The following is a 72,089-nucleotide window of genomic DNA, read 5'->3' as shown; positions in this document are numbered from 1 at the left end:
AATTAGTAACAAATGTGGGTAGATAAGAACATTAATAAGTTTAGGTATGGGCTAGTTTTCATATATAAAATGGCATTTCAAAAATTCTTTTAAATGTGTAAAACATGATGTTTTTTTGTGGGGATTTTTGTGATTTAACAGAGATGTAGAGCATAAAGATTTCATTCCTAATTTTTTTGTATTGATAATACAGAGTAAATTTACAATGGAGATATTAGAGCTTTATCAGTAGGTCATGGTATCCCTCCAGATATGCAGATACGTCAAAGAAAATGTACAGATTAGGTCAAAACACATCCCTACTTGAGAAAGGACATGCTAAGACAAAATATCCCCTTACACAATATACAAGTCTATATAACTACAGAGTCATGCACAAAATCTACCTATCTATATAACTAATGTAGTATATACAAAAAAATTTGTCCATCTAAATACAACTACCATGAGACGGTTATGTGCTAAATCCAAGCGATCCATCCTAAATGACCTTCAATCCATACCAGCCTTCGATCATCCAACATTCTAGCAGACTAGACCATCTAGCGAACCAATTGACCATTACCTCTGATTTCTTCCATAAGAGCATCTAAGGCATTGACAAAAGGTGTTCATTTAGCATTGATCCTTCCCCAGGTGTAGCCATGAGAGAGTTCAAAGATGAAAATCCTTATGTGCCTGTCTATAAGAAATCTATGAAACTTCTCCTTATTCATCCTATGGAGCATAGTTCCTTCTTTTGTCAGAATTCCGATGAACAATGCAAGGAAGCTCTGACGGGAATGGTGCACCTGCAACAAAATGTTTCCTCGTAGGTACAAAATTCCTATCAAAAGATGGTGTCCTTTTTGTCAGAATTCCGACAACAAATACAAGGAAGCTCCAATGAGAGTGATGTGCCTGCAATGAAATAGTTCATCACAAATACAATACTCTCATCGGGGCCTATGTTGGGCATGTCCGTCGAAATTCCGACAAACAGGCTATATTTAAAAAAAAAAAAACAATTGCCATCAACGAATATAAAGCATTGCAAATATGGAATATGATTTGGCTTTGTTGGACCCTGTAATGAAGATTCAATACATATTATTCAATAAGATTAATAGTGGAGCATAATGAAATATTGATAAGTGCATTACCTTCTTGAGCTTCTCTTTGTTTCAAGAATAGTTTAATATTCTCTACTTAATAGGGCCAACCATAAAAAGGTGGAAGCTTATTTGGCCCTCCCCCCCCCCTAACATCACTCTAAATTCCCCATTAACATATAACATTCATTCATTCTTTCACCCATTAATAATATATAACATTCATTCATTATCACATAACATTCATTAACATTTATTAACACGTAACATTCATCAACATTCATTAACACATATCATTCATTAACATTCATTAACACATAATTACATTCATTGTCAAATAAAATTCATTCTTTAACAAATAATACGATTACAATCATTTATTTATTATTATTTTTTTAAGCTAAGTAAACACTAAGTGGAGCATCATTTTCTTCATCATTTTCCCCCTCTTTAGTTGTTGTGCCCTCTTCTCGTGATCTTAATGTATGCCTAGTCATGTACTCATGACAAGGATGCCTAGGCAAAGGAGGCTCCGTTGCAATAACAAAGAAATGGGTTAAATTCATAAGATTTTATATTATTTTTACAAGTATTTCATTAATTAAAATAAGATTACAGGGGTGCTCTTTACCTAATGGGGCCACATCATCTTCCTGATCATTTTGTCTAGCCTCATTCTCAACATGCTAAATACCATCTAAATCCTATGGAGTTGAAACACACACGAAAGGTTACATTAATCAATACACCAATTGCAATTAAATTCGTTTAAAGGAATAACAGTGGTCCTCTTTACCCGACGAGGGCACATCATATTCCTGATGTTGTCTACCTTGATCATGTTCCACTTATTCACCATGCTCTACATGCTCTAAAATAAAAACAAAAAGGGTTACATTAATTACTACACCAATTTAAATTAAAGATGTTTAATTCTATTAATAATTACATAAAATTTTTTGAATAGCACATGAATACCTTCAGTACCAGGATACACACCACAACCTTCATCATGTGCAGGTTGTGTTCCACCTTTAGCAGGCTGCATTCCAATGCCATGTGTATTGTTATCATTGCTTTCTTATTTAAAACAAATATAGTCACTTTATGTTGGAAATTAACTTCGAATATATTATTTCTCAAGTATTCAATTTTAAATAATTTTCATTTAGCTTATTTACCTATGTGTTGGATGCATAGGAATCTTTTGTTTGCCCACCCAATTCTCTTAGGCATTCATCCAAAGCTCCATAGCCTTTCTGGAAGGAAATTTTCATTTCATCTTCTATGGGTGCTCTATTGAATTCAGAGCCCTGCATTTTTGCTTAATATCATGAATTTTTTTTCTATTGTTTGATTAAAAAAAAATATTTGCAATTTATTTTTCAATAAAAGTGGACAAGCCACTCATTTTTTTTATTATTATATATAAATTATTTGCAATTTATTATTTTGATGTGATATTTTATTTATTCATACTTACAATTTGTGTGACAACTTTCATATAACCACCAAAGACAATTTTGTGTTGCCTGTGCTTTTCTAGTTTTGCCTTAGTTGCCTTTGATGTGTCAGGCAACCTATGAAAAGTTTAAAATATATTAGATTGTGTAAATATGAAGAGTGATTAGTACATAATTACATTGTTAAGAGTATAACATACCTTCCTTCACCTGGTGGTGTATATCCTTTTCTCTTTTCAGTTTTGTCCTTTCCATCTGAAACCAGGTCCTTCCACTCCCTCTCTGGAATCATGGGGGACACTCCTACTTTTTGTTCTTCTCTAAATATGTCCTATATTGGTCCCTCACATACTTTATAGATATGTCAACTTTCTGAAGGACCTTGGTTTTGTTGAATGTGTCATTTCCGAACAACACAACCAAACAGTTTATGAGTTCATCTTTTAATTGTTGATTTTGGGCATTCCATCGTGTACGTATGGTGGGCCCAAAGATCTTCAATGTAATATCATTTAGATGTTTATAAAAAATATTATTGCCTACAAAAAAATCATGGGAATTAGTACAAAATGAGTGATCAATAAGTAAATTACAATTGGACTATATATAATAATTATTTTAAAGTAGCTAGAACCTTCTCTATATTTATGGGAGCAAGATCATCCATCACCACAAATGTGACCGGCAACATTCTCATACTAGTAATACAAGACTATCTAGGAAATTCTGCTAAAATATCACCACTAGTGGCCTCTACATCCCTAGGTGCATGTCTGGTTGCACAGGTCGGTGCAGTACTCGATGACTGCATGTTGCATGTTACCTATATTACAGTAAAAAATATAAGCACCGATGAGGTGGTGAATGCACATGAGCATGGACAACACCTAAAGATTAATACATTAAATATAAGAACAATAACACATGAATAGAAGGACATGGTCATCACCTGAACTACCTGGAGTACCCTGATCATGGCCACCAGCTTCACGAGGATGCAAAAATTCCTATAAAAACAACATGTACATGTTTTAGTTCATGACATGAAAGAGTATAAAATATAAACCATCAATGAACTTATGTTATAATTAAAGATTTCATGATTTCTTACTTGCAAGTTTTTTTCTCTCTCTATCAATTGTTTCACCCTCTCTTATACCTCATTAGTTTGAGGGAATATGAATAACAATTTAAGAATTTCTTTATTAATTTTTTTTTTCATCTTTCTTATCATTTCAGTTGGGTTTGTGGAATATGCGATGTCATCATCGCATAATAGTGAATCCACCTCTGTATTGATGTTCTCAACTACTGTAGGTGCCTTTCCTCGAACATCCATTTGTGACAAGAATATTAGTAACATTATCAAAATTAATCCAAAACCCTAAAGAAAAGAACAAAATAGACTTACAAAAAAACTTAATAATAAAATGGTATATTGGAGTCATTAATTGGAGGTTGGTTTAAATGGTATACATAAGTACGCACCACCCCCACGATATTAAATTTTCTTGTATCTATGTGATTCAAATTGTAATCGATTAGCAGCTCTTCCCTTGCACTTATTGATTTTTATCGCACATACAAATACACAGTTTTCCTCACATGCCTCGAATATGCAATTGGGTTGCCTATAAATTGACCTAGGTCGTGTACTATTTATTAAACCTGCAATATTCCCTGTTACTTTTGGCCTTCTATCAATGTACATAACTACTCTTTTACTTTGATTATTATCTTTTAGCTGTATATAATTTGTTGACAGTGAATACCTAACCATACTTTGTGTATATCAAACCAACTACATCCAATTTTTGTAATTGTAACAGGGTCTGACATACTCTATCAATTCAGCAAATTTTTTGTAATAGACCTTTATGCCATCCATGGAAAATAGGCCCAAACAATGTAATGACAATGGTGTTATGCGATATATCTTCTCGTTAACACATACATCAATGTTTATTGGAGGAAGTTCCCTGGGTACTCAATGTTTTAGTAGATGTTTGTACCTCAAGGGAACCTTGATGTCACCTATGCTATCGTCATCATAAGAACATGACCCCCCTTGAGCAAGAAACAATTCCATGCATTTATGGAATTTTCTTCTAATCTTTTGACCTCTAGTTGATCTCCCTCTTTTAGACCTATTACATGTCTTGCTTTCCTCTACTCTTCCTGAATTTACCTTGCTCGAGGAAGACACATCTGATAAATACCTATTTGGTGGTACTTGTACTCCATCAATTGAGAGAGATAGTTGGGAGAGGTTCGAATGTTATTGTGAGAGGAAATAAATTTTAAGATTCCATGGCAAGAAACACAAAGAAGTTGTAATAGATGGTTCACCATATCTTGTTGATTTTTTGCAAATGCTTCAAATAGATTTGAGAGCAAGTTGTCAAATGTCTAGATAGTCCTAAAAATGACTATGCAAAATTTTGCATACCTTAGTCAAAATCCTGGTCGTTCTAGATTAATTTTGTTCTCTGTTCCTGCCTTTGGGGTTTAGGTTTTAGGGTTTTACGCTTTTATAATTAAATCTTATGAAAAAAACCTTAGCTTGTTATAATTTTGCATTACCTTTTTGTCTTAAGGCCTAAGGGTCGTGTCATCATCGACGGGGCCATTTTATCCCCTAATTTTTGCTTACCTATATTAGCCTAGGCAGATCCCATTTAACATTTCAGCCAACCCTTTTTTTTTCCTGTCTAATGTTTTAATATTGCGGCTGATAGCTAAACTGTGAGAAAATCCTATAGCCCACGCTCCCTTGCAGTTGAAGGTGTGTGGTAGACAATAGCGACAGAGTGCAAGATTGTTAACTTAGAGAAGGTAGTGACAAGGTAGAATGATTGGATGCCAACTCATTTTTGAAGGCCAATTTTCTGAAGGTTTATATTGAGTTGAAATTGATTTGACAAGCAAGGACAATAGTTTTAGAGGCATAAGATAATTTGGATAACCTCTGAGTTGGAAATTAAAGATGACATATTTGTAAAATCAAAGGTTGCTTGTTGTCAGGGATTCTCATGGAGGAATAAAGTAAAAAAAGCCTTCTTTGAGAAGATCTAAAAGAGGATAATCCAATGTTTTAAAAGAATTTTGAAGCAAAGTTGTGCAGTCCTAGGACGAGAAGATAAAAACAAAATCATCCATGTAAGGTGAATCTTGATAGAAAAGTAGTGGATTGATTTTCCTTGTGAAAAAGCTGGAATTTGACGATGTCCTGGGTCTGACATGCATGATTTCCCTAGTTCACAGCTGGCATGGTGAATAGATAGAAGCAAGAATTTAGGAAGATTGTTTTTGCATGAACAAAGACCACCAAGTGAAGTGATTTTGATTATAAATATAATAAGGTGTTAGTTCAGTTGGTAGAAGAGAAAAGAAGCCTCTTTTCTTTCTGAAGAGCAATTTTTCATCACTGAAGAAGATGATGTTTGAGCAGTATCGTGCATGGAGTTGATGCGTTCTTGTTTATACCAGATGGGTGTTCTTTCTCTTGCGTGATTTTTCTTATTATTAGAGGGGTTGTGAAAGTTTGAAGGATTGTTAGAGGGGGCGTGAAAGCCATTTCCTATGAGAAAGAGCCACTCATAATACATCCTCTCCTTTTACTTTGCCACTATCTAGCAAGGGGTTTGAGGAAGGAGCTCACAGGGGAATGAAAGAAGTATTTGTTTGAGTGGGGAGCGGCAGCTAATTGTCTCTATCACAGCATGCAAGCTATGTCCCCTCCCCAACATATTATGTTTCCCTATAAGCTTCTCCTTCCACTTTCTCTGATCCTGGGCATAAAGGTTGGAGATCTTCCTCTAGTCTGGGGGCGATCTAGGATAGAATGAAGCATCTCACAGTCTGATTGAAGATATCAGGATGATAATTGCACAACTCAAGCACTTTTGTTACTACCAATGTTCAGTTATAAATTGTGATTTTGTTTTATCATGCATGCCAGCATATGGGTAGTTTTAAGGAATATTTTGTAATAGAATTGCGTATGGCTTTCTTGGCTTGTTCATTCTAGATGACAAGTGTCTCTTGGCCTCAGGCTTGTTGCTCCCTTATTTTCTATAAAAGGGAAATCAAGGCCATTAGAAAGGGTTCCAAAATATCTGAATATGGTCTCTTTTGTAGGTCCGGTCTATAGGATTAGGTTCCAGTTTTGAGAAGTCATGAGTAAATAGCAGAGAATTGTAATGTCATTTTGCAAAGAAAAATAGAAGATAGTCATCAAATTCAAATTTTAAATGGGTTAGTTTGTAAATGAAATGTATTCGGTTGTTTGATAGAAGATAGCTTTTGAAGTTAATACAGATATAATTTCAAAATCCTTACTCTCCTATGTATGATTTTATCTTCTTTTGAGTTAATGAAATCAAGGTTTTTATTTTCTTGTTCCATTGTTATGATGTATGTAATTTTTCAATTCATGCTTTAATCCAAGGGGTTAATTAAAATGCTTGAATGAGATTACAAAGGGATAAAGCTTGTACTAGGATTTGATAAGTAGTTTGGGCAAAAAATTACAAATCAAATGATATTGTAAGGTGGCATTGTTTAAGATTTAATCAACTATTAGATAAATTTATGTCAAGCTTCAGTGATATTTTAAAAACTCGGAGCCCAATGGAGTAAGGAACTAGTATATGCTAGCAAATGTAATTAGGTTATCAATTTCTTCTCTGTTTCACTTATGGTTTGTCATAAATCATTAAAATCAAGACATGTTTCCAAGTTTCTATGTATGTTTGTTTTCCTGGTAATTTTGGAGTTTCAAAAACTCAAAAAAATACTCTTCCTTGTCACTTAAAGAATATAGGAGGGCCGAGAAAGTGGAATAAGCTATACCATGTGGATGTCAAGGTGGTTTAGGTGAAAAAAAAAATGTTTTGTCAAAATATAGTTGCTAAAACCTGGCTTATTATTAAACCACTCCAAGATGAGTGTAAAGAGAAAGAAAGCAAATAACAAATGGTTTATATAGGGTGCATTGACTTATACATGCCGATCCATGAGAAGAATCCTCACCTTGCCTTTATGTAGATTGTGTAGGATCCTAGTGAAAGGGGCTCATGTTCTTGCATATGTAATTCATTTATCTTATGTTAGCTTACATCTTATATGAAGGTCAATCAAATTGTTCACTACCTTGCATAGACAATGTAGTGAACTATTTGAAAAAATGTCTCAAATAAATGTGTTCTCATGGTGATGGAATGCCATGACAATCCATAGTAATTTGACTGTCGTGGCATTCCATCACCATGAGACCTTATTTCTTTAAGGCATTTTTTCTGATGGTTCATTTCCTTGTCTATGTTACCATATTTTTCATTGATTGCTTATATTGGTCAAATAGTGCAAGACATATATTCAACATAGCTAGGCAATGTTCATTCGGATCACAAATTCTCTAATTACATATAGATAGGAAATGTTTATTCTGATCTTCCAGTACGCTTGAGGTTCCTAGTGACAAGAAATGTTGGTCGCCTCACACATCATATACAATGTCTTCCCCTAACATTCAATTTACGATCCATATACAAAAGTACTAAGAACAATCCCAACATTCAAAGAACATCATTCAAAGCCTTCATAATGCATACAAACCCTTCCAATACCAAGAACAAGTCCCTAAAATACCCTAGAAGATCATTGAAAAGGGAAACAAATAATTCTGACTATGTTTGAAATGCACATAAGATGAAGCTAAGTGATTGCTCACCTATAAACTAACTTCCTCCTCCCATGAATCTCCTCTCCTGCGCGCGAATGAACTATTCATTCACCACCATCTGCGAATCTGATCCTCTCTTGCTTTGTCTTACGGGAATAAAGTTTTATGAAGTCTTTTGCTTTGCCTCACGGGAATAAAGTTTTTCGAAGTCTTTTTCTTTGCAGAGTAATTGAAATTCAAATTTACCTATGGGATATTATAATTATATGTAAATGTGATATTTCAATTACATAATTAAATGGGATATTAAATGGGATATTGTATGGGTAATTTCTTGTTGTTGACTTATGGTAGCAAGTTTCCATATCTTAAGTGATGATTGAAAGGGTTCTTTGTCATTTGATTAGTAGCCCCTTGCATTAGGAATTACCATTCATGAAGGTTATTTTAATATGCAAAATACTCTTGAGTATTGTTAAAACCCTGGGTCTTGAGTCATTTATTTCCCTAGAAAGGCCCTGTGCACAATAACTTAACCTATAAGGTTTTCCACGTGTTCTAAGTGATCACCTAAGTGTCGAACCCAAGTGACTCAGTCGTGGAGGATAATATTTACAAAGAAATCACCCTTGTCCCTTATCTCGCTAGGTGTTTCAATGTAATTTTCAACCTTGTGGAATAAGGAAATGATAGTTTCAAAAGAGTGCATCTTATCCTATGACACATTTGCATCAATGATCTGGCACCGAGGGATAAGAAGAAGGAAATAATTACAAAGGAATCCTTATCCTATGATAGCTACAAGGTGAGAAAAGAAGCAATACGGGATAAGCAACAAATAAAAGAAACAAGCAGTAGAGGCCTATCCCGCAATGATCCATGAGCACTGTGAGAGGCCAATGGGATAAGGGTTGTCTTAGGTAAAAAGGGGAAATATTATCCCATAGGGTCTCTAAGTTACCATAATAGCATTACAGGGCAATGCTGGACAAGTCAACAAAGAAGGATACTATGCTTTTTGTATCCCATGGGGAGCAGAGATCCACAACAAAGGTGAATTAAAGATCAACGAGTAAGACTCAAAGGTGCACTGGAAGATAAGAGTGTTAAAGGAAAGAAGAGGAAGTCTTATCCCATGACGTGTTCCTCTTGTTCAAAGATGGCCGCTGGATAAGAGTTATAAGCTGGAAATAAGGGAAAGCTTATCACGTGCATTCTTGTGGGGATAAAAGGAGTACTGCAGGATAAGACAAAGCTAGTCCAAAGGCTTATCCCATAGATGGTAAGAAGATAAAGGAAAAGGTATTGCAGGTGGAAGGCTAGGAGAAACGTGGGATAAGGCTTCCAAGGTAAAACACATAAAAATTTATCCCTCAAGGATAGAAGAAGGGGTAAATAACATCGCGGGATCAATATTCCTAAGTACTGCTAAAAACCCTAGGTCTTAAGTCTTTTATCTCCTAGGAAGGCCCCACACACAATCACTTAACCCATCAAATTCTCCATGTGTTCTAAATAATCACTTAAGTGCCATCCTCAAGTGACTTAGTTGCACGGGATAAGATTTCCTTAAGAAGCACCCCTTTTTCTTATCCTGTAGGTGGTTTCAATGAGTATCTCAATCTTTCGAGATAAGGAAATGGTAATATTTAAAGAGTGTTTCTTATCCCAGGACACATTTGTATCAATAATCTAGCACTACGAGATAAGAAAAAAGAAAGAATTGCAAAGGAGTCCTTATCCCGGAAGAACTACAGGGCAAGAAAAGAGCAATGCGGGATAAGGAGTAGTCAAAAGAAACAAGAAGTAAAGTCTTATTTCGAAAGATTTCCAAGCCACTAAAATTGCATTGTGAGGCGACACGGGATATGCTAACAAAGAAGGATGCAGTGCTTTTCTTATCCCGCTCATCCCCGCGGGGATAAGAAAAGAGTCCCTGGATAAGAAAATACCTAAGAAAAAGGTAAAAGGGCTTATCCCATGGGGTAGCAAAGATCCAGAACAATGGCGAAACCCAAAGGTGCATCGTGAGAAAATAATTGAGAAGGGAAAATGAGAGAAATCCTTATTCCGCACATCCCCGCAGGGATAAGAAAGATGCTCCGAGATAAGAAAAAGCTAGTTCAAAGCTTATCCTGTAGATGATAAAACACAAAGAAAGGGGCTTGCAAGCAAAAGGATAAAGGAAGGGTTAAGATCAACACGAGATAAGATCTCCACAGAAAGAAAATCGAAGCTTATCCTATGAAGATAGAAGGAATAGCTAGTGACACCATGGGATAAGTAAAACAAAGGAAAAATATAACATAATCTTATCCTGCAAGAAAGTTAAGATGGCTAGTTTGACATGAGGAACTTTAAGAGAATTCCATGTCATTTTATTCAAGGAAGTCCAACGAGAAATCCTGAACATCAACTGCTAGATCAACAGATGAAATTCAAAGATGGTGCTAATGATTACATCTGTCCAACTTAAATTAATTAATGGTGTCACAATAAATTAAAAATTTAGTTGCACTATTTCTTACCTTGCATCCAGAGAGATTTTAGAGCAGCATAGAGTGAGAAAAAAGGTGAATTTCATCATTCCAACATGCTTCCCAACATTTTTAGTTGAAGAGCAAACCAAGAAGTGTTTTTTTCCCGGTTGTGTGCATTATCAGACTGTTATAGTAATATCTTGAGTTGCTTGTGTGTGTGCCCTAGAAGTCAATATATTTTACTCTTGCATTTGCTTTCCAAGTTTTCAATCAGTCCAAATTGTTAAGATGGCATCCCCTGCTGAGCAATCTGCTACCCCTGCTGCTAACAAATTCCATGTAAATGAGGCAAGCTCCTTATTTCCCATCATCGAGGATACACCTCTAGATATGGTTCCCCCCATGTAAGAAATTGCAGGTGCCCCTTCTGTGCAACCAAGCCCTAGAACCGCCTTGCAAGTATCAAAGGAGGTTGAAGCTAGCTCCCCTCCAAAAGAGAAGGCCACAAAGAGAAAAAGAAAAATTGTGTGAAAGACCGTCACTATCATTTATTATAGTGAATCTTTAGATGAGCCCTCTCCCACTCCTAAAAAAGGAAGCCCACTCCAAAGAAGAGGAAGAGCCAGGAGCCAGCCAAAGAGGTTGCTCAAACAAAAGAAAAGACCCCCAAGCCTACATAGTGCTCTAGGAAGACATCCAAAGGGGAGTCATCAACTCAGGTGGAGAAACCACCAATGCAACCTACTGCTCCTCTTCCTTCTGCCATGACCCCTAAAGAGTTGCAACAAGAGGTTGACTAAAGATTGGAAGAAATCGTACAGAGGGCAACCAAACAGATTAGGAGCCTATCCCAAGACTTGCTAGAATTATTTGAGGGATCCACAATTCAGGATCATCTAAGGAATTTCTTCGATGACAATGAGGTAGGTTGTAGGGATGCCTTCACAAGAGAAAGGGGCTAGGACATTTTTCATTCATTTTATGGTAATAGAGACAAGGCCATCCCAGTGTGCAATTTCTAGACACTGAACCTTGGCAAATTGGTGGTGCGCAATGTTTTTGTAGAGCCTATTCTCCTAAGGGAGTTGTCAAAGGCATATGATATTCGAAGCCGGACAGTTAGGACTACTGAAGGATATGTCCTATTAGAAATCTCTCCCGAGTCTATCATTCAATGTTTTGATTTAGATAAGACTGCCCTCACAATTATAAACAAGGATCATTTAAAGAGTGACTATGAGAACAAAAAGGAGAGGTATAGGAAGGATCTTGTTCCTCATTTCATGAGGAAACTTTACAAAGATTCATAGAATTATGTCCTAGCATCTGAAAGGCAATCCTACAAGCTTGACTATTTTGAGCCCTATTTTGTTAAAACCTATTATGCACTAGGGCAAGTCCTTGGAGTTGATTGTGGGGCTCACCAAATTTCCCATTGATTTTATGGTGATGGCCATCAACATTTAGCACCCCATAATAAATGAATGTATAATTTTGCAAGTTATATTCATGAGAAGATTCATGAGGGATTGGTGAGGGCTGAAAAATAAGGATGAAAAATTGGAATTCTTGCACTACTATTTGGTGTGCCACTTAATTATTAATCAAAATAGAGCATATTGGGGGCTAGAGTTGAGAATAAAGACAAATGATCCCTACATAGGTATCCCTTGGCCAGTGCAAAGATGGACCTAGGTTTCAAACAAGGGATCTAATTTTGGTGATTTTTGTGTATTCTTCGACCATTTTGTGATGAATATTTTGAGAAGACTTGGGGTAGTATTGCTAAGCCAGCCTAAAGAGAATCAAAATATTGAGAATAAGGAGTTGCCAGGCTAATGGACATGTCTATCCTGAGGATGCATTCACCCATAATTTTGAGGATTTCATCTTTTATAGAAATTGTACAATAATAAGAATTCATGGATGTGAGCAAGGGCCCCATGCATTGCCTATTGTTGTCTCTCCAAGGTTACCATTCCTCGAATTCATATGGAAAATGATCTGGATGGAGAGGGAACAAATCAAATCCGATAGAAAGGGAAAATTTCTTCCTAGGGTAACAATTTTCATTGAATTTAGTGTGGGTTGTGAGCCCTTGGAGAAGGTACATAATGTTTTTGTGAAGAATTATAAGCTGAGGGTTGCGCAAGCCAGCCATTTTGATCCCGAAGGATGCATAAATGATATTAGAGTGAAAAAAATTGAAGGAGAAGGGATAATTTCATTCTTTTGTAGAAAGGGAGGACCTAATAAGAAATGCCCATCCATGTGAGGCAGAGCATAGGAGGAAAAAGTGGGACCTCATGAATAAATTTGAAAGAGAAAGGAACCAAGGGGAACCCAATTTTCTAGGTTCCTTCTGACATTTCGAGAATGATTTTGCTAGAATTGTCTTTCATGCTATGAAAGGAAGATGATATAATCAAAGATGAGTTGCAAAGAAGAGAGGCCATGGATAAAGGAGTTGAATACAAAGAAAAACCAATTGATCCAGCTCCTAAGGCTTAGACTAAGGAAGCATCTACAGAGTCCTCCAAAGGGGTTATGCAAAAGGATGAGGGGGTGAAAGTAGAGGAGTTTAGGAAGATTGAAAGAGGAAAGGCTAAAATACTTGACTTTGCAGATATGTAGGAGGATTTTGATACTTCGGTGCCGCCACTTTCTCCTCCAAGGGAAACATTCCAAGATGATGCAAATGTTGAAGTTTTCAATGATCTAGACAGGGATCTCATCCCAAGCACAATCCCTATAGAAGAAGAAAATGATGAGAGGATTATTGCTTCAAATGACTTTATGGTGGACGACAATTTTGTTAATACCCCTAAGTTTAGATCATTTTGGCTAAGAGAGAAATTCAAGAACATGTTTGATAAAGAAATAAGAAATTTTGACAGGAACAATTTGATTGCACTCCTCAAGAGGGCAAAGAAATGGTAGTGAAAAGCAGAGTGCTCCTTGTCCCAGGATGGAATTTTGAGAGAATTTTTCTTGTTAGATCAAATCATGCAGTAGAAGGACCCTAATTTCGCTAGAGAGTTTGGAGATCATGGCTCTGGTGTAAATATAAGTTCAAAAGCTTTTGCTTTATGGTCAAAGGCCCCTAGCACTAAAAAATCCCGTAGTTTTGCAAGGGGTGCAACACAAAATAGGGGTTGCTATTTTAAGGACCTTCCAGGACACTACTACTTTAGAGGCTATAGCAATTTCCAAGCATACAACCCAATTTTCTCAGTTGGCAGTAGAGGACTTAGAGCAAAGGCATATAAATCTAAAGGATATGCATGTTGTTTTGAATACTAAGTACAATGAATTATTTGTTGAGAGCATTGCATTGAAAGATCAAATAAAGAAGATGGCAGCTAACTCTTCTAGAGGAATTAGACCCGAGGAGCTTGAGAAGATAAACAAAAAAATGCAAAGGGTCAAAGATGAAGCTGTAAACAATTATTTTAAAATTAGGAAAGATTCAATTTTGAGAATTTCAAATAAAATCATTGATAAATTGGATGAATTCCACACTTCATATTCTTTGATATACAAGCTCCTCAATCAACTTGATGAATTCATTGCATTCTTTCAACCAATCAGAGCTGCGTGGATGCCAAAGGGTGAAACCTTGAAGGAGGTTCTGTTAGCAGTGAAAATGTGGCTTAGCCACCTCAAATTGTAGGGGTAACTTGGAAAAAATATAATTTATTGAATAAAGAGTTACCCAACATAGAGGAGGAAAGGAAAGCATTGATGGGAATGATTGATTCTTTCCAGCCCTTAATAGCTTTGAAGAATGTAAACAAGGTTTCCAGGAAGCAATAAAGGGTGTCTTGACTTCCGTGGAAGGTGATCCAAACCAAGGAGATACATTTCTTAATATTGTTGATAAAATTATGGAAGTAGAGCAAATGTATCATAGCTTTTCCCTAGGAGTAGCAGTTGTGCCTGCCCACAAAACAAAGGAAGCTATGAATAAAATGCATTTCTTGGAGAACTTTTCTTGGCCAGTTGATGAGATCGAGGTGCTACATAAAAATTACTTCTCCTTGGAAGAAGAGAAACCTGAAGAGGAGGACTAGTCACAATCTTTCCATGTTTGTTACTCCTAAAAGGTTTGTGTAGGATGTTCGTTTTGGGAAAATGATTAGAATACTCAACCGACAAGAAGTAGTCTCAAAGACACTTTCCACCGCATGCCAGATTGCATTTTTTGATCCTAATAGAAGCAGATATGAAGTACATGTGTCTTCTTCATCCCAAGGCTTGTTTTGCTCCCTTGTGTTATAAAAGGGAATTCGGGGCCAAGAAGAAGGATTCCAGACTCTTGATTTGTATGCATTGGGCATGTGCACAAATATGGTGGTCAGAAAAGTGGACACCACCCAAAAACAACTTGGAAAAATAGGCAGTGCATACGCGGTTTTAAAATTTCAAATTCTCGTGTATGCGCTTAGGTTTGTTCTTCCCGAGCCTAGAAAAGGTAGCGCGTACGCACTATGCTTAGGAAACTGAGTGCGTATGCGCTACGCCTAGAAAAATTAGCGTATATGTGCTGCTTATAGGAAAATGAGCGCATACGCGCTAATAATCTTAGTAAAACCGCGTACATGATGCCTGATGAAAAAAGTTTTTTAAAAAAACTGGGTCCTCATTTACCCGAAAAGTGCATTTTTTACTTTCTTTTTTTCCCATTTTTTATGCTAAACCACGAATGGGGTGCAAAATTTGTCCTCAGGCTATGGATCAAGGTTAGTTTTTGCTTTTTTTTGTCTTTCTTTCTGGTTTATGCAATTTGTTTTACATTTTGAATTTAATTTCATTAATTTTGATTAGGTTCTTTCATTTTTTGTTTCAAAAACTAGATTCTTCTAATCCAAAACAAGAACAACCAAATGCACCTCCTGAAAACCCATAAGAACAACCAAATGCACCTCCTGAAAACACACAAAAACAACCCCCAATTCCTCCTTTTGGCCGCATAGCCGAAACACAGGAATAATTAATTAATCAGTTAGGGAAAAATACATCCAAAATCAATAGACTGATTGTAAAATTGAAAACTTCTGAACTTGACCATCATCAATTCCTCGCCACTAGCCTAGAAACATTAGCTAGTGGTGCCATAGCTGTTTCCACTGAAATTACCAAATGGGGAAGCTTTGGGGATAGGTGTCTTCAATTCTATGCCAATGGGCTATCATACGATGGAGTTAAAAACAAAAATATTTGTAAACAACAAATATGTGCCCTTTTTGTTGACCCCAAAATTGGTAAGTCATTACCTCCTAATGCAAAGAGGTTTCCCATACATTGGTGTACCAATGTGCAGATGAAGAATCTTTTTTGGCAAAGGTGGTGGATGGTCTTTGACGATCCACCTTGTAATAATTATGAGGTGCCATTATATTTTTTGAGAAAAGTATATTGTGAGTTTGTGCTCAATGTGCGCCCAAATTATTTTGACATGCATGAATGCTATGTGTATAAAAATAGAAACTTGTGTAGAGTGATAATACATGGATTGCACTTCATTTTGAGGTTGTAGAGTATAATTTTCAGTGAAATCAATGATAGAGACAATGGTGCCAAGAGGAAATGTGTCCTTACACAACTTGAATTGCTCATCTAACCATCAAGCTCTATGTGTATGCATTATGTACTCATAAACTAGTTTCTCTTGAAACATTTTCATAAATTGAGCTACACATATATCATTTTTCACTAGCTCACATCTCTTCAAATGTTTTCCATCTTTAACTCCATATGTGACTGTCTTGTATTTTCCAAAAGAAACTAGTTTCGTACCAATTTCATGTGTGCTCTCCAAATGTATGCATCTTGGTAAACGTTGCAAACCATCACATATAGCACAAGAACCTACCAAACAAGGCATCTTATAATAAACGCAACCATCATGTCTATTACATAACACACTTGAAATAAATTATCTTGCCGACTTAGGAGGTGCTTGTATATTACATTCCTGCAAAACATCGTTAGTGTGCAAAGTAGAACAAATATGACAAAAAATATCATAATGCATGGAAAATTCAATATACATCCTATAAAAACACGTGGTGCGTACATGATTAATCTTAATATAAAAAGGTTTTGCCATTTCAAAAAATCTTTGAGAAATTTTTATTTAAGGAAACTTTTGAAGGAATCTTTCATAAAATTTAGTTTGAGTCATATCCAAATAGTGTTTTGCATGTGGCTCATGATTTTTAGACCCAATTCACCTTCTAACAACATCTCTTTGGTTGGGTGATACTCTTGTGTTGTCATGCCAAAAAATTTCAATTAATGTTTTTAGTGCATCTACAACAACCTTGTCTTTGTGTGGTAGTCTACTCGAGAATGCCCAAAGAGAATTATTGTTAGGTTCCTCTATTTGTTCTCGCCTCTTTAATGCTTTACTTAATGTTGTTCTACTAACGTTCAATGACTTGTTTTGCTTATCAAACAATCTTTTTTTATTTTCTTGCTCATTATGGTTGATATAATGACATGTCGAGTAGCATTAGAATCTTTACTACGTGATTTTAAACCAATAGATTTATATGCATCAAATAGATTTTTGACAATAGTTCTTTCAGTGTTACTTTCGGATGATCTTAGGCTTAGAATTTTCATTGTCTCTCTAAAATTCAAATATTTAATCATTTGAACAATTAATTGACATCTTGCAGTTTGATTTAAGTTTTTAAAATTGTTTTGCCATATTCTTTTAACCATTCTCCTACAAGTTCATTCATTCATTTTATTGGGCATTGACTTCAATATATTCTCATCAATGTCAATTAGATACTTTGGTTTCCTACAAATGATTCTAGGAGGTGTTAACATCGATGCATTACGTACATTCAATTAATCAAGTAGAGAAGGTGTAATATGTTCATCATTGAATTGATTATTCAATGCGGTATCTACAAGAATAAAAATCCTTCTTATAATCTCTCTCTCTCTCTCTCTCTCTCTCTCTCTCTCTCACAATAATAATAGGAAGTTTCTTTTTTAATTTAGATTTTTTTCTTTTATTTCTTTGTGAAACAATAATTGGTTGCATCAAAAAGGTGTTATTTGAAGATAGTGTTAGAGTATTTTAAAAACTAGTTATGGTTTTTTGCTTAAGTTCACTTAGTTGTGCTTCTAGTTTAGTTTTGTCCTTCTAGTTTAGCTTTGCACTTCTACTTTAATTGTAGTTGACCTTAATTTATCTCCTCATTTTTTTCTTTAGTTATCCTAATTTTAGGCTTATGGCATCCCTTTCTCTCTACAAAAGTAAGTCATTTATTCATTGTAACTCTCCAATTTTATTACAAGTTAATCTAATTATCAGATTACTCTTTGGATTAGTTCTATCTCAAGGTTGCGTAGCATCAATCATGGATTCTTCTCTTTTGTGTGATAGGTGTTTTGTTTGCAAATGATTCTTGGCTCTTGTGGTTTATCATCAACTTCTATAGAGAGACCCTCTTGAGCACCAAAGTGTGTCATCCTAGATATACTTCAAGGTATTAAACTTCTTTGAAGAAACTTAGCTTTGATACCAATCTGTTTACACTCACATTATTAACTTTTAATTTTCTTTCATTTATATACTCATATTTTTTCCTATTATTTATTCTTCCATTCATTTTCTTGTTTCAAGATCTCACCCATGTTCTATTTTTCACCACCTAACCTCATAAGAGGGCATCACCTTGCCACAACATTTATTATTTTCTTTTATCAACTAGGGCATCATACGACCCCTTTTCTTATTTGAAGTTGCTATATTTTATATTTTATTTAAAATAACACTAATTCAAAGGAGGAAAATCTATACATGCTTGAAATGTGATATATCATCATTATATGTCATCACTTATTACTTCCTCTATAATTATTTATTTGTATTTGATTGTTATTCATTCACTATTCTTCCAAAACTAATTAAATAATATCTTATTATTTAATTCATTAAATGATTATTCATTCTCTATTCATCACTATTCATTGAATTCTCCATTTAATCTATTCAATCTTCATCTTTTATAGTCTACGTCAACTAGGTAAATCTAAATATATTTATCTATATGCTTATTTAATCTCATCAAAAAAATTAATAAATATAGTTATTTAATTTTCCTATTATGTGCACTCTACATTAACCAAGTTAATCAAATTAATTGATTTTCTAATCATTAATTATGACTTTATTAGTTCATTTCCCCAAGTGGGTGAACATGCTATGCCACTTGTGCACTTGGAGTACTTAATTTATGGAAGATATCTTCACATATTTCCAAAATGTTACCTTTTTCTATCGACCATTCACTTTATCTAAAGCACAACCATCACCTATGATTCTCTTTAAATATTGGGGGTACCTTCCACCTTCATTCCTAACATGAAACTTGTCCTCTCCTAATACCCAGAATGGAACTTGTCCAATCCGCATACCCCTGATCATGTTAAGTAATGAAATCCCTTGATCTCTCCAATCCATCTTATCACTCAATTCCCTCATCCAATAATCTATAAGTTGGATGTGACAAAAAAAATTTGCACAACTCTAGATATATTGGTATGCTATCATTGTGAGCATCTAAAATTTTACTCTATCCAATGCAAATCCTTGGATCTATCCACCATAGCCAAGCACATCAAGGAAAAATAGGTGAGAGTATATTGCATGCTTTTAGTATGTTTGTTTCCTTTTGTCTTAAATGAATAATTAGGTGTTTAACTAGTATTTGAGTTAAACTATTAACTTATATTTTTATTTAGTTTGTGTAAACTCACATAGCAATTTTCACAATGCCCTCCCCAAATTGTGAGTTACATGTCATGTACTAACATCTTCATCAACACTAGGAATCTATCCTCTTACCTATACTAGTATATACTCATGCTCCTGGATTTGGTATTAAGGCGAAGTGATGCTCTAGTGTCTTATGCACTTAAAATGGTGCTCCAAATAATCGAGGGTCATACCATATAACAATTTGTTTGCCAATGATAGGACAACATCATTATTCCTCAATATAATGTCAAATTTATTTACCTAAGGAAATATATCCACTTGCACTAGTAACAACATTCCTCCCATAACATTCTTAAATATTGTTAATGTTAGATATAAAACATGATAAGATGATTAAAAGTAAAAACAAAAAATACAAATTGCCAAATCAAATGTTCAAATGAAAATCATTTCCACGACCACAAACTTAATCCTAAGAAAAATGTAAGAATCTAATCTCTAAAAAACTAACTAATTATAATGTTTTCTTCCTAATCAAAAAATATAATGAATTACATTCATTCATCATTTTTTCTGTTTACCTTTTCACATTTAATTGTTACCCGAATTCGCCTTACTCTTCAATAGGCTTGTCAAAGTCTGGAGAGAACTGCCTAAAATTGCACAAACCCACAAAGTCAAAACAGTGCGGCCACTGGTAAAGAGACTTGTTGGGCAGGGGAAAAATGATAGATATGATGACTTTTCCCTGCACCTACCAACAAGTCTCCCAACACAAACATGTCCAGCACATATCTCACTTTCTGCTGCTGCAAAAATATATGTAACGCTGTGGGCCAGTTGACAAACGAATATGGACTTTTGAATTGATTAACGTGTTGGTTTCTTCCCATCGTGAACTACATAATATTGTTGTCAGGGTAGAAATGACGGGGTCACATTTTCATGGAAGTCTTCAGGGATAAAATACACTCGTAACGCGAGAATCTCCTTTTTTTAATATTGAAAGAGTTACGCATAAGACAGCCGTCAATACACTCTCAGAGAAAGAGAACAGCAAACTGTTACAGCAAATCTAATAAATAAATAAAAAGATTTTAATGACGTTCATCATCAGATTAAATAGTTTATAGAAATGAAATAAACATTTTTAATTTATCTTCAAATTCTTTTCAATGTTGGATCTCTTATTATGAATTTTTGACTAGGAGGATGTCCCTCTGGTTTATCTGTGTCAAATAATTGCTGCATGTTGTCAATCTTCAAGCCATTTTTGTATTGACAATGGATATTCTTATAAGCCATAAATATTTTTTTTCTTCAACAGTGCAACTAACAACCTCACTTTCCCTTTAATAGCTGCCATAAATATGTTTTTTCTTCATGATCCTTGATTGGGTTAAACTCTTTGACGTAGTATGCTTTTTCCTATCCAATCTGATTTGTCCACATAATAGTTCAAAATTTTTCAATCACATAACTTTTTATTCCAACATTGGTGCTAGGACATTCATGTAAATTGATGCCCCACTTTTTCATCCAATTGTGTTTGCTTGATCCAAGTTTTCTTCATACAGTCTAGTATATCCTCCACAACCTTTTTAAGCCAATGATGGTTATCCATGTTTTCAACCTTCTTTAAATAACTTATCAATCAGATTATCACTGATATTATAAAGTAAAAGTTTTTGCTTTAGCTAGAAGTGTTTCCTAAGGGACCATAGTTGTAACTTTGAGATTGCTTGTTATTAGATGTTTTTGGATTCTTTCTAGTTGTCCCCAACTGCAATTTGACATGTCGCTTCCCCACACTTCATAGCCATAAAGTACAACCAATGTGACTAGCAAATTAAAAAAGGTTTTTTTGATTTTCCAATACCAAAGTTCCTCTTTTTTAGACCTATTTTGAAATAAGTATAAGGTTTTCCAATCTCCATGTATTCTTTTTGTTCTACAAGTCTCCCAATTAAACTTATATAGTAAAAGTCTATCCCAAGATACTTGTATTCTTTCACTATATCTAGCGATCTGCATTTAAAAACAAAGGCAATATGCTTATCTTTTATTTTCAATGAAAAAATCATGATTTTGGTCTTGGTGATGTTCACTTGCATCCCAATTGAAAATAACAACTTCAAGAAACTCTATTTTGAAAAACAAGATTGTACAAGAAAGCAATTTGTTGGGGCTAGATGAAGAGGAATGACAACTTTGGGAAAGGATGTCAGAAGATAAATGTAAGGATGTCATGTACTATATAGTAGAATTGCCCATTTTATACATGACAAGAATATATGTAATGGTATGAAAGTAAGGTCAAATTTAGATGCTATTACGTAAGAAGCATAAAATGGTCCTAGGATGGTAAATTATAATTTTTAATGTTGGAAAGCTTTCATGGAAGTATTACCATCATCAAATTAAATTTTAAATAATTTTTTTAGAAATCTTCATCTGAATTTAGTGTCCTCGAAATTGTTTCACTAATATTCTTATTGTTCTTTAAGGTAAACCATTTCAAATACACAATCCTTTGAAGAGAAGAGATAGAACATTCTTTTTTTTTTTGGACAAAAGCATGAAAATTTTAAATAGAGATAAATATGTTTTATTATAAAATAATATTTGAAGTTAAGATTCTAAGTGTTCACTAAGTTGAGCTTTGTATTGTAGGTTAAATTGGCATGGTCACGAGAAAACATTCATGAGGAGCCAACCTTCAAATTTAATCACATTCATCATCACACATGGTGCTCTTGGAAGGAATATCATAGCACAAAGGAATCGGTCCACATGACATGAGTCATAGCCAATAAGAATAGACCACATTAGCATATAGGGAGAAAGGATAGTTGAGCTATTTACAAAAAGGGAGGTGCAAAAAATGCTAGATGGTGTTCATGATGAATAATTGACTGAATTTGATAGGATGCTAGAGCTTGATAGTTTCATTGAGTTGCATGGATCATTCAATCAAATAATGGTTTAATTAACACACAAATTGAAAATGGTGATAATACCATGCTTGGATATACACCATTGTCTCATGGACATCATTAAAAATCTCCATTCATTCATTTAACTATTGAGGGCCATACAACAACAACTCATTTGCCAATGATTGGGCAACATCATTATTCCTCAATAATATCTGATATTTATTTACATAAGGGAATGTATTGACTTGCACCACTAACAACATTTCTCCTATAATATTCGTCAATGTTAGATATTAAAAAAAATAAGAATAATTAGAAACAAATCATAAAACAAATTTTATAAATTACCAAATCAAATCTTCAATAAAAAATCATTTCACGTTCTCAAACTTAACCCTAAAATATAAATGTAACATTCTAATCTATAAACAAATAACTAGTTGTAATCCTTTCTTAGTAATCCAAAAACATTCAAAAATTATTAAACCATTAATTACATTCATTCATCAAAATTAAGTACATTTATTTTTTCAATTTACATTTTCACATTTAATTGTTACCCAAATTTACCTTACTCTATAATGGGCTTGTCAAAGTCTAGAGAAAATTGCCTAAGATTGCACAAATATCCTCTCAAAATATTGTATGATACATGCACTCCGAGCTGTTTGTATTGAATCCGCACCTTTCACATTTGGAAATTTGCACATTCTTTCATTCCGATTCGACCATTTCTGCTGCTACCTTTACATTTTAGCTTTACACTTTTTTTTTCCATCATACCAGAGGGCCTAAAATTACAATCAGAGCACTTAGCAATAATACCCTCTGTGGATAACTGTATCTTAACAGATTGAATAAGAGGATTAATAATTTTTAAGAACAAATTATACCAACCCATGAAATCAAAAGCAGTGGGAGCAGGGGGAAAAGGAGAGATGCAATTTCTTTTTCTGCACCTGCCAACGAATTTATTTTTGAAATTGTTTCAATAATATTTTTATTATTATTACTTTATCCTTTCTTAAGAGATAAAGTATCATATTTTGTTTTTACAGAAGCATGAAAAATTTAAATAGAATTAAATATGTTTTCTTATAAATAATCTTGTAAATAATAGTGTGAATAAACAAATGTGTAGAAGAAGAATTAAAACAGAAAACAAACAATCACAAATAAGACATCGAATTTATAGAGTCAGGGAAAATTCTTATTAATTTCTATTTTTACAATTACATACAACAACAGTTTACATCCATTAAATAAACATATGCCTTATCCAAAATGTGAATGGTCAAGAAATAATTAGAAAGAAAGAAAAATGACCGTTGGGCTTCAAAATATCCAACAATTTCCCACTTGAAATCCAATGACTGCTGCAACACATTACAGACTTTTCCCTGATTTGCCTGATTTGCCCCTACTGTCACATCTTGACAATACGGAGAGAAGCTCTACAGAATTCGAACTTCTCTCTTGGTATTACCTTCATCAACACATTAGCGGGATTCACCTTAGTGTCAATCTTTTCAACCTATAGTTTGCCCTCTTTAAACACACTTCGAATGAAACGATATCGCGGTTCAATATTCTTAGTGCGATGATGAAATGCAGGATTTTAGCCAAATGAATGGCGCTATTGCCTGACATTAGCCAAATAATATCATTTATTTTAAATCTCAGAAAAATTGGAGCTCTAAAATTTGAAAAATTAGATGAACCTCTTTGTTTATCTTGCCTATTAGTTAATAAGAAACTTCAAAAAACATATTTACCTCATCATCATGTTTATAAAATCTTCCAAAATTAAAGACCTAAATTACATACTATCAAACACTACGTAATTTATCTACCCTAAAATTAAAAAATAATATTTACTCAATACTTATCTAGTTCACCAATCAAAATGATTTAAGATAGCATGAGTTAATTAATCACTGAATAAGATGGAAAATAAATAATACTCGTGCAGCAAAATGTCGATAGGTTCACATTTTCAAATGTGAAATCAAAAATTAAATTATAAATTTTACATTTTTGCATGGAAGTCAAATGTCTAGTTTTAACGTTTAATACCAAGATCGCAAATGGAAATGTGTTTTCCCTTTCTAATAAAGTTTTAACTCATGCATTTTCAACATGAATCACAGCACCCTCACAACATTACAAAACTCTTAAGGTGTTTTCATAATGAGATCCAACATTCTAAATTCAAACAACAAAGTAAATTTATATTTTAAAACAAAATGGGATATAAGTTTAATGTAGACATTCATTAGGTTGATCTCCCTAACAATTCGTAGGAATAGATGAAATGGAAGAAAAAAAAACATACTTGTTCAACTTTAATAAGAAAAACTCATTATTATCTTATATTCAAATATTATAAATCAATGTTGATTTCTCTAAAATGAGATACATTATAAAATACAAAAATTTACACACAAAACATAAATCTTAAATCAAACACATGGCAAATGGTGGGAGCAATGACGTTAGCGTTTTAATGGATGATGGCAATGCTGAGCAAGAAGGGGATCTAGATGGGGAGGGGGGTGATCGGGTAGGGACTGCCTTTTCCTCAGTGCTTTGTGCCTTCCCCTGTGTACATTGAATGTTTGGCATTAGATTTCTTATATGCTCTCATGTGCACAACATTCCTTATTATAGCATTGTCCCCACTTGTGGGGCTATTTCTCATGATAGCAATTTCAGAGCTAAAGATTCTCGACATCTCATGAGAGTTTTCACTCCTTTGACCCTTTTTTTTATTATTCATAGGACTTTGTTGTTTGGAGCCCTAGTTTTATGGGTACCTTATTTTCTTGGGTTACCCAGATGGGGACATGTGTTTCCATTCTAGGTCCAATGAGGGTCCCTCTCCTTCTAATCGTACATAGGTCTGGTTTGGCTAGTTTTGAAGATATGGTTGATTTGGAGAAGTCTACCTTAGTGGAGGCGTTGAGGTCTCTTCAAGATTTCTATTCTAGAGTCATGTTGTCCTACTCTTGTTGGCTATGGATTTGTGGATTCCACTCCACTTGGGGTGGGGTTTCTTGTGCCTTGACCAACTCACCCTTTTGGGCCTCCTTTTTTAGGTGGAGTCTACTCTATTGGGGGTTGGTTGATGTCCTTTAGATTTTCACGACTATGCATTGATCATTGGATGATGGTTTCCCTTATAGAGTTGGATCTCTATTTCTCATTGTGGGTTTGATTTGGTTGTGTATTGACGGTTTGTTACCCTATGGGCATTTAACTCATGAAGGCTTTACTACCTTCCTACCTACTACTACGGTGATTTCTAACTTCTTCTCGTGTTTGTTGTTCTCTTCTTGGGCTGATGCTTCTTCCCTCACTTCCCATTGACCTCTAATGCATCCTCTTGAGGTGATGCCCTTTAGGTATCCCTCTTCGATGTTGGAAAGGGGCTCTCTCAATTTTCTAGAGGGTGCCTCTTCCTGGTGGTGTTGCAGACAACAAACCAATAGAGGTGGTCAAAGTGGCTTTGTCTGCAAATATTTCTTCTAGTAAAAGGTTAAGAGATGTCTTTCAAAACCCATTGAACTTGTTTGTACCCAACTATCTTTTGGTTATTTTTTTTGTAGAGATGGTCATGTGTTTCTCTCTTCAATAAGGTTGCAAGAAGCCTTTCAAAATCTACAATTAGGATGTTTCTAGATGCCTTCCAAACTAGCTACTTTTGGGACTTTTGTTCATGGAGGTCCTTTAGACTAAAGGTTGTGGGAAGCCTTTCAAAACCCGTTGTTAGCTTTTTCATTATTAGTGAAAATTTTTTTGTTTGGATTATGGTTTGGAGTGCTCTCCTAAACTCCTATGTTCTAAGAATGCAAGATTATTGAGGGTTTGGGACGCTTGTTCCTGTCGGTTCGGTGCATCACTCAAAAGCCTCTCTTTCAAAACGGGTTTCCTCTTTTTTGGTGTTGGTGGTCTCACTGCTTGTGAGTTCCTCCATGTTATGTAAAAGGTTTGGGCCCTCTCCTTCTTTAATCAATCAAAACTTAAATCTTAAATTTTTAAATGAATATTAAAAAATATTTAAGATAATCTTCAAAATATTCTAAAAAGAAAAAAATATATATTTATAATATAAAGAATTCAATATTCAAGATACAAAGAATTTAAATTTCTAAATTGATATTAAAAATATTAAGTAATTTTGAAAATATGCTAGAAAAAAATATCATTTATAATCATTTATAATATTCAAGATAATCTTCAATTCTTAAATTGATATTAAAAAAATATTAAGGAGATACATTATAAAACACAAAACATAAATCTTGAATTTTTAAATAGATATTAAAAAAATATTTAAGGTAATCTTCAAAATATTCTAAAAAGAAAAAAATCATTTATAATTTCAAAAATATAATATCAACATATTTATATTCTAAAACAAAAATCTTAAATTGTTAAATTAATATTTAAAAATATTCAAAATATTCTTAAAAAACTATTTATAATCATTTATAATATTCTAGATAGTCTTCAATTCTTAAATTGATATTAAAGAAAAATTAAAATAATCTATAAAATAGTTTCTCTAAAGATGCATTATAAATTTTTAAAAATTACAATAGAACATAAAGTTATTATTTTTGTATGACTGCAGACAATGCTTCAGACAATAGTTTGAAATCGTAATCCTTAACTTATTATGACAGTGGGGTGGATTTCAACGACTTGACTGTCTAATCCACCATGAGAATTAATAGCTCCTGTTTTTATTTCTTTAAAACTTTCTCACATATTTAAGTGATAAGACTCATTATCAAGTAGTTGGTGTTTTTGCGGTGTTTCAAATTATATCCAGTTTTGCAGTTATGAATTAATATCGTAAGTATCATTGTGGATTTCTCTCGATCTCCTTTCATATTTAGGTATATAACATAAATCACTTTCAATCTCTTATTAGATAGAGATACGTCAACTGTGGATCAATCTCTTATTAGATTTTCTGTACCGTCATTTTTAAGTCGCCACTACTAAAATCTGCACTGCGTATTCGGAGATTACACCTGTCAAGAAATACGCGGCGATGATCTGAAAGAAAAAATGGATTCAAACTCTTTAGCTCGCATGGAATTGTGAATTATCTCATCCTTATTTCACTCACATTTGAATCAAACAACCAATGACTTGGAGCAAAATCATTTTGTGTTTGTATCATTATGTATGCTTGCTTGTATGTTGATAGAAATAAATGGATGGACACTTTTAGGTATTTAATGAGATTCCTAAAATAGAAATTAAATTTTATTTAATGTTTATGGTTTTAATTTTCCAATTTCAATGCTTACAACTTGATCTGATGTGGTTTTAACTTGTTTATATATTTAATTTTCCAATTTCAATGCTTACATCTGATAGACATCGTTTTTTCGATTATAATCCTCACATTTTGGTCTCACACATGATATCATTAAAATCCATCCCGTCATTCATTCTTTTGCCAAGAAATAAGTTGTCTTCATCGGAAAGAAAAGCTCAATCCAAAAAATGTGAATGCTGTGAATTCGCTCTACAATCTCGTCCTCGTTTCCCTCTCAGTAGGTTAGTAATCCAAATGAAGCGTGAATTCCGTCCTCTCATAGATATCTGTATATATATTCACGAGACTCGGCTTCTGAGCACTACCCACATCTCATTACTTGTGATAAGTATACAGGAGAAGAATTAGAGATTCAGAGGGCGTGCTGCGATATGATGGATTATAGGGGGAGAATGGAGAAATCAATGCTGAGTATTTTGGTTGGGCTATGGATGATCATTCGCTCTGTAGCTGCTGTAAAACAGCCATATGTGCCGGCCATTTTTGTGTTCGGAGACTCAATAGCAGACGCAGGAAACAATAACTACATTCCCCAGAGTAAACTGCGTGCAAACTTCACACCATATGGCGTTTCCTTTTTCCCCCACCCAACTGGTCGCTTTACCAATGGCCGCACCGCTTTTGATTTCGTGGGTTTGTATAATTTGATGTTTCAGACCCAAATACTCTGCTTTTTTTTTACTCTTTGGATACTGTGATCCAGATTTACTCATTATAGATCAGAATATTGGAGGTGTATGATGCATTGATTTTGGTTGCAGCTAATTACTTGGGGCTCCCCTTTCCTCCTCCATTTCTGAAACCAAAGGCCAATTTTACAAGAGGGATAAATTTTGCATCAGGAGGTAGCGGATTGTTCGACTCAACGGGCGCCGAATCGGTCTATTCTTCTTTCCGTTCCTTTATTTAGCTGCTATAAAAAGAGTTTTGCTTCAAAAGTTAAAAATAGGTTATGAAATGGGCATGAGTTTTTGGAAGTTCATGCAGCATTCAAATATTGATAGAAATGAGTTTTTGGAAGTTCATGCAGTATTATCAATTGTATATATTTTGAATTCAAATTCCAATTTTCTTTTTATTGTTTATGGGTTGTTTTAATTTTGTTCAAAATTATTGATTTAAAAATATACATAGTTTATTGATATTTTTTATATTGCTATCAGAATTCAATTATGTAGTTTTCGAGTAAACTTATTGATCTGTATTTCAAGAGTAGTGGTTGAAAAGAACCTGTCTCTCATCAAAATTTTATATATATATATATGATGCTCTGCAAAAAGGATTAGAAAATCTGTTTGATGGCAACACACACAAGAGCACAAGAAAAAAACATTATGTGACTACAATATATATACATATGAAGTCCAAATTGATCTCATCTAGATGTGGTTGAGTCATCGTGGATTGTCATCTAGTATGCCTCTAGGGGCTCGTCCTGAGACTTACTATAAATAGCAAGTTTTGTTAGGAGATTTACTATAAATAGTATTTTTGGCATGTGTTATACATGTAGTTGTGTACTATAATTAGTAAGTTGTCTTTTGATATACAGTGTTCAGATTGTTCTGAAATTTCTTGAGAATCAATACGAAAGATATTTTGCCCATGGTTTTTTTTGGGTATAATTTTATCGAGTTTTTCTATGTAAATTTGAGTGTTATGTGTTTTTGTTCTTTCTGCAATTTCCTGCACTAGTAATTTCCTGCACTAGAATTTGTCATGAAACATGAGTCAATGAGTTTAAGTTGAAAACAATACAATATTCTGATAGCAATATGCCAATATCATAATACATAGTCCATTTCAAAGAAAAATATTAAATAAACTATAAATTTTCTTTCTATCATTATATGAATCATTAAAACATAGTTTACCAATTGACCTAATTTTTTTACAATTCATATAATACTCAAAAGATTAACTTTAAGAGTCAATTGTATATATTTTTGAATAGATATGTCTAATCTTTTCTTAATGTTAATGGGTAATTATTGTAGATAATTTTGTATAGATATTACTTACATTTTCTTAATATTTATGGATTATTTTAAAACATCCATACTGATTGTTGATTGTTTTAAAATGCCCATTTGAAAACATGCCCTGGGATTGTTAAATGAACAAGCTACGAATTTCCTTTTTATTATTATATGAATCACTAAAAGAATTCAATGGTTCATCGTCTTCAATCTTGCAGAACATTATCAGTCTGAGTAACCAAGTAAAGCTATTCGAAGAGTTTTCTTCTAATCTAACGAGAACGAACTCATTTGGACCTGCCCAAGCTAAATCCTACTTAGGAAAGTCTTTATATTGCATTGCAATTCAAGGCAACGATATTGCCTACTACACAGCCAACACTACTCTCCAAAACACCACTACTCTTGAGCAGTTCGTCAAGCTGATGCTAGCGAAATTCGATCAGTATGTACGAGTAAGTTGCAGAATTTTCAGCTTACGTCTCATTTGCAAATAGTAGTGATTTTCATAAAGAAGAAGAAAGAAGAAGAATGATGATCAAAACCCAATTGATTTTAAAGCAATCTTATACAAATACCAAGTAAACCAGGGATAACTTATGCTAATGATCATTTTGCTATGTGAGTTAGAGGCTTTACCATAGTGGGGCAAGGAAATTCCTTGTATTAGACATTCCAGCTGTGGGGTGTACTCCTTACAGCAGATTTGCTGGATATAATGAAGACAAAGGTGAATGTGTGGATCTCCCAAGCCAGCTGGTTATTGAATATAACAATAATTTCAAGAACCTTGTGGCTCAACTCAATCAAAATCTAGATGGGGCAACCATCATTCAACTTAATACTTACAATTATGTTATGGACATGTTCGAAAAGGCTAAAGCCTATGGTAAGCTAAATCCTGAACAAGTCCTTTAGCTTTGACATTTTTAACCCAGTGTTAGCTATTTTGTTGCTGAAACAGTGTAAGCAGTGAATGTAAAATTTGGGATGCAGGATTTAAGGATTTTACGACAGCATGCTGTGGATCAGGAATGTTTCATGCACAAGTGAGCTGTGGAAAGACGAAGCCACAGCCTGTGTTTTGCAACGATATAAACGCACATTTGTACTGGGATGGAACTCATCCCACTGAAAAAGTTTATTCCATGTTTTCACGCCAGATTTGGTCCGGGAATTCTTCTTACATATACCCATTTAATCTTTCTACCCTAGTCTTGGGTAAGAACAGCTCTGGTCATTGACTATGAAAATATTATGTTTCCTCGTTCCCTGTTTTATTTTGTTTTAAAATTAGAAAGTTTGGCTTTTGCAAACAAATTGAAGAGAACGCATTTTTAAGAAAATAAATTAATGTTGAATTTTTTAAAGATTTATAATAAAAACATATCCTTATAACTAAAATTGATTTTTTAAAAAGATAATAAATAGATAATTTGTAGAAATAAAATAAAACAAAATGGAAAAAATTGAGTTTTTTTAGAATTACAATAGAAATATATCTTTACATCCAAACTTGATTTTTTAGAGAGAGATTTAATAAATAATTTGTAGAAAATATAAAACAAAATCATGAAGTAGTTTTTTTAAGATTTATTATAGAAACATATCCTTATAAACCAAAATTTTAATTTTTGAGAGACAATAAATAAATTAAATAAAATTGAGTTTTTTACAAAATTTATGATAGAAGCATTTTTTGGTGGATTTTTATGTTTAAATTTGAGTTTTATATTTAAAAATTAAATCAATACACTTAAATGCTAGAAGTAGTATTTTTTTATTATAATCATTTCTACTTATATTCCATTACATTAGTATTTTTTGTATAGAAGCTTGAGAAATGTATCGGGCATTATATAGGTACATTATATTTAACTTATTTTTTCCATTAACATGTAATTTGATTGAATCTATATCTTTTTTCTTAAGTTATCATATTTTTTTTGTTCTTCTCATACTTATTTTTTAGTACTCATTTATATTAACTATTTTTTATTTGTTATTTTAATTGATACTTATTTCTATCTATTTTTAAAAACATATACTAGTAGTACAAAAATTAGTGTTAGCATCAAGTTGAATAAAATATTTTTTTTTAAAGTGTCAAAAGAACAACATTTCAAATAAAGCTAAATCATAATTAAAGAGAACACATAAAAACAAATATCATTAATGAAATAATGAATATATCTCAAATGCTTTATCTAGGGATAAATTTGATAAAGAAAAATTCACTTAACATTAAAAAAAAATCTATTTACCCAAAAGATATTTGTATATACATATTATTAAATAAACAATATTATATGATAAAAATAGTGCATAATACCTTAGTCATGAATATGGATTTCATATTTTCTATGATAAAAAAATATTAAATTTAATAGAACCAAATTGAATCAACAATAATACTATCTACATAATAAAACAAATATATAGTTTCCATAAAGAAAAACTACATAAAATTTAAATTAGTTTGTGCCAAATGTATATAATGAATTATATTTTTAGAAACCAAAATCATAAATGAAAAAGAAGACTAAGATTAGTATAATGGCTTCTATATTTTGAAACTTCCCCAAGTCACATGTGTTCTATACATCTCTTTTGTGATTAATTGATGACATTTTTTGGTATAATTCTCTCTAATTACTAACTTATTAATTGATTAGAGACAAAATTGTTGAGAGATGGATCAACGATAACTTTTGGATCTATGCTATTAAAGCCAATAATTTAGTGAACAAGGAGGTTGTTAGTAAATTTTGGACATTTTAATAGTGTATGTCTGAAACTATAGTCAGGGATTGATTATGATTAAAATAATTTTTTCAATTATTTAGGAATTTAATTTTTTTCTTATTAATTTTCACTTTGAAGATTAGGTATCAAAGGTATGCTCTTAATGCATGTTTCACTAGATCTTGTCTATTGTAGATTGTCAAAACACTGACCTAGATAATTAATATCTACCATGTCAATGCTTCCATAAAATTTTAACATCTTCAAACCTAAATTACATGCTAACAAACACTCAACACCACTTGATCTATCTATTCTTATGACCAAAAATATAAACTTTTAATTAGACACTTAAAGACAAATATTTCTCTTATATTCTCTTACCTCCTAGTTAATAAAGAATAAATCATATCAAACTATTAATATGTTTAAATTGTCCAAAAATTCAAGCATAAATTACATTGCTGACAAACATTCAAACACCACCTACTTTATCTAACCTAAGAGAAAAGTCAAATACTTTTCCCTACATAATGTCTAGAGGAAAGAGACAAATAATTGTCTAGATTAGCTTTCGTACCATGTATAAAAAAATTTACTCATAATAGATGAGTTAATAATGATAAAAGAAATGGTACGAATAATTACAAAAGTATGAGTTAATAATGATAAAAAAATGGTTAATAAATAGCATTAATCCTCAAACGAATAATTAAAAAAGCGAATTCTGGAGGATCCTTAAATTATTATGACAGTGGGATGGATTTGACAATAGAGCCCAGCCTTTACAGTAAAGCATTATCAATGACGCAAATCTGTCCAACATTGAACTTGGAGTGTTGGAATGGAATGAAGCATACGATGCTTCTGGAATAAACGTATCATGGTTACAGTCACAAACATCAAAAGAATTTTTATCATCATCTCTTGCACTTTTCAACGGACCCAGCAATTTCATCATTAATTAAAAAAAGAAAAAAATTAATTTCAACATTAATTCCAAATAAAAATATGTTACTTAAGTGCGTGGTTTATCTGTATTGTCAATTTTACAAAATATACCTTCCAAAATAAATTACAAACATCAATTTAATCAAAACATAGATTATATTCGTTTTACCATCTCATTTTAGAAAAATCAATATTTAGTGACAAAGTAAAGGAATCTAACTTACAACAACCATCATCCATTTTTTCCAGTCAATGGACCCTCCCACTTTTATTCCTTCAAATCTTTTGACAGCTGAGACTCGATATTGAGTAGGTAGTTGGTATTTTTCGAGTGTTTCAAACTCAAGTATTTTTAGTTATGAATTAATCTCCATCCACTCATTTTTGGTGAGATTCACGTTGATTTCTGTGGACCTCCTTACATATAATTTGAATATATAATATCATAAACAGTTTCAATACGTCAACTGTGGGCCCTTCAGTTTTGGTATAACATCATTTTCAAGTTGCCACAAAAATGTGCACTGTGTATTCAGAAATTACAGCAGCCAAGAAATATTTGGCCTTGATTCGAACTCTGTGAATGCTTTAGCAGTGGACCCCGCATGGAACTGTGAATTAGCTCTGCAACCTCATCCTTATTTTACTGGCAGTGGGGTCAACAATCCACTTGAACCCTGAATTCCGTCCTGTCATTAATGTATAAATTACTTGTGTAGCAAGACTTTGTTAGGGTGGGCTTGCATCAAATAAATACTACTTATTATTCATGTTTCAATTAGGGTTCATTCTTTCCTTATTCAGTTTGTCAATTATTAATTTCAAATAAATAAAAAATATAGTTAGAAGTCATATGTATCAATAGTTGTCCTTTTAATCTCGGATATTTAGCATTTTTGGACTGAAATTGGACTATTTGTGCATCTTTATTGGTACTCATAGCACACAATTATTGAGGTATCTTTAAATAGGTATTGGGCCACACTTTGAAATGGCCACAATTATAAAGGTTCTCATTTATCATCTATATATTTAATGATAATATTATTATTTATCCATTTTCACAAACATATGCATAAGCATCTACATTATTCATTTATGCTTTCTCCCCTACCCATTTACATCCACCTCACGCATGTGGGATTAAATTGTCAAATGATATTCTTTATCCCACATTCATCCCACAATCTGGATCCACCCAGAGAACTTCTATTTAAACAGTCTATCTACCTCATTTGGGGATCATCCATTGTTTGCATCTTTTAGATATCTTTCAAGCACTCTTGCATTTTTCTCTCTTGATCAATCTTGTATCTTCGATTACTTTGCATTCATCTCAAATCTTCATTCACCATAGCCTCATGTGTGTGTGCTTATGAGAGCATCATTTTTTAACACAAGATCTTGGTTGATAGACGTGCAATTGAGTGAGATTTTTTGTTTAATGCACATGTGTGTATGTTTTTGTTTCTGGTTTTGCATGTGTGAGCTTGCAAGTTCTTCATTGGAATGATGTCAAATCATATGGATCTTGGCTCATAAGATCTCAGGCTTTATTTTTGCATCTTCATTTGGCATGCCTGGTGGGACATATTCCCTCCCCTCGCTCTCTCACTTACACCGAGAATGACAACTCATCCATGCAATAACCACATAATGTGCCCTTACACATTGAAGTCCTTGTCCACAAAGTCAAGATCAAGCGAGTTCTGATAGACGAAGGAGCGAATCTTAATATTTGTACTTTAAAATTGGTCACAAAACTAGGGTTTGTTGAAAGTGCAGTAGATCCAATGAAAAAGATTACGATAAAGGCATATGATGAAGAGGAACGCTCATCTAAGGGATTTGTCACATTGCCTATCAAAGTGGGACCTGTGGTGAAGGATGTGGTTTACCAAGTCCTTGATCTCCCCTTGACCTATAATATTCTCCTTGGAAGGCCATGGATCCATGCAATGCAAGTTGTATCCTCTACATACCATCAGTGCATCGAATTCCCACAAAATGGGGTTGAAATTACAATGCTGACAGATCCAAATCCTTTTTATGTATTGCAACAATCTTAGCTCTAAGACTGAATCCACAATTCCCAACAGTCGTGAAGCGCCTCCTTCTCAAGTGTATGTTAACCCTGAATCTTTGAAAGCATCCACATCCAAATCTAATGATGTTGAGATTAGAATAAAAGTGAAAGAACATGGAGTGGGAGAATATTCTATGAGTCATGCTCTTTGTATTGAAAAATTACTAGAATCTCCTCAAACTTATGGTAAACCAAAAATGAAATGTGAAGCTCCATATGATGAAAGGGCATAACAAGACGATCCAGATTATCAAGGAATTGGGTACAAATCATCTAATATTGTGGCTACTAATCCTAAATGCAAATCTCCTGTAGAGGTGCAAGCAACTCTTGATAGCAATAGTCCTGCGAGTGGTTCTAACAAAGAATCCATTGAATATATTGCCAACCCTTTTGAGAAGTCATAAAATGTTACCATCTCATCCACTCCTTTCATTTTTGCTTCTCTCCTAGAATTGGATCAACCAGAATCACAAAGACCCTTACTTATCATAGATCAAGAATCAAGTTGTGAAAAGAAAAAGTCAAAAGTCAAAAATAAGAAAAAAATTTCTAGTCCAAATCCAAATCAAAAGCTGTTGGACTCTACAAAAAGAAAATTCAAGGTAAAAACCCCATGAAGAAAGAAGAATGAGAATTGATCTCCCTTAATGCTACAATAACTAGGGGCAAAAGTTCTAAAATTTCAAGTCAAAAGGCATACTTGTTGATCCTAAGTCTCCATCATGTCATGTTACTTTCACTTCTTTTCACACTCATAAGCCTTCATCTTACATCCACTTGTTCCATACATCCATCCCCTTTTGGTGATACATCACATCAATGGACCTTTTGCAGAACTTCCTCGAAGGGCTTTGCTATCAAAGTTACCCAAACCTCTTTAGTTGATATGTATATGGACCTATGTGGGGCACACATTAGAAATTCTACTTTAGTTTCTTCAGCAAGGAAGGCTACAGATAAAGATACAGATCATCCAGTCAATATATTGAGTTTCTCAGCAAGATTGAGAAAAGGGAAAATGCAAATTCGAACTAAATTGGCTAGATCCATACATCATTACTGCAACATATGAATTAGGAGCATATCAGCTGGCTACTCCAGAACGTGAACTGCTCAAAGATCAAATCAATAGCAGTCACCTTCATAGGTTCTAAAGCTAAGTATTTCTGAGAATTTATTTAAAAGACCTGAAAAACTACAAAAACATAAATGATGAGAAAAAGATCCTACAAAAATACAAAAAAATGAGAAAAAGCCCTAAAAAAATCATCACTTTGGTGAAAACTTGGCAAATAAGCGCCTTGTGACACAAAAAAAAAAGTGAAAAAAAATAAAAAATTGTCACCTTGGTGAAAACCTGGCAAACAAGTGCCTTGTGACACAAAAAAAAAATTGAAAAATAAAAAAAAAATAGTAAAGAAAAATAAGTTTGTCCACTGGTGAGAACTTAGCAAATAGGCGCCATGGGTAAGTACCATGGTGAAAACCAGGCAAACGGCACCATGCGTAGAGAATTTTCTCATCTTTCCTTCAGTACTCTACTTGATCATGCCCTATCCATATCTACCCTCCCATTCCATAATAACCTTCCCACCCCCATCATAGCTTGTGGATTATTTTGCATGACCCGCGCACATGCTACTCCTACATAATAAGCTAATATTATCTCTCACTAGGGCATCTCCTCAACCTTACCAGTGAGTTGGGATAATTGGAGTCTCATGGTTGAATGAACTATATTCTAAAATGTCCTAAAAAAATCATAAAAATCATAAAATGTCTTGAAAAAATCCTAAAATATCCTAGAAAAATCATAAAATATCTTGGAAAAATCATACAATGTCCTGAAAAAATCATAAAAATCATAAAATATCCTTAAAAAAATTATAAGAATAATAAAATGTCCTTAAAAAAATCATTAAAAATCATAAAATATCCTGAAAAAAATCATAAAAATCATAAAATGTCCTTAAAAAATATTTAAAAATTCATCAAAATCCAAAAACATTTAATAAACATTATGAAGACACAAACACTTCAGATGAGCATAAAGCTTTGAACTTCAACAAAATCATGATGTGATGAGATTACGATTGAGCAGACATAACAACATCGTATCAACTTATCAAACCAAACACGATAACTAGACAAGGATCATTTTGGTATAATACATAATGTCTATTTATTTGCTTGTCTTTTGCTTGTTTCATATTTTATCTTTTATGACATATTTTTTAGCTTTTATGGGATGTCTCTGACTAGAAATTTTATCTCTGGGATGTCTTTGACTAGAAAGGCGAGGATGGGGCATGTTCACTTGTTTGTTGCTTGTGGATTGTTCCTTAATAATATGATGACTCATCTTAGGACATGATTGTCTAGGATCATCGAGGGCATATGGGTCTTATGTGAACTAGGGCATTCCTTGATTGACTGATGTGTTTTCCTGCATGCGATTGGTATGATGATTCATTTGGGTCTAAGTCATATCTAGATGAGTTTATCCTTTTTTCATAATAAGCATAATGATGATATAAGCACTTAAAAAAAGTACAAGAATTCTCATCACCTTCGTATCCTCTTTCTCATCACTTTTCTCCTTTCATCACCCCTTTCATCTCACTTTTTCATCATCTTCTTCATTCTTTTCATTGCAGCAAGATCAATCAAATGCTTTATCCAGCTATTGCATGTCCCTGAATCTTTAATCGCTTTATCAAATCAATCAACTTGCTTCTCACAATCTCAACGCCCCTAGATCAATCAGCTAATCATTGGATCACGTTATCTTGCACTAGCATGAATCCCTATTAGCTCAATGAGCTTAACCAACTTATCAACTTGGCTATACTATTCATTTTCATCAATTGTTCAGTTACGCCTTGAACTAATTATGCATTTTCATCAAATGTACATCTCAACTTAATCACTTACGCAATATCAATCATCCAATCTCATTTTCATAATATATCGAGAGATCAATCTCCATCAATTTGTTAGATCAATCTCTCAAGGGGGCATATCATATCAATCATCATCCTTTCCAAGATATCTTCGAGGCATGTATTAGTTTATCATTTTCTTTGAAACAACATGATAGGGTTGCATTGTCTCAAAGGGGCAAAATGTAGACACATAAAAAATTTCATCCTAATTGGCTTTAATCATGGGTAGATCCATTTCATTTTCATGCATTATTCCATCTATTATTATTTATCATCAATATTATCAGTAATATTATTATTATTATTTATCATTTACCCATTAATATTATTAGTTATCCATCATTAATTCATTAATATTATTATATACCATCAATAATATTTGTATTATCATTTATCCATTATTAATAATTATTTCATTTATCATTTAATAATATTATTAATCTATCATCTATTTATCATCTATCATCTATATATTTAATAATAATATTATTATTTATCCATTTTCACAAACATATGCATAAGCATTTACGTTATTCATTTATGCTTTCTCCTCTACCCATTTACATCCACATCACACATGTGGGATTAAACTCTCAAATCCTATTCTTTATCCCACACTCATCCCACAATCTGGATCCACGAATTGAACTTCTATTTAAACAGTCTCTCTACCTCATTTGGGGATCATCCATTGTTTGCATCTTTTTGATATCTTTCATGCACTCTTGCATTTTGCTTTTTTGATCAATCTTGCATCTTTGATTACTTTGGGTTCATCTCAAATCTTCATTCACCATAGCCTCTTGTGCATGTGCTTCTGAGAGCATCATTTTTTAACACAAGATCTTGGTTGATAGAAGTGCAATGGAGTGAGATTTTCTGCTTAATGCATGTGCATGTGTGTTTTTCATTTTGGTTTTACATGTTTGTTAGCTTGCAGGTTCTCCATTGGGATGATGTCAAATCATTTGAATCTTGGCTCATAAGATCTTAGGCTTTATTTTTACATCTTCAATGGGTATTAATGAATTGAACTAGCTGACGTCATGAAAAGACAACACCTCAAGAGTTGCAAATGCTTTGAGTCCAACAGTCAGTAAAATGTTGAACTGTCGAACCATGCTAGTGTAGGGTACATGGGTTTTGATATCTCCTAACTAGCCAACTGCAAAGGCTCATACACTACAAATGACCGATAAAAAAAGAATATTCTTTAAGGGTAGTTGGGCAATCGAGAATTTCTTGAACTTATGAACCAAAAGAAAAGGTTCAAAAATTGAACTTAGAATTGAAATTCTTGATAAAGGAAAAAACCTCTAAGTGAAAATATACAAAATGGACATAAAGATGAGACTAATGCATATAGAGGTTGGAGAGTAAGATGCCACAAATTGAGCTAAGAAAAGAAAACTTGTGAGGGTAACAGAAAAATAATAAAGAAGAGGAGATCCAAGACAAAGGCAAGAGATTATAGATCACCCAACAAGAAGGGTGAGGAAGTGCAGTGTGACAAAAAATGGGTAAAAGATAAGCCATCACAAGAGTAAGAGAGAAAAAGAAAAATAATGGAAGAAGAGGGATGATACAAAGGAAATATATAAGAGACCACCACCAATAAAAATGGGTAGGAGGTGTTCAGGATAATGAAATAGGAGTATAAGAGGAGGTGGGGGGATGGAGAGGGGAAGTCAAAGCAAGAGGAGGTGAAATGGCATGCGAGGGAATCCTAAGTGTAGGATTGAAAGAGAAAGGGAGGCTTCATAGAAAAGAAGAAAAGGTGATTTAAGGGGAAAAGGGGAAGTGAAAAAAGAGGAGAGAAGAAGAGAGGAGATGGAGAAAGATCAATAATGATTAGGGTGGTTGGATAAAGAGGTAAATAATGGATGCAAGGAAGGACTAAGGTGCTAACACTCAACTTGGTTGAGATATGTAGGGTGAAATCTAATAAGGATTTTCTCATGCAACTTCCTTTTGAAAAAGCTATCTTCCTTGACTAAGACCTAGGTGTTCTCTAAGCAAATGTGATGGTTGGTGATAAATGAATGCTTAGTTAAGGTAGATTTATCAATGTAGTTATGCCTAATGTTAGCACTATACTCTTTAATCCTAGGCTAATAGATATGCCTATTTCTCGAATGTAAGGAGTACCACAAGAGCAAATGACCTTATAGACACTATAATGGAGCTTTGAGCGTGTAGAATCTTTGATAGATAAAATGAGATTTCTAGTAGTGAAGATTGGTTTAGTTGATTTTTTTATATTTTATTCTTAATTTTAGTAGTCAATTGTATTCATCAAAATTATTCTTAATTAATAACAATAAATAATTATATAACATGTTATATTTTGTTTATAATGTCTTTATTTGAATATCAAACTATTTTTTGTAAAAGTTTGGAATGGTTAATTTCTACATATAGAATGAAATGATTTATATGTATGAGAGGAATTAAAAGAACATGTTAACAATCTTGCATTCCTATTTCTTTGGCAAATGTGATGAAAAAACAAGAAAGAAGAGCTAGGAAAGAGAATAATTCATATCATGTCCTTCATCAATGTACATCTCTAAAAATTGAGCTCTAATTCATCACCAATAATTAATAATTTGGTTTTAAAAATTCACAATATTGTCTTGCAATTAGAGTGACAAGTCCTATGATTGCCACTATTTCACTTTCTTTATTGCTACTTTTATTGGACTTTATGTGTTTTAAACTATATCTCAAACCATACTTTTACCTAGATAATGATATATATGACAAATGGATATATGAATATGTTATGAGAATTTATATGGTTGATATATTGTCAATGTGTTGCAAATGATGCTAATGCAGATAAATTCTTGTCTTGGGAAATTAACATATGACTTAAGGATTTGTAGTCAGTCTGCAGCCAAAGAAACTCGTGCCTTGTTGTTTATGTGGAAGAAGTTAGAGGGTTATCAACCAAAAAGTTGTATTGAATTTGTCTTGCTAATAAATGAAGGAAAGGATTGTAGGAATTTGTGGAATAATGGAGTTGTGTTTCATAAATCCATGTGCATGAATTCTACGCATTCTTGTCTTGTGGTTACTGTTTGAATAAAAAGTCCAATTTGGATTTGGACTCATGTTAGAGTTAGTTGATGTTTCAGTTTCTATTTGGAATAAGTTGTCCTTGGTGCTAGGGAGGATTGACACATGTTCTTAGTAGGATTAGGAAAGCAATTGCTCCACTCTCGCAAACTGTTCATTTAAGTCCTATTCTACCTGAGTTGAGGATCTTCTAGAACACATGCATATGTAATCCATATTAGATTTTCACCTAGATTTTTAAGTATTGTTACTAATGGTATGCATTTATCAATATGAATAAAGTGGATGATTAGCAACATTCTAAGTTAAAAGGTTGTTTGTGATTCGGGTTACATCTCCTCAAGCAAGGGCCACTTGAGGTAATGTAATTCTCTCTTTGATTAGTTTCATATCTAAAAATGCATAAGTTAGATTGTTTTTAGTTTTATAGATTCATTGCTATGGTTTATTTAGTTTATATAATTTGTTTATGTAATCTATTAACATAGTTGATAATTAGAGTTCAAGTTGCAACCAAGTCATTACATTGTTTACCCGCAACCACTAGTGAGTCAAGCTACCAAGTTACCCGCGACCACTACTATACAGAGAGAATTTCAATTTAGTGTCGTTTATTCTTTCATTAGTTTTTAGTTTCCTATTGTAGCATCCTAAACTATACTCACCTATAATTTTGTCCTTACTTAGCCCTCACTTTGGTGTTCATCCTCTAAGGCCTAACTGAAGCATTGATTCCGCTCACACCAAGTATCAAACACAACTTTTCACTATCTTTTCTATTTCCCCTTGATCCTAGAGCCCTAATTTCCAAGACCATGGTACCCAACACTATGTTTCTCTCAAAAAGGGCCCATCTTGGGGCCTCATAATGATCACCTAATTTGGGCAAGGACCTAGATCCTATGTCGGCCAATGTCAGAAATTCAATTTTTTTTTTTGACCAGCAAGTATAAAGGAGGTCTAACCCTCACATTTCAATCCTAAGCAATCACTTAATTGATCAATTGAGCAAGCAATCAGTCTTCTATGAAGCATTGGAGATGACATTCATATTATATGTTTTTATGAAGACTATCTAAATGAAACCCTAATTCCTTGTGAAAACAAACAAAACTTCATTAAGGGTATATTATTATGTTTTCATTCATTTTCAACCTTTCCCTGAAAAGGAAAGTATTTTATTGTGGTACTTTATTTACATTTTAATTCAATTTCATCGTTAATTCCAAAACTGGGGTTTGACCCAAGGCAAACCCCTATTCCCAACAATTTCCCTCTTTTTCACTATGTGTAGGAACAAGTGCAAAGCTATGTTCAAGAGGGTCAACAAGATTTGCAAAGACAAACAGGTTCACCTTTTGACGACAAAATTTTTTGAGGACCAGGGTGACCAGCAACACAGTCCCAAAAATTTAGGTTGAACTTCTGGGAACATATCTGAATCATCCTCTTCTACCCAGCTCTATGTTGGTGGCTTTGCATGACATTTGTAGCTCATTATTTATGCTCGATCTCTTCAATAATTCACTATTTTGCCCTAATCTTTAACAATTCAAAAATTTAATTCAATCTAAGGAAGAAAGAGCCCCATTAGAAGGCCTAGAATCAAATTAGGATCTTGGTCTATCAAGCCTAGACCTATCAAATTCCTTCTTTCCCCAATGTAATGGTAAATTAGGACATTTAGTGATTTTATTATCTTAATTTAACCCTAACCCCAATTTTACTCCATTGCATTTTGGTAAACCTGAAATCTTGCACCTTAATTTTTTATTTGTGATCTTAGATTTGATTATTTATGCACTTTCAAATTCAAATTTATGCTCACAAGTTCCATTCTCAATTGAATTACATAAATTTAGAGGTTAAATTCACACAAACCCTAATTTATAATTCTAAATTTGAACTTGTGGGTTGCCTAATTTGGATTCATTGTCTCATATCTAATTACTTATGCATTTGAACATTCAAATTTGCACTCATATGTCTCATTTTCAATTGAATTACATAAATTTAGAGGTTGATTTCACAAAAACCCTAATTTATAATTGTAAAAGTCACAAATCAAATTGCTTAATTAATTGGTTAATCAATCACTTTTACAAAATTTTGCATTGTTTAATCATTCTTCAATTTGTGCATTTAAATTTCCCTTCTTTGTGCATGAGTTTTGTTACCATTAGTCCTACCTACAATATTCTTATGAGAAGAAGTTGTATAATTAAGGCTTCCCAAGGTTTAATTACTAAGGATATGGAGCTTAATTTGGATAACTTATTTCATGAGAATGTTGGTGGTTCCTCCAACCCAACAAATGATGTCATTTATCTTCATTCTTTTCATATTTCTCATGATGAGGATGAATCACTAACTAGGGATACCATTGACCAATTGGAGAAAATTGATAATGAATTTGAAAATCTTCAACAATGGATGAGTCAACAATACCTGAAAAGTGAGGCAATACCATTGATTGAAGGACTAAAAAGAATGGTGCAAAGTGATAAATTTGGTGTTTATTTTTTGTGAGGCCTTGCTCATATTGTTGACATTAATATCACTCCTATCAAAATTTGTGCCAAAGTCCTTGGTTACTCTCAATCCACTAGTCAAGTCAATCATTCTATTCCTATGCCTACATCCTTGCCTAGTGTGCCTACATTTACATCTTCTATCATGACTACTTCCACACAAAATGTTAATCCTACACATGTTTTTCAATGGGGGAACCTTGTTAATCAGAATTCGTATATACCTCATTTTGTGAGTCTTCCATTTGTATCCCAATCAGCTCCCATACCCACATATCGTAGTGTTCCACTTCCTTATTCCCAACATCCACCTACATACAACAATGTTAATCCTACATCACAATTGAATATGTCCAATTTTAATCCATGTATTAAAGAAACCATCAATAACTTAGCTCAAATTGTTTCATCCCTACAATAGCAATTGGATTCTATTACCCAATCCCAGTTTAATGTGCCCACATTTGATGTAGTAAGCCCATTATCTGATGACATTATCTATGTTATCCCTCCTAAACATATGGAAGTCTATACATTAGAGCTTTATAATAGAAAAAGTGATCCCTTGACTCATGTGAAAACATTTCAAACTCTGTGTAGTGACTTTGCTCATGATCAAAGATGGATGACTAAATTGTTTGCTCAAACCTTTAGGGATAAAGCCTTGCAATGGTATTGTTCTTTGCCTCCTCATTCTATTACATCACTTCAACAATTAGCTAATTATTTAATTCAAAAATTTCACTATAATATTGGTCCTAATATTACTTTGGCTGATTCGATTCATTGTAAGCAATGAGTTAAAGAAAAAGTGACTGATTTTATTAGTAGATATAAACATTTGTATTCTCAAATTGCTTATACTATGCCTGATCATGATGTTAAAATAATTTTTATTGCTAATTTACAAAAAATACATTAGGGATAAGATTCTCTTTTTTTATTTTACTTCATTTACGTAGTTGTGTGCAATGCTTCATAATTATCAACTTCAAGTGAGTCAATTTGAAACATCTTCTTCAATGGCTCTAGTTGATAAGAGTGAGAGTGCTCAAAAATATTTTGTGAATTTTAAACCAAAAAAGGGATACATCAAGATAAATGACAACATTAATACTCTTGGTGGCAACCACGACATCAGATGTGGTCCCTTTATCCAAATACTTTAGATAAGAATCTATTGGTCTTTCTGAGTCTTTGCATAGTATAATGTCAAAATTGATAAATAATAATGTGTTGAAACTTTTCCCCATCAAGACAATTGATACCTCCAAAGATTTTCCACCTTACCATGATCCCCGACCCTTTTGCCAATATCATCGTCAACTTGATCATGATACTAAAAAGTGTTATACCTTAAGGAGTAGGATTCAAGACTTAATTGATACCAATACTGTATTCATAGCTGGTGTGAATGCCAAATGAAATAAATCTATAGCTCTTCCAAATAAAAACCTCCAAATACTTACTAATCCTTTACCTTCCTATTCTACTAATGTGGTTGAGTTTGAGCCTCTTACATATTCTCCCAATGACCTTGGTGTTGAGTCTAATAATGTTGTGAATCTTGTTGATAAACATACACCTTCTAAAGACCTATGTGTTACCTTTGATCCTAGTGATACTATTGATGCACCCGATGATCCACTATATATCACTACAAGGATCAAAGACAAACTCTCATGAGGTATTCTCATTGATCCACTGTGTATGGTGAATGTGATCACTAAAGAATATCTCTATACTTTACAATTTCATCAAGTAACATATGATAAATTTGATGTAGTTGTCAATGTGTATGATGGTTTTTCCTGCCCTACTATTTGTTCTATTACTCCTCCTGTTGAGGTTGGTACTAAGTTCTTAGATGTGACTTTTTCTATCATTCCTACATTGGATCAATTTCGTGTGAAGTTGTGACATCCTTGGATCTCTTCCATGAAAGCAACCCCTTCTACTATTCATAAATGTCTTAAATTTCCTTATAATGGCAATATCATAACAATTAATAATAGCATGTACCAGCCCATGTTGAGGCATGGAGATGTCACTATGAGAACTAGAAAATCATGTGAGTAAGAAACAAAGTTCTTCCTCTATGTAATTCAATTGAGAATGGAACTTGTGAGCATAAATTTGAATTTGAAAGTGCATAAATAATCAAATCTGAGATCACAAATAAAAAATTAAGGTGCAAGATGTCAGGTTTACCGAAATGCAATGGTGTAAAATTGGGGTTAGGGTTAAATTAAGATAATAAAATCACTAAATGTCCTAATTTACCATTACATTAGGGAAAGAAGGAATTTGATAGGTCTAGGATTGATAGACCAAGATCCTAATTTGATTCTAGGCCTTCTAATGGGGCTCTTTCTTCTTTAGTATTTAATGTATTTAAAGTCTTCTAAAAGCCAGGTTCATGAATATGGGTGTCAGAAGATGCATGCACATGTAAGACTATATTTGTAATCCAAATTAGAAAAAAAAAAAACTTGTTTTTCAAAAGCCACATGAATATTATAGAAATACTGAAACAAAATAAAATTGGTTTGCCGGCATAAATAATGGCCAAGTGGGCCATAAGTTTGCAGGAAGTTTTGGATGGTTGTGCAATAAAAATGTATTAATACATGTAGAATGTTTTGATAATATTCTACTTAAATAAATGAAAGAATAATGTTGTGGTAGCTCAATATTAATTTATTCAAACTATTTCAAAATTCTAAATCTGATTCTTATGAGGAATGCCAGTATGAAGTTAGTTATAGTATTTAAAAGAACCTAGTTGCACTAGGTGGGGTTTGCAAATGACAAGTTCTAGAATTATCTAGATGCCTTGTGGGTCTAGTCAGGCAATAGAGATTGTAGTCTATGTAGATTTTTTTTTTAAGTTATTGAGAATCATGGCATTTGCTTTTATGGATTTTAAAATGTTAACAAATGTTTTATTAGTTTTATAATATAGTATTGTAAAGGTGATATTCATATAGGTTTATGCAAATTTTATTTAGTATTGGATTTGTTTTGAAAAAATGGTTTAGTATAATTATATATTGATAAATGATGTAAGTTTGTATGATTTTGGGTTCACTTTTTTAATGATCCTATCTTCTCTATATCTATACACTTTCACTCACAATCTACATTTATTACATTTTCATGATTAGGCATCCATACCCTGTATGGGCATCATCGTTTTGTATCTCTAATCAATCATGTGGCTATAGATGTACACATTAAAATTCCAACATTCAAATTCAAATTTGGTTGACTCCTGTCTATTTCAATAGTTGATATGAGCTGACTAAACACACATTTGCATTGTTTATTTCTATGTCCTTGTATTTAAAGGCATATGATTGCACCCATTTTGGATATTTGGAAAAACATTGAATACTATTCACTTTTAAGGAAGGAGTGTGCAAGGAATACTTCAATTGTAGCACCCAAAATAATCTAATTATGCATTGCATCATCCTAGAGCATTTGCATGCTTCGACTTTGTTGTCCCCACTTTTTTTTCACAACTCTAAATCTAGTCCTATCAAGGGTGTTGACCTAGATGACAGTACAAAAAAATTGTGATCCAAAGGTATCTCCTATGTGTTTGTAAACATTGATAGTCCTTAACGTTAAATGAGAAGTAAATTCTAAGTTGGATTGTAGAGCATAAGTTTGCAACTAGAAGGATCATACCCATGAGCTACCAAATAGATTGAAGGCTGCGAAAGTGATCTATAGGTGCATTGTTCCAAATTATAGAGATTGCTTAGCATAGAGTTCCAAATAGTGAACATATCCAAATTGCCAATTTTGGTATGTCAAAACTCTAGGAATTATGCCACACCAAGTTTATTTTTAATCAAACCTAGAACTAAGTACACTTAGATCTTTCACATTTGATTTCTTAGATTTTATTTAATGTTTCAATTATCACCCTCATATCTATCATTAATTAGACTATGTTGATTTATACTTATTGGTGTATACATCTTATTAGATTACCCTAGGATGAACCTAGGGGAAGTTTATGTTCCTTTACAGTTTGATGAACTTGTATTCTTTTAAATGATCTAGTTTCCCTAGGGTTTCTCATCAATATTATGAATTTTTAATTTATAATTATTTAATTGCTGAGTCTTATTTTCTAAATAAGATCCTTATGTCATCCTTGTGCTTCATTGATATATCATTTTTCTAAGGTTTGGTGTATTTATTTATATTTCCTTTCTTTCACATGCACCCACCCACCCTCCTATTGGATTTAAGAATATAGTTAGAGTTTATATATATATAGTTAGAGTTATACAATTTATTGCATAGTCTTTCTAGCCATACCTTCTTTACACTTTGATAGAGCTCTAGCATGACATCATGGAATCTCAAGGTTATCTATCCTTCGTATCTATCCATACTTCTATTATCGATTATGAAATCTTTATACAATTTGTGATGTGACCCATTTATTGTTGGACCACTTATGTCATTCTATCATGTAAATGGCATCACATCATCTATGGAAGCATTATATTGTCATATGTGCACCTTTTCTTTATTTAATATTTAGTCATTGTTTTCTCTTCCCAATTAGATACCCTTACAATAAGTTCCTCCTTGATCATCATATATTGTAAGCTTCTTCTATGAATATTGATAGTAGTGTGTGTGATTCTAATTGTGTACTACTTTTGAGAACCTTTCCTTCCATGACGAACTTTAATACGATACATCTATTATGGATACCCATGATATTATTATATCTTCTATTACTAGGCATGATGCACTATGTGATACATCTCATGAAATTATTTATCCATGTATTATGATTATATTCTTACATGTCATGATGATTCTATTATTAATATGGCTTAAACTTCTTCATTCTTTACATCTTAAATACTAAGCTTGTAATTCTATTCCTACTTTTTATGCCTTAATTATGCAACTTAAAAATCCTAGCATAGGCATGCGAGAATGGGGTAAATACATATGCTCAATCTAATGATACCATCACCAAGATATATCTTTAGGATCTAGTGTGTTGCTTTGAAATTGTAGCATCCTAAATTGTACTCCCTTACAATTTTGTTTGCATTTGGGCACTCACCTTGGTGTTCATTCTTTGAGGCCTAACTGAGACTTGATTTTTCTCACACTATGCAAATTTGTCACCATTTTTACTTCACACCTCATCCTGCCCTTAAATTGTGGTCCCTAATTGGGCAGGACCAGGGTGTGGTGCCTTGGTCCCCTCAAGACCAAAGCACCTAGCACCCTAGTCCTCCCAGTTAGGAGCCAATTTTGGGCCACTTAACGGTCATGAGATTTGAGTGGGAATTCTGGCTCCATGTTGGCTCATGTTAGAAAATTAAGTTATTTTTTGATGAACAAGTATAAAAAGAGGCCTACGCCTCATTTGATCATTTGACAATCACATACACATCAATTCAATTTGACATCAAGCAATCAAGTATTCAAGTTCAAGTGAGCAAACAATCAGTCTTCTTTCAAGCATTGGAGCAAAGATAAGGTCAAGATTCAAGCATTAGAGTTGAGAATCATGTTCTATGTTGTTGGAAACTTTATGAAACCCTAATTCTATGTGGAGACAAACAAAACTTCAAAGGAGGTATAAAATTTGTGTTTCAGTCATTATTCAACATCCCCCTCAAAAGGAGAACATTTCCATTACTTCAATTCAATCATATTTCTTTACTATTTCATGGTTAATTCCAAAATTGGGGTTTGACCTAAGGCAAACCCCTATTCCAAACCTATTTCCCTTCTCTAGTGTGCCCATGAGTAGGTATGAAGCTACGATATTCAAAATTGTCTTTATTTATAGTGACAAATCAATTCCCCATTGGAGTGTGAAAAGTGCGGAGGACCAAAGCGACCACCATCCCGGTCCTGACAAATTGGGAGCTCCTTCTAGGAACAAATCTGAAACCTCTTACAATTCTCAGATCCAGGTTCGTGGATCGATCCAACAACTGTAGCTTATTGTTCATGCATTTTTATATTGATTCCAACACATTTACTCCAATTTCAACATTTCTACAATTCAACTTAAAAGAGGGTAGTCCAATTCGATCTACTAGAACTTTGTTTCTTACTCACAATAAAGTGTGATTAATAAATAAAATTACAAAGTTCTTCCTCTATTTAAGTTTTAGTAATTCAAATTTAGAGATATAATTTTAACTTTTTAATTGGGTTTTTCTATATTTATGAATTTAGATATAATCCGAGGCTGGGAAGAACTCACCAATCACTTAGCAGAACTGATGCAAACAAGAAGGGTATTGTTATCTAGGAGTTGGCTCAGGACGAGGAAGATAAGTTGGTTTGGAATTGGAAAGAGTTTGCAAGAATGCCTCCACAGTCACTCCCTCAATATCTCCGTAATGATTTGTGGTATCGGAAGTGTGCTTGTGTGGGAGATTACTTGTGCTTCAACAGTTTATTTGGTGGCAAGGTGTTTGCCAATAATCTAAAGGAAGGGTTTTGGCAACGCCTTCCTCCTTGTAAAATTTATTTCTTTGAAAGGGAACCGATGATGATGTCCTTCGAACCGAAGTTGAATCATTATTAGTTCTTAGGAAAATTGAGAGAGTAAAGGATAACATTATTATCGTGATATATGCTAGAGAGGGAGGGAATATGGTGGTAGTATGTATACTCTTATATGATTTGTTCAATGTGTGGGTTTTTCTATTAAATAGATATGAAATTGAAATTTTTATGTAATTTACCTTTTTTTTTATATTTTCTATTAGATAATGTATGAAATTAGATATATATAGAGAGGACTTTTCTAAGTGAAATCTTTATTTGTATCATTTTAGTATTTTTTAATTAAATTGTAAGTATTAAATATTTACTCTTGCTTAATAATTGTCTTAATAATACATTTGAAATTTTATATTTATTATAATTAATTTAAAATTAAAAATAAAGTATGAAAATACACTATAAATCTATCAATTATAACATCAATATTTTAAATTTCTTAAACATTTTCTTTTCATATTGAAAACAATCCTTATATTACTCTTTGTCGAGTTTACTTTTTAAAATGCTACCCATAGTGAAATGTTATGTGCTAACGAAAGATCAAACCAAGATGCCTCAAAGTGAAGGAAAAAGATCAAGGTGAATTGAACATATGCATAAAAAAAAGAGATAGGAATGGTAGGAAAGTGTCATGGAAATAAAAAATTAAATGTTTTCTTTTTGTTCTTAATTTTATTAGTACTTGTTATGAGGTTAGTATTATATAATCATTTTTTCTTAACTCGTCATTATTCAACTATTAATATGTATGATCCACTATCTTAATGTAAATTTTGAGGCAACATTTAATTTTTGAAGTATTTTTTACAGTCAAACAAATAATTAACCAATTATTTAGGATCTATAAATTAATGGGGCAGTCACTAGATTTAAATTAATATGGTTTAATCTTTAGTACATTATTTTTTAGTATTTTTGTCTTTTATATCTTGTAATTTTCTATTAGACGCAAATTAACATTTTTAATAATAAATTAAATAAATTTAAACGACTAAATTTGATCTAAATATTTTAAAACTTATATATATAATCCCACTTCCCATTAATACATTTTTATTGTTACAAATTACCCTCTTGTTTTTGTATTTATATGTTGTAACTTTCACCAAACTAAAGTTAAAACAAAACAATATAATAAAATTTAATATAAAATATAATATAATATATTAAATAAATTTAAAAGATTAAATTTAATATAAATATTTAAAAATATTTTGAATATTAATATTAAGATTATTTTAGTTAGGTTAGGTTTATTATTATCATAAATAATAATATAATGTAACTAAAGTGGCTTGATTGCAAATATTTTGATAATTGTCATTTAGTGGCAAATAATGAAACTATTTTTGAAACCGTTTATTTTATATGTTATAAACAAAATGACTTCAAATTAAATGATTAGTTTCACCATATGAATCAAAAAATATTGTGAACATCAAGAAGGTAGTATAACACAATGACATATTTATTAGAAGTATTATGAATATTATTCATCTGTTAATGTTATTTTTTATGAATTCATATTTTCTGTATTATGATTTCTAATTATGCTCTCTCATAGTAGTCATCTAACATTGTTTAAAAATCCAAAGAGTCCTTCATGAAATTACAAAAATGCCCTCATGAAATTAAAAAAATGCCCTCAATAGGCCTTCCATTAGGATATTTTTATTTTTAACACTCATAAAGGATGGAAATCTCAAGAATTCTCAATTAACATTATGCATTTGATTTATTTTTTATTTATTATATCCCTATGATATTAGCTTCTTAAGTGGTTCACAATTTTTTTTAATTTAAATAACTCTGTCTCTGGTACTATAATAGTTATTTTTCCTTAAGTATCAGTAGTGGATTAACCTTTTACTTACCATAGATAATTTAATATTAAGGTGTTAAATTCACTATTTATTATTAAGTGTTTACACGGTGTTTTAATAAGGTATCAAAGTAATTTATTCAAGTAATGATAAACTAATTACTCAGAATATATAAAACATTGAGATAATGATTTGCAATGGTGAAACATTAGGGCAATGACTATATGAAATTGAACCCCACATGCCTTCACGACATGAAATAAAAATTGTTCTTACACAGAACCCCACATGCCTTCATGACATGAAATAAACACAACCCTGGCTAGGACACTCCCAGGTGTACATTGTACCCCGAGTTGGACACACACTGTATGCCCCTTCTCCAATGCCCAATGTCCAACCACCAGACCTTAACTATCCTCTGTTTTGCTCCTTTCAATTTATCCTTCTCTTTTATTTTTCTCTATCCTATATTGGTCTTTTTCTATAAATTCATAGGTCTTAAATAATGTCTCAAGGGTGCTTACAAAAGTCACACACCTTCATAATAATGCTCAAAATTAGATTTATTTAATACTCTTTATTATTTCCCTAGTAATTGAGCTATTGTCCTTAATAGTAAGAGATGCATCTACATCACAACTCAAAATAAAGTGTGATTAATAAAAAAAATTACTAATATTGAATATTGGTATACTTCATTATAATTACATGTTCTATTTTACTTCATCTATATCTTTTGAATATAATACTTTAGCCAATAAGTGTTGAACTTAGAAGTTGATGTTTAGTGTGAAACCTATGTTTATTTAATCTAAAAAAAAACATAATAAACTCAATATATATTAAAGTAATAATCATTGGAAATCTCGCTTTGAGTACTACTAGATCATGCATTTGGGTTTGTCGAAATCCATCCATTTGAGCCCCCAATTTGAGCTTTGAAGGCTAGAAATTTGCAGAAACCAGTAGAGTTTTTTTTGGCAGGGGGGGATCTCTAACATGGAGGTTCAGTAGAGCATATGTTCGATAGAGAGGGGTATTATTGAACCCCTTTTCTATTGAAAACCCTTGATACAAATTTTTTATTGAATGCATTTTTGGATTCATCAAAAGGGGGTTTCGATCGAACATGTTTTTTGCATTTGATCGAAAGGGGGTTTCAATAAAATGTGGCTAAAATTGAGTTTTGGACAAAAGAGTCAATTTCTTTTGTTGAAAAAAATGTAGCCCACTATTGTGGGTTCACCCACTTGCATTGAGTCTTCAAGTGCAATCATTGATTGTTTCCAAGTGACTAGGAAAATAATTGACTACTATTGTTTCTCTATAATAGGTGATGTGGTGCTAGAGGGATCCAATATCGATGTGTTTAATTATTAGCGGCATAGGACAAGTGATGGGTAGAAAGTTGTTGGGATGTTTTAAGCATTGCAAGAGATAAATTCACCTAATAGACCCATGCCTATGAAAAAATATACCTTATAACTATTTACAATAACTTAACTTTTGTCAAATAAAAATGACATAGACTTAAAATAAAATGAACAAGACTGAGCTATTACATTTATAAAGCATGTAAAATTATATCCTCTAAAATGTATCAACAAATAAAATGAATACAATAATTAATATGATGGTGTTACAGAAAATGATTGATTACTATTGTATCTTTACAACAAGGGATCTGGTGCTGGAGACATTTAGTGTTCATATGTTTGATTGTTGGTGACATGTGTCAAGTGATGTGTGGAATTGTTTTTGGCATGCTTTAGGAATTGCAAGTGATGTGTGAATAGTACAATTATGATCATGGAAAATATATCTAAGGATAAATGCATTAAAACTATTTATAATAACTTAGTTTCTCAAGAAAAATGGCTTAGATTCAAAATGAAATGAACAAGTCAAAACTATTCAATTTATAAAGCATGTAAAAATCTATCCCCTAACATAAATCTAAAAATATAATGAATCTACATTTATGAAATATATGTGTAGAGAAAAGGATGAAAACTCATTTTCTAAAAAGTGAAACTCCTAAGGATTGAGATTAGATTGCACTATTCAAAATATGGAAATGTAATTCCTAAGGAAGAGGATGACACATTGACTCCAAAAGAAGAATTTGACATCTCATTATTAAGAATCAAGAAATTAAATATAAATGAATAAATAAACTATTTATGCTCAACCTATGGTGATATAAATATTTAACTAAACTAAGACCCCATTAAGTGTATCTTAAGTACATATAATCACTCTCAAAAAGATAGTTATGTGTTAGGTACCCATCTACAAAATAATATCCTCTCAAATAAAAGAAAGATACACCTAAACGAAAAACTTATCCATATTGTGTTCATGAGGTGAAGAATTTTGAAGAAAGTATCTTTATGATGAATTTGAGGTTGTTAAGATTAGGTGTTTTGCACCTTATAAATCTAAACATACAATATATTTATTTAACATAGTATTATGTTGTAATATAGGAGCTACATGGAAAAGGATGTCCCACTTGATAGGTATCTTAATGTTTCTCATAAAAGAGATCTTGTTGTTTTGTGATTGCTCATGATTTATGATTGTCTTTCTCTTTTCTAACATATATTTCCTAGTGAAAAATCATTTTGTAATTATGGATACTTTTCATAACCCTATTTTAAATTATTTTTTAGATTATTTTTCTACCTATCATGTTGTGAAGTTATTGATAAGACGTTTAGTATCTTTCTCTAGTTTTACATGATGCTATCTTTATCTTTGCAAAAAAATATTTATTATATTTATATTTTCCAATTTACCCGAGTTAGCTTCAATCTCCATGTAGTTAATTAGAAGTTGTAGCATACAATTTTGTGGACATCACTTTCTTGATCATGGTTGTACCACTCAATCAAAATCTACTTTCATGTTCATTTCTTGATTTACTTTGGCATGCATTTTCATGGTAGTTCACATGCAACTCAAAATGAAGGTAAAATGGAATGACAAATATTGTACATCTTGTAATTTTCCCTTTTATTTTAGATTCACTATGACCTAGTTGTCTCTTAAATGCAATGACAAGGCACAAATGCTATTACTTTTTATGAATGGGTGCAAATGCCAAACCATTCCTATTTCTACACATAAACATATATATGCATATATATGTACGTGCATGTGTCTATGTATATATGTATATGTGTGTGTGTGTATACACACATATGTATGTATATGCATGCATAATGTATACTATACATATTCATATGCATACATACATAGATACATATGTTAGATCTAGAGATCATCCTAGAATAATTTTAAGAGAACATGTAAGATGCATTTATTGGCATAATTGGAGCACTTATTCCTGTATTACTTACTTGCATTGATATCTAGAATATCTATCGTGTGTTTGAACATATTTTCTTTGATCATTTATAAAGTTATTGACTCGGTATTCTTATGACATTTGTATTTGTAATTGAAAGTGACATACAACAATAGACAATAAGTTTATAGATTTTAAAGCATTCATTTAAAATGTCACTAAATTTTCAAATAAATCATTTTGAACTATTTCTCATGTTGTATCAAAATCCAATTTTTTTAACTAAATACTATTATTTATTTATATTTTAAAATATTTCCTTTCCACACTTTTATCTTAAATAAATTCTCAATATGCACAAATATAACCTACTTCTATTCATTTCAACAACTTTAATTAATGATTAAACTTACATCAAATCTGGAAGGATTGAACTTTGTTGGATTTGGAAAAATATCAGAATCGTAATGAAGACCACAATGATCGATTGCAAGAATCCAATCTTTTCGAATGGTAAAACCTGTAAAATGAAGAAATATATATTTAATTTGACTCAATGTTGCCTATTTATCATTACTTTTGATCCATCCAATGAATAAAACTGAGCTCTACCTTGCAAAGAAAAGTCTTGAAGAACGCTACGAGTACTCCATTGAACTGGGTTTGACATTCTTAATGTCTCTAATATAACCTGTTCAAAAGTGAGAAAAATAAGCTCCAAATTTTAGTTATTAATTAAAAAAATTGTTGAATAAAATTAAAATATAATCATAATTATTTGCAAAATATTCACAACTATGGAAATGATCCACATACCTTTGTAGTGTAAGGCATCTGGTGAATGTCATCCCATGTCAATTTAGTTACTTTTGATCCAACCTTCTTCTCATCAATCCTCTTGTACTCTTCCTGATATTTGAAAAAAAAAAAAATAAATAAATAAAAATAAAAATTATTATGTAAATAAATATGAATTGTGTGGTCTGCCTATGCAGATGTTATTGGCATTTTATGCACTTCAAATAGAAATGATTTATGTATATAAGGATACCATGAGTCTTTCTTTTGCACAAGGATTTTCCTCTAGAAATTTCACTGACCATGTGAGAGCTGCTCCTGTTGTGGCAAAACCTGCAATAAGAAGAGCAAGACAATTATCTTTGATTTGCAAGTCAGTCAATCGATCTTCTTGAGGAAGCCCATCTTTTGAAATCATTGATTGAATGAAATCATCCTTGGCTTCCAGACCCTTTCTTCTCCTATCCATAATGGTTTGCAATAGCCTCATAAAATTCTCTCTGGCCTGCAAATCAAAGTAGCAACTTGGCATAATTTTATAAGCATTCAGTTAAAAAAAGTTGTGATATATTTTATATATATATATATTCTTTTTGTGTTTTTTTAGCTTTTTTTTATTCTGATGATCAATCATAAAGTATGATAACATTGATAAATGGAATCAATATTTTGTAGAATGTTGAAGCCTACACTTAGATCTGTAATAAAATATTAGGATAGTGCATGCAAATTATCTGGCGAAATGCGAAATCTCTGTCCTGCGAAATTGCCAAGGTTTGCGGCGGGGGGGTGCAGACAAGTCTTCGCCTCATGTCCGCAGAGCATTTCAATCTACAGTCCGCAAAGCAAGAAAAACCCTGTAACAAATGAAGTTCGGTTTTCGGTTGGCAAAGCGGGCAAGTTTGGGGAAAATGCAGTAATTAGGGCAAAAATGGATGATGCCTTGTCACTACCCTCCGATGGAAACTGGCATATCGTTCGCTCGAAAAAGGCCAGGAAGAAGATGGGCGTAAGTAGAAACAGATCTTTCAACTTCGATTGGCATAAGTCCGCAGCCTCAAACCTTTATCCGGCCATCGGGGCAAACACGGTGCTGCTCGGGAAAGTGAGGAATTTTGAGCCAAAATCCAAAATAAAACCGAGGCGAATTTGTAAAAATTCCAGCAAAATTAACGGAACCCCAATTCAATTTATTTAGCAAATGTGGGGTTTTTGCAAAGTGGACGGGAATTGGAGAAGATACTGGTAAAATTATTGAGTGGTGGATGGCCCTATACCCGGGTCAGGTAAGTATATCTATCCTGGATAATAATTTTCTGGCAATTTTGTGTGATAATCAAAATACAAAAAATGATATTCTCTACGGTTCGGTTAAATTATATAAAGGTTATGGTTTTTTTCGTTGTGATTGGAAACCGAACTTTGATCCTCAATCCCATAATTTAAACAAGTACCCTAGATGGATTAGTCTGGGTACATTACCAGTTGAATATCTGAATTTTGAAATCCTAGAATATATTGGGGATCAATTCGGTTCTTTTTTGGGATGTGAAGGTCTAGAAAATGGGGTTGTAAAAATGAATATCATAATCTTAGTTGAATCTGATATTAATTCATTGGACTTAGAACCCATCTCGCTAGTATCGAACAGCGGGGAGTGGAACATCCAACCCACTTTCTATTATGGGGCTATAATTGAATCTGATGTTAGATAGAAAACATGCCCAGCGCTGGTTAAGAGTATCGAACAAATGGATAACTCTTTCTCAGATCAGCATAAAAAAACTCCAATAAATACATCCCCTGGTCACGACAATAGTCTGACTGTGGCTTACCCTGATGAAAATAGAAACTACACCTATAGCAACATTAATGATCTTGATAAAATTATAGATGAGGCAAACTCTATAAAAGAAGATGCCTTAGTGGAGATGACAAAAAGAGTCTCAAATTCGGTGGACTCATTGAAACTTCCATCTAACACAAAAGCAGACGAAAAATTGGAACAAGAAAATGAGGCAGATCTAGAAGAAATATCTTCTAGAATGGCTGCTATTCTTAAGGTATTTGATAATAAGGTAGTTGAAAATCTTTCTCCAGAAGAGGAAGCTGAGAAGAGGTTCCTAATTCAGGAACTCTTGGCATCTATGGATGAGGAAGAAAATAATGAGAATAGGTCTGGAGATAGAATAACTATTCCTGTCAATGACTTTTCAGTAGCTCAGCCCCAACTGGGAGAGGATAATGGTGAGGGAGTGATTGTGCCCCAGCAAACCTTAGGAATAAAAAACATATATGACGGGAAAAACTGTCCTGACTGCGCTAGAGAAGCCAAAAGTAGAGGCAGAAAATCTTTGAGCGAGTTAAGATTGCAGGATGGAAACGCTAAAGACCAAGGCAAATTGACAGCCTTCTTTGATGCTGGGAAGGGGAAGGGCCTTCCCACGGCCCCATGAAAATCTCTTCATGGAATGTTAGGGGCATGAACGCCCCTAACAAATAGCGTCTAATTAGACGCAACATTATTAAATGGAAACATGATATCGTTCTCATACAAGAAACTAAATTAGCCCAGGTAGAAGCTGAGGCTTTTAAAAGGAAATTAGGTCTTCTTTGCGGGGAATTTGTGGAAGCCAGGGGCACCTCTGGTGGTATTGGAATTATTTGGAATCCGCGTAGTATTAATTTTTATCCTATAGCAGGTAATAGAAATTGGCTATTGGGAAAGGTTATAAGCAAACACAGCAAATTTACTTTCACCCTTATAAACATTTATGGCCCGTTCCCGGATGCCGGCAAGCGCAGAGTTTGGTCAGAACTCTCGGCTATGATGGGGCTAGATACCTCTTCCCCTGTTATTCTCGGAGGGGACTTCAATGCTATCCTGAATTTATCAGAAAAAAAGGGTGGTATTCGTAGGGAACCGCAATCCTTAAAAGACTTTAAAGAGTGGGTAGCTTATAACAATCTTATAGATATAGAAACCAATAATGGTGTGTATACCTGGTATAATAGAAGATCAGGCTTTACACAAATCGCGGAGAGACTAGATAGATTCCTTTTTAGAGGGAACTTGAGTGATCTAGCGGTTAACCTCTCTGCCTCACTACTCCCATCTTCAGGATCTGATCATTACCCTGTCATCCTCAATATTGAGGGAGAGGCTACACCGCGGTGTTGTCCCTTTAAATTTGAAAAAATGTGGATGCAAAATCCAGACTTCTATGACCTGATCTCCAGGTGGTGGTCTGAGGTAAGTTTCCAGGGATCAAAGATGTTTTGCCTTGTAAATAAATTAAAACATATCAAGTGCAAGTTACTGAAATGGAATAGTGAAGTTTTCGGCAACATTTTTGAAACCAAAATGTCATTAGAAAAAGAAATCGCAGACCTTAATGAAAAAGTGTTTAGACTTGGAATGGATCAGGATAGCTTCCTCAAAGAAAAGGAGCTCCTCGGGAAATACGAGGATGCGTTATCAAAAGAAGAAATATTTTGGAAACAGAAGTCTAGAAAGAATTGGCTTCAAAATGGGGATAGGAATACTAAGTTCTTCCACAATAGTACAAAATTAAGGAGGAACACTAACGGTATTCACAAGATCATGAGTAATAATGGTATTCTACTGGAAGATCAAACTGACATAACTACAGAAGCGGTTAACCATTTTAAAACCCTGTTCAGCTCTGAATATTCTCTTAAAGATGCCAATCTTACTATTCTTAGGAAGCTTTGGAAGCTGTTAGAAACTCGGGGAGTATTTTAAGGGAAATCAACAACACTTTCATTACTTTGATCCCAAAAAAGGAGGAATCAAGAAATTTTGAAGACTTTCGCCCTATTTCTTTATGTAACACAATTTACAAACTTTTTACTAAAATTTTAGCAAACAGATTGAAAAGCATCCTTCCGTGCATTATTTCTGAGGAACAGACCGGTTTCGTACCAGGTAGATCTATCTTTGATGGCATTATTATAGCTCAAGAAGTCATACACTCGATACAACAGAATCGATCAGCTGCGATGATGATCAAGCTTGACATCAAGAAGGCTTATGACAAGGTTGATTGGAGATTTCTGTGTAAATGTTTAGAATCCTTTGGCTTTTCTAAACAATGGATCAATTTAATCTTCGAATGCATTTCATCGCCCAGGATATCATTGCTTATAAATGGTTCCCCAGCAGGCTTCTTCCAGATATCTAGAGGGATTAGACAAGGAGATCCTTTATCCCCTTTTTTATTTATCATAATGGCAGAGGGCCTTGGGAGAATCATTTCAAGTGCTCGAATGAATCAGATTATCAAAGGTATTAAAATCACTAATGGAATGGAGGCCATTTCCCACCAGCAGTTTGCTGATGACACAATGCTGATGGGAAGTGCGAATAGGTCTGAAGCCATGGCTTTCAAAAGGATTCTTGACATCTATGCATTAGCCTCTGGTCAGGAAGTGAACAGGAATAAATCAGAGATCTTCTTCTTTAACACTCCACAAAACATAGAGTCAGATATTTGTAATATCTTAGGGTTTGATAAAGGGAAACTCCCTTGTAAATATCTAGGGATTTCGATGGATAAGGGAAACAATATAAATTCATTATGGAAAGAATCCTTGAAAAGATGGATCTCAGGTTGAATTCTTGGAAGAACAAATGCCTATCTTCGGCTGGGAGATTAACATTACTAAAAGCTGTAATGGCGGCTATTCCGATATTCCAGATGTCCTGCCAGCAATTACCTAAAGGTGCACGTTTAGAAATGATTAAAAAGATGAGGAAGTTCTTTTGGAATATGAACTCTGAAAAAAAGAAATATGCTTTAATATCTTGGGATAAAATTAGCCAGCCTATCAGTATAGAGGGTGTTGGCATCAAAGACTTGGGAGCTCAAAACTTGGCTCTGGGGGCGAAATTAGTCTGGAAAATGTACACGGACCCGGATCTTAAATGGGTAAGGATCCTCAAAGCTAAATATCTCACTAATTCCAACCCTGATAGTATTCTGAGGACGGAGTTACTTCCGAAGGGATCCAAAGTCTGGAATTTTATGTTAGAATGTAGAAAGGTGATCAGAGACTATTTGTCTTGGGATATTGCGGATGGTTCTGAGGCATTGTTCTGGGAAGACTCGTGGGGGGGTTATTCTGCCCTTGACAAATCTGGAATAAGCGTAGAAGGTATTGAACATTGTAAATCAAATAGGGGCAGGTATGTCAAGGATTATATCAAGCTGGTTTCCAATGACCCCGCATTGGGTTGGGAGTGGAAACCCCTTGATGAGATGAACTTGTCAAATGCAGATAAGGAAATCCTCTGGAATAATTTGAGGAATAGGCATTTCTCATTACATAACGGGAAAGACAAGATAATTTGGGCTGGTAGTTCTTCGGGCATTTATAAAGCCAAAGATGGTTACTCACTTTTAAAACTCAGAAGAGCTGTAACCAATCCTAATATTCCGATTAGCCTTTGCTGGAATAACGTGGGTCTTCCCAAAGCTGGCATTTTCTCATGGGCAGCTTCCCAGAAGAGGATTCTTACTGCAGATTGGTTCTTGAAATTAGGATTCATGGGACCATCGAGATGCCCTCTATGCGAATCCGAGGAAGAAAACGTGGACCATCTGCTTCTTAGTTGTAGTTTCAGCTAGAGGTGTTGGGATTGGCTTTGCTCAAGCCTCGGTTGGCCGACTCCGAGACCGAGGGATATTTCAGAATGGCTGATTAGCTGGCAACCTCCCTTTACAAAGGATGTTTACCACTTAGTATGGCAAATAGCACCGACAATCCTCATATGGGAAATATGGAAGGAGAGAAACAGGCGGATCTTTAAAGATTCAAAATTGAGGGTAGTATCCCTTCTTAATAAGATCGAGGCTTCAATTGTGGAAAAAATCAATAACAAACTAAGACATACCCAGGGAAAGACTAATAATTTAACCAGATGGGATGAGGTTCTTCGATCTAAATGGATGGGTTTGATTATTCCCCCGTTCATGGGAAGTGGAGGTGAACAGTCTGTGATAGAAAGGAAGCTAACAAAGTGGACTCCCCCCCGAATGGGCTGGGCTAAGCTTAATTTCGATGGTTCCTCTCATGGAAATCCTGGTATAGCAGGTATAGGGTGTGCAATTCACCAGGACAACGGTGTACTAATTGCTAGCATTAATAAGCCTATTGGCTGGGCCTCGAATAACTTGGCTGAGTTCTCAGCGTTACGGGAGGGATTGATTTTAGCCAAATCACTTGGGATAAAATATCTGGAAATTGAGGGGGATTCATCGTTAACTATAAATGCAGTCAGGACTAGGGTAGTGTCAAACTGGAAATTGCAAGCGGAACTAAAAAGTATTTTGGACTTGATCAAATATTTTGAGGAAACTTCGGTCAATCATATTTATAGGGAAGGAAACACTATTGCAGACAAGTTAGCCAATTTAGGGGCAGATGGGAGTTCGTATGTCTTTAGAATGGTTTGACCCATGGATACTTTAGGTGATGTACGTAATTCCCCTTCATATCACTCCTCTCCAAATCCTCTCTTGGTCCCTCATTTATAAACTCTAGAAGGGTGGCCATAGTATCCTTACTACAACATTTTGGTATACTTAGATTCAGATATATATATATACACATATATATATACATATATATATATATATGCTCTCACTTGGATATATATATATATATATATGTGTACATATTCATAGACAGTCCCATTATAAATATATACACATATATATATATATGTCCATATATATAGATATGTGTATATATATACAATAGTATATATATACATATATATATTTCCTCATATATATATGTATATGTGTGTGTATGTGTGGGTGTAATTAGAAAACTTCTCAATCACACACACGCACATATACATATATATATATATATTCGGAATCTATATATATTAGAGTATGTATATATATAAATATATATATATATTTATATATATCTATATCTGAACCTGAATATATGATTGATTTCTATTTTCCGAGTCCTTAACTACCATTAGGTAGGAGGTGCCAGGGGTGTTTCAGTCATGGTAAGAGGTGACTGGTAAATGTCTAATTTCACTTTTCTGACAGCAGCAGGCTAGTCCTCCAATGCATGAATGCAATGCATGTAAACGGTGATAAGTCTGCCCTGGACAGCGAAGGGATAGAATTCAATGCAATTTAAATCTCTTCTTGTAAGGATTAGCTGGGACTGCCAGGCGTTATGTCCTGGAGCCATGGTGACTGGTTTTTTAACACTTGGTTCTCTAGTTCCTTCATTTCGGTTAGAGCTGGTATCAACTCTAACTATGGTCATCAGCCTTGTTTTTAAAATGGGACAGTTTATGCTGGTTTCTGTATCGATGTTTGCATGTTAGTAGAGGTTGTATCAGAATTGCTTAGCATCCCACATAGTTTGTTTTTGAGGTACCCTGGATCCTTTGTGTGGTTTTCTTTCGGCTTTCTTCCAATTGTTTGAGGTATGGGTGACTGATTTATGGGGTGGTTTTGAGGAGGGCAGTAAAGGTAATCCAAGATTTAGATATGGATTCAGATTTTAGCTGGTTCTATTTACAATAAAGCTCTGGACCATTTTTCGGTTCTTCTGTGGTTTCACTTCTTTTCCCAGGCCTATTTTTTTTTCTATGTGCATCTATATACTCTCAGGATCATGGCAGTTTCAATGATAGATTATTGTGCATATTGGCTTTTAAAGACATAGACATATGCATAAGAAAATATTGATTTTTTATGTTCAGGTTTTGGTGAACTGATTTTTGAAGAATTTAATGTATTTAAGTATCTGATAGAAATTGATTCTTTCCAGATGTAGGCAGAATTGTAGCCTGGATAATCTCTTAATTTGAAACCCAACGGGTTAGGAGGGTTCCAAGCTAAGGGATATCCAGGCTACAATCCTCTAACATTATTTGAAAGATGTTATTATTCTCTGAATGATCGATACAATTTATTAAGTTTACTATGCTACTAACAGTTTGGCAAAGTATGTCGCTAAGATTTTGCAGATTCGGAAAACAGGACAAAGTTTATGCTCAAAGCATATGTGGATTTGCCACATATGAGAAGTTGGATCCAGCCGGATTGTGCTGAATGATATTATGTATGGACAGAATCTTAAAGGTCTTATTATGTCTGCCTACATCCTCAGATGAGGAATTGTAAAAATGTACAGTTATGTATAATTTCTGATTCCAGAAGGGATCTGGGCTAGACCAGAGGTTTTTTTATCTCCATTCTTTCCTACCGGTGCCCACACTGAATGGAGATGTAATATTTTAAAAAATAATAATAATAAAATGTTGGCTACGACCTTTTATCGATCAAAAAAAAAAAAAAAAGTATGATAACATTGATAAAAAAAATTTCACACAATCTAATCCAAATAATATATATATTCACCCTCTACTAAAACTATTATAGATTAAATATGAAAATATATGATCATAAACTAGGTGATCAAAGTACCTTGCATCCTCTGTAATAACTTGTTCCTGGCACTTTAATGGCAAAGCTGGTTGTTGCATCCAGAATATCAAGGAAATTTTTGTGCAACTCAGATAATTCTGGTCCTCTTTCCATGCTTGCAATTATGTGGCCTATGACCTCGAACGCAAACTGTAAAAGTAAAAAATCAGGATATATCTACATCTCTTTTAGTATTACAAAGGAAAATAGAAATCAAGACGACGCTGAATATCCTTTAAGATAATATTTAATTGGTACAGAGAAGAAAAAATCAAGAGTTCAAGCACAAAGTAAAATCTAAATTTCTTACAATTGAAGTGCCATCCATGGCGGAGACAGTTTTCCCTGACCATCCATTTAGAATATCAAGACAGATCACTTCAATTCTCTCAAAATTCTTCTTCAAGTTAGCTCCTGAAATTGGCTCTCCCACCAACCTTCTCAATTTCTTATGAAGATCTGGTGCTACATAAGACACATTGTTACTCCCTAGCATCTCTTCAGCAGCTTTGCTGCTTGCAAAGCGGAACAAGTTCTTCTCTGATGATAAAACAAACTTTGCTGCATCTCTGGTGGATGTAAACACCCAGTTTTTCCCAAGAATATTTGTCAGAAAGGTTCTACCATACCTGCAATGGCAACAGCACATAATATTTTTCACAGGCTCATTCAGTAAAAAGAGGTTAAGAATTTGCTAGGGACTTTACAATAAGATCATATGAAAACTAATATCTAGATAACACCCTGGTACACTACAAACCAAAATAAAACATAGAAACTACAGATCAAAATAAGATTTTTATGTTATTTTACTCACAATCCAACAGCTTTTTCCTATAGATGACATTTGTAAATTAGTACTGAATGAAAGGATCCAAGCAGGAACCACCCAACCTCTTGGCACGGCTCTCTGTGAAGCTTTGAACTCCTTTTGGATTTTTGAAGGATGCAAACAAGAAAAAGGTTTCACCAACTATGGGAAGACCCATGTTTCCTGGAACACCATCATCTCCTTTTGCTCTTCTTCTCAAATTGAACAAGACATAGAAAACAATGATACATGTTACAGGAAAAATTATCTGCAAAGCAATCAACTTCCACATTTCTGCCATTTTCACTTGTTCTGCTATATTTCTCTCTGCTCACAAATTTACTAAATATGCAAGGTAATCAATTAGAAGCTTTTGTGACTGATAACATTCATACAAGACATATTGAGCATTTCCTTTCTACGGCTATTTGATTCCAACATGGCAATTTTCTGGTTTATTCACTTTGCAATACTGCTAATTATCAAACATATAATATTTGGTGGCATCTCAAGTCTTTGTATTGAGCTTAAGAAACAAAGACCAACAACAATGCTACAGTGAGTATTTATTTGTTTATTAGCATTGATTCCCTTAAGAATAATTCGCCGGATCATGGGAAAAGAAATGGCCGCTAGTTCAATAATGTGACAGTTTACTGGTAACATATTTAAATTCAGTAATTTAGATGATTAGCACTATATAAACTATATAGCATACTATTTATTAAAATCATTTTCACATTATTGATGATTATAAAACCATGAACGTAATTCATGGAGGAGAGCATCAACAAATAATATTTGATATAACATTTCAAGAAGAAAATAATAAAAAAATATAGTGGAGATAAGAGTGGAAATAAAAATATTCTGAAAAGCTTCTAAATGGTGCTGCAAATACACCAAGCTCTAAACATAATAATAATATAATTACAACGACAATGCAGATAGGGAAATGAAAAAGGTTATTAAAGTGCAGCTGGTACCATTAAATTATTATTATTTAATGGGTACATTATGTATGACGGTTTATAGTTCACACTAATAGTTTAATATTAATGACATTAATAGTTGTTACTTATAAATATTTAATATAAATACTAAATTAAATAAAAGGTTGCCTTTCCACTCTTGAAGGGTTATTGGAACATAACATCAAATGACATCACGAATGACTGTATTGATTGTTAGGCTCTATATTAAAATAGATAAAATATTGAAATTATATTTTTTCAATTTTATTTTTTTAATTAAATATTTATTTTTTCTTTTATTTTAAATAAGTTGATTTATTTTTTTCTTCTATTTATTTTTCAAAATTAAAATTATGGATCTTAAAAAAGAAAATCTTTAATACAAAAGTTGACTATCAAATAAATTGCTTAACCACTGATGTTATGAATCATGAAACCTTTAAAAAAATATATGGCCTATGAATAAGGAGTGGGATGAGGCCACCTATAGGTTGGAAAATTATCAGAATTTTATTATCACTTAAGTATATAAATTAGGTTAATTAAAATATAATTTGAGAATACAAATGTTTATATCTACCAATAGAATAAGTCACTCTAATGAATCAAATCATAAAGAGTTCTATTCCAATTTATATTCTTAAATGCGCATTAATCTATCTATACACATCACTCTAACCCTAAGAGTAACCTTAAAATTATAAATCTCAAATAAATCATAATCTATTCTTAATTATTTTCTTTCTTCATTGTAGGGATTTCAATGCTATAAGAAACAAACATTTTATCTAGTAGGTACCATAATATAATTTTTTCATGTATTTTTAAGAGTGTCATAATGGGGCCATAGCTTTTTTATATAGAGCCTAAAATAAAAAGTAAAATATTTTAAGATGTTCCTCCCATTTGTTGTCCAATCTTCTAATGATTCTAACTATACAATTCAAAAAAATTTATAATCTATGGAGATACTAGTTGGAGAACCCACAAAATATAAAGAAAGAGTAAAATAAAAAACTTAAATGGAATTCACTAATAGGTAGGGTGAGAAAAAATATTGGAAATGAAAATAAGAACACAAAACCATAATGATCAAAAGAAAATTTGAAGTATTTTAATATATTTTGTTTAGTTTTTCTATATGTTAGTAATTGTCAATTTTGAAGGCCTTTGGGGCATTTTCAGCCCTTGAAAGTTTTGCCCATCCTTTGGGAAAGGCTCATAATTTCGAATCCTGACCATAAAGTTATGCCTAGTTAAAGTTAGGATAAAATTTCATATAGTTTTTTGAAATTTTTGTAGTTTTTAGATTTTATTATGTAATAAACAAATGTGTCTATTGGGATTCAATTCTCAAGGGGTTTTTGTGACCCTTGGAATCTCATGAACTACTATATGTTGGATTTTCGAATTGAATATGTGCTATCTTGTTCATCCACAATACCGCAGGTTCTCACTTAGGTGTTGTCGTTCGAATCCATAATTAGGATCACATAAAATAGCAATGTACCAATGAATATAAATAATGAAAAGAAAATTATATTTTAAAATAGGATGTAAAAAGTAAAAATTACAAATTTGAAGATCATAGTATTTATTTAAAATCATATTTCAAACTAGGTTGTGTAAGAGTAAATAGATTCACTAATATTTAAATCAAAATAATCCTTGAACTTAATCTAGGATAATGAAGTTAAAGCAATGCTCAAAATAAATTAGACTATATTAATCAAATTGCCACTATGTGATGATGTATTTTAGAATTTAATACCAAGCAATGACATCAAATATGACATGATTAGATTTATGTAGTTGTTGATATGTGGCGACTGATCAGCAAAGTACTGTACACTCAGCACGTATCCTTGCTAGGGTCTGGGGCCGGGCTAGGCTCCAAGAAAGTGGGCGGTAGCCCGCTGTGGGGGTTCAGGGGCGGCAACCCCCGAGAAATGTTTATTTTGTCATTTTTGTTGATGAAAACCGACATTGTAATAAAACCCTAAAAGGGCAAACTTTGTTTGTTGCCCTAAAAATGCATGTTATAAGTGGCTAGGATGCTTAAGGTATTGTAAGGTTGATGTACTATTTTTGCTAGATAATAAGAAAGATTGGACGACTGTGTATGGTGGATGTAACCCATTCTGGGTGAACCACGTTAAATCTTTGTGTTATCTATGTCCTATTTTATTTCTTTATCTTTTGTATTTAAATCTGCATATAATTGTTAGTTCATATTTGCTTCGGATCTGCTTGAAACCCCAACAATTGGTATCAGAGCAAGCTTTTTTGTAAATTGGCAGGACTTTTAGATTTGAGTGGGAGCAATGGAAGATTCCAAATTCAAGGTCGAAAAGTTTAACGACCAGAATTATCAGTTATGGAAAATGTAGATGGAGGATTACCTGTATCAAAAGGATTTGTGGAGGCCATTGGAAGGAAAGGCAAAGAAAGCATCCACAATGTCAGATGAAGAGTAGGACATTTTAGATAGAAAGGCACTGGGATCCATTTGATTGTGCCTTGCATCGTCTGTAGCATTCAATATAACAGAAGAAAAAATGACTATAGATTTGATGGTGACATTGGCTAAGTTTTATGAGAAACCCTCGGCTTTGAATAAGGTATTTCTTATGAAGTGTTTGTTTAATTTGAAAATGAGTGAGGGAGGATCTGTAGCAGAGCACTTAAATGAATTAAATACAATCACTAGTCAATTGTCTTCGGTAAAAATTACCTTTGCAGAAGAGGTTAGGGCTCTCTTGATTTTATGTTCTTTCCCAGAAAGCTGGAATAGCTTGGTTATGGTTGTAAGTAACTCTATCTCTAGTAAAAATACTTTGATATTTGATGATATTGTTGGTGTTATCCTAAGCAAGGAAATGCAAAGGAAAAGCACAGGTGAGACTTCAAAATCATCAAGTAGTGTTTTGAATGTGGAGAATGAAGGAAGATCAAAAGAAAGAGGAAAAGGTCCTTGGAATGAGAAGTCACGAGGGAAGTCAAAGAAAGGATGCTCTCAATCTAGAGGAAAGAAAGATTACTGGTACTGAGGAAAGCTTGGTCATCTAAAGAAAGACTGTTGGTCTCGAAAAAAAAAAAGAAGGGGACAAAAATGAAAATGACAGTAAGGAAGCTAATATTGTAAGTAATACTTTACAAGATGCTTTAATCTTATGTTTGGATAACGTTAATGATTCCTAGATAATAGATTATGGGGCTTCATTTCATGTAACACCCCGTACAAAATATATTCTAGATTATGTTTAAGGTGATTTTGGATAGGTATATTTGGGTGATGATGAGCCCTGTCAAATTGTTAGAAAATGAAAGATAAAGATCAAGTTGCAGAATGGAAATGACTGGTTTCTACAGGAGGTAAGACATGTTCCTAACTTAATAAGAAATTTAATTTCTGCAGGGCAACTAGGTAGTGAAGGTTGCATAGTTACCTTCTTAGATAGTATCTAGAAGGTCACTAAAGGATCATTAGTAGTAGCTAAAGGTGCGAAGATACGCACATTATATATGTGTACTAGTAACACTTACTCTACCTTAGCTGCTACAGATAAAGTTACTACAGGGACAACAACAATCAATGTTGCAAGAACAGAATCGATAATGTGGCACCGTAGGCTTGGGCACATGAGTGAGAAAGGGATGAAAATCCTTCAATCCAAAAATCTATTGCCAGGACTAAAGAAGATTGATTTAGAGTTATGTGAAAACTATGTTTATGGAAAACATAAAAGAGTCATATTTCTCAAGGTTGGGAAAGAGAATAAGAGTGAGAAATTAGAGCTTGTCCATTCAGATGTATGGGGACTGGCTCAGGTATCATCTCTTGGTGGCTTTTGTTATTATGTTATTTTTATTGATGACTCAACCAGAAAAACATGGGTATATTTCCTAAAACAAAAATCAAATGTTTTTGAAACTTTTAAGAAATGGGAAGCTTTGGTTGAGAATGAGACAGGAAAAAAGTTGAAGTGTCTCAGATCGAATAATGGAGGTGAGTATTGCAGCAAAGCATTTGAAGATTACTACTCCTTAAATGGGATTCGAAAGCAGAAGATAGTTCCAGGAACTCCATAGGAAAATGGTGTGTCAGAGAGAATGAATAGGACTATCATGGAACGAGTGAGGAGCATGAGATTGCATGTTGGATTGCCCTTACATTTTTGGGTAGATGTTGTACATACTGCTATCTATTTGATAAATAGAGGACCTTCAACCCCTTTAGATGGTGGTATTCCAAAGGAGGCATGGACTAGTAGAAAGGTAAATTATTCTTTTCTGAAAACCTTTGGTTGTGAAGCTTTTGTCGATGTTGATAAAGAAAACAGAATCAAGCTTGATGCTAAATCTCATAAATGTACCTTCATTGGATATGGGATAGATGAATATGACTATCGGTTATGGGATTTTGAAAATAAGAAAATAATTAGAAGTAGAGATGTTATATTCAATGAGAAGGTTATGTATAAAGAACAAATGTAGGAAAAGAAGCATGAACATGACAAGCAAGAATATGTGGTGTTGGATGAAATTCTTGCAAATGAAATGCCACAGGTACCTAATTCTCAGCAACAACAGAATGTCCCACAAACTCCTACAAGTGTTAGACGTTCTACGAGGTCATGTAGACCCCCTAAAAGATTTTCTCCTTCTTTGTATTCTATATTATTAACTGATTCTAGTGAACCAGAAGAATATGAAGAAGCAATGCAAGTGGATGCCAAACAATAGTGGGAGCTAGGCATGAAAAAAGAAATGGACTCCTTGATGAAAAATAAGACATGGGACTTAGTCCCTTTACCTACAGAAAAAAGAGCCTTTCCTAACAAATGGGTTTATCGGCTGAAGGAGGAGGAAGGAGGTCAGAAAAGATATAAGGCCAGACTTGTGGTAAAAGGTTTTGCATAGAAAAAGGGTATAGATTATGATGAAATATTTTCTCCAGTTGTAAAAATGACTTCAATTAGAGCTGTACTTAGTCTTGTGGCTACAGATGATTTACATCTTGAACAATTAGATGTCAAAACAACTTTTCTCCATGGAGATTTGGAGGAGGAAATTTACATGTTGCAACCACAAGGATATGAGGTCAAAGGTAAGGAGAACTTGGTATGCAGGTTGAAGAAAAGTTTGTATGGCCTAAAGAAAGCACCCCGACAATGGTATTTAAAATTTGATAGTTTCATGGTTGAACACGGTTAT

General features: G+C 33.2%; 3 protein-coding genes across 3 annotated transcripts; 1 reads left to right on the top strand and 2 right to left on the bottom strand.

The window, feature by feature from the left end:
- The first annotated feature begins 28,153 nt into the window (after positions 1-28,153).
- Positions 28,154-30,984, top strand: LOC131049722 (GDSL esterase/lipase 6-like). Its single transcript, XM_057983786.1, has 5 exons — positions 28,154-28,390; positions 28,480-28,641; positions 29,959-30,195; positions 30,371-30,629; positions 30,737-30,984. The coding sequence occupies exons 1-5, from the start codon at positions 28,154-28,156 to the stop codon at positions 30,982-30,984; spliced, it is 1,143 nt and encodes a 380-aa protein (XP_057839769.1).
- A 13,301-nt stretch (positions 30,985-44,285) lies between these two features.
- LOC131049721 (abscisic acid 8'-hydroxylase CYP707A2-like) lies at positions 44,286-57,064 on the bottom strand. Its single transcript, XM_057983785.2, has 5 exons — positions 56,849-57,064; positions 56,614-56,706; positions 56,410-56,488; positions 56,211-56,317; positions 44,286-44,393 (listed from the first exon to the last, which is right to left on the bottom strand). Exons 1-5 carry the CDS (start codon positions 57,062-57,064, stop codon positions 44,286-44,288), a joined length of 603 nt encoding a protein of 200 aa, XP_057839768.2.
- An 8,014-nt stretch (positions 57,065-65,078) lies between these two features.
- On the bottom strand, positions 65,079-66,199 carry LOC131857375 (abscisic acid 8'-hydroxylase 1-like). Its single transcript, XM_059209853.1, has 3 exons — positions 65,949-66,199; positions 65,398-65,716; positions 65,079-65,237 (listed from the first exon to the last, which is right to left on the bottom strand). The coding sequence occupies exons 1-3, from the start codon at positions 66,197-66,199 to the stop codon at positions 65,079-65,081; spliced, it is 729 nt and encodes a 242-aa protein (XP_059065836.1).
- Between the last annotated feature and the right edge of the window lie 5,890 nt (positions 66,200-72,089).

This window comes from Cryptomeria japonica, chromosome 1 (assembly GCF_030272615.1).
Source record: "Cryptomeria japonica chromosome 1, Sugi_1.0, whole genome shotgun sequence".
NCBI lineage: Eukaryota > Viridiplantae > Streptophyta > Pinopsida > Cupressales > Cupressaceae > Cryptomeria > Cryptomeria japonica.
Note: the sequence above shows the minus strand (reverse complement) of the source record. Positions and strands in the feature narration are given on the sequence as shown.

Coding starts and splice junctions, on each gene's coding strand:
- LOC131857375 (XM_059209853.1), bottom strand. CDS start 66,199: ATGGCAGAAATGTGGAAGTTGATTGCTTTGCAGATAATTTTTCCTGTA. Junction 65,717..65,948: donor TGCTTGGATCCTTTCATTCA/GTACTAATTTAC, acceptor TTGCCATTGCAG/GTATGGTAGAACCTTTCTGA. Junction 65,238..65,397: donor CCATGGATGGCACTTCAATT/GTAAGAAATTTA, acceptor TTACTTTTACAG/TTTGCGTTCGAGGTCATAGG.
- LOC131049722 (XM_057983786.1), top strand. CDS start 28,154: ATGGAGAAATCAATGCTGAGTATTTTGGTTGGGCTATGGATGATCATT. Junction 28,642..29,958: donor ACTCAACGGGCGCCGAATCG/GTCTATTCTTCT, acceptor TCAATCTTGCAG/AACATTATCAGTCTGAGTAA. Junction 30,630..30,736: donor CGAAAAGGCTAAAGCCTATG/GTAAGCTAAATC, acceptor TTTGGGATGCAG/GATTTAAGGATTTTACGACA.
- LOC131049721 (XM_057983785.2), bottom strand. CDS start 57,064: ATGGATAGGAGAAGAAAGGGTCTGGAAGCCAAGGATGATTTCATTCAA. Junction 56,707..56,848: donor GTGCAAAAGAAAGACTCATG/GTATCCTTATAT, acceptor TTCAAATATCAG/GAAGAGTACAAGAGGATTGA. Junction 56,318..56,409: donor TCAAGACTTTTCTTTGCAAG/GTAGAGCTCAGT, acceptor TTCATTTTACAG/GTTTTACCATTCGAAAAGAT.